A 72,089-nucleotide genomic window follows, 5' to 3' on the forward strand; every position below is an offset into this window, starting at 1 on the left:
AGAAAATGAAAGCTGAGGCAAACCACACAGATACAAAATGCAGAAATAAAAACACTCAGAATGTTTTTTAAAAAATCAAAACAGGGGAGAATTCTTCTTTCATCAGTTCCATTTTAGAATCAAGGCCAGACAGTATAGAACCAAGACACAAAGTTGTAATTAGGAGAATGTTGGACCCATCCCCAAAGATGGCACAAGAAGTCCCTTGTTGGGTCAAACGAGAAATCATCAGGGAATGAACATTCTTCATCTGCCCTCTTTCCGATAATCAGAAAGAGATGCGTAGAAATTCAGATTTTCTATGGTGCTTCATATTCAAAAGTCTTCGTCCCCTTCACCTGTCATATTCACCACCACTGCTCTACTTTTCTTTCTTTTCCAAAACCACCCAACCTATCAGTTACCACTGTCTCCTGTATATTACACTAATGGAGTTGTGTAGGTTAATTGTTTTACATTACACACTGCCTTTGAGAAAACCTACGCACCTTTGGCCGTTCTTGTCTCATTGCAAACACGATTCACTCAGTGGAGGGAACAGTATGAAGATATATTGAAAAGACAGAGTACTGCAATTTTTTACATGTAAATTTGGACAGTAAGCTGCATAGAAACTGTAAGTGTATGAAAGTCTGTGTTGTATGGAGAAGCCTATGTTTATTTTGTAAATTGGAATAAAGTTTTAAATTCAAAATTAAAAACCTAACGGGATAGTACAGTTGTCCAATCAAGAGGGAGAACTTTCCTATCTTGGAGGAGCTTCTCGTTTGCTGCCTGTTCACATTGCTCACCTCCCAAAGGGGAGGGAACAGACCCGGAGTGTCAACCTTTCACTTTCGCTAAACTTCTGCTAGCGAGCTGTCCTTAAGGCAAGATGAAGCAGCCGCTGCTCCTCTTCCACGTTCTCGTCTTGTTTCCTGTAAGTATATTTCTTTCCGGAGCTCCATTCCCTCCGAACCACTCAGACTCAAGGGCAATTTAATTCACAGCACTTGAGTTTCCTGGGAAGGTTGTTGAGAAGCGCGGGGCGATCAGATAAACGCCAGGAAGGGCTGTTAACTTAAAACAGTAGCTGATCTCTCTTGGTCTTGGTGCTTGCAGCGAAATGGGAAACTGGTGTAGAAGCGTGGGTTTGAAAATGTAGCACGTCTGGGGAGAGACTGTCAGAATCTGTCATCAGGAGAGCCTATTTTGGCTTTGCAAGACTGTAAAGCAGATGCAGCCTCTCTAGAGAATTCGCCCAAGGTGCAAATATAACAGGGTTGTTGTTGTTGTTGTTTCAAATGACTGAGAGACTTGATATAACTCCCAGTACTTTATGTGGACATGTTGCGATGAGTGTAGTTGCTTTTTTCCCAGAAAGGAAATGTAGCTGCTAGTTTGAGTGGGAGCCATCTATATTCTGACTCCTCTCAGTCCTCTCTTGACTGGGCAGGGCAAGAGGCACTGACTTGGTGATTGGATATCAAACCCTTTTTTTAAAAAAAATACTAGCGGGACCCAGCCACGCGTTGCTGTGGCAATTGTCCTTCTCATCACAGTCCGCAACCCACACAGATGTCCATGCAGGTCCAATGATCCCCAGCATAGCCTTTTGGGGTGGTCAAATGGAATCCCTCTTTCCCTTTTCAATTCACATTGTTATATGGTGGTGCCTTGTGTTTTTAATATAAGGTTACCCTTTCCATTCCACAATGGAACTGTCCTAGAGTCTGAATCCTGCTTGTCCATGAGGCTGGTTGACATGCACAGTCCTGGCTTGGGTAAAAGGCAGAACTGGGGAGCAAGGAGGCTATCCCAGTCAGGCAGCAGAGGCAGGGTGGTGGAGGCGGCTCAGATCGAGGCTCAGCTCCCTGGGTTCTTAAAGGGCCATGTGCAAAGAGAAGGCCGGAGCTGGTAGTGTTGGTTAGCCCCCCACCACCCATGGATTTTCCTAGGAAGAAAGAGGCAAACTCCAGCTTTCAGCTTTTAGGTAAAAAAGAGAGCTGTGGCGAATGTGTGGGTGGAGGAAGTGGGGAAGTGGGTGTTGGATGTGAGGGAGGGCAGAGTGAGGTGTGTGAGGATGAGCTGGATGTGGATGAGAGTATGTGTGTTGTGTGGTAGCAGTGGGTGAGGCACAGAGAGTGAAAGTTACCTGCGTGTGAGGGGGGGGGAACCCCACCTGACGTCTCACATGGCAAAGTGTGTATGTGTTTCACTTCCACTCGTATTACCTACCAGTATTACCTATTTACTGCTTTCACTGCTCATCTCTGCCCACCTGAGCGAACATTCTAAGCCCTCAGGCCACAGACAGACAGGCTGCACGAACATTCTAAGGGTGACAGTTAAACTGAGCCAGCTTCATTGGCTGGTGCGCCAGGAAAAAGATGTTTTACCTGGCTCAGGTATGGACTTTTGGCGGTTTGAAGGTCCGAGTACCTGCCAGCAACAGGGAGGGATGTCCTGTGAAAATTTGGGGGCAATCCGTCCAGCAGCTTCTGAGGGACCCCATCAGGGACAAACACACTGTTAGATTTTTATATATATAGATTGCTTTACAAATTCAGCACAGGGGAATTCCAAGAGGTAGTCAGCTTATACATCTGCTGCAGGGGGAAAAGTACCTTTGACTACTTTTTTACTGAAAGTATTCACACTTATTTATCTAAATCACATAATCTTTGGACAGGAGGTGTTTTTTTTTTAATTAAATGTGCATTCATAGAAATGAGTTAGCACACCAGGGAGAAAGCCTTTCCAATATGCTAGTTCTCAACACTGAGTTTTTCACATGGGAAAAAAAATGCAACTCCTCTCTTGGAGTTTAAATACCTTCCAATCTTTCTTTTATTTACTTCATTTATGCCCACTTTTTCACCAATAGGGACTTCTTTAGGCTTATATAGTTATCACCATTTCATCCTTACAACCACTTTGTGAGCCCAGGCTGAGAGCATGTGACCAGCCCAAGGAATCTTCTGTGACAAAGTGAAGATTGGAACCTGGATCTCCCAGATTCTCGTCCTACACTCCAATTTATCAATGGTCAATTTTTTAAACCTCCAAAAATGCTCTCCAGTAATTGGGGGCAGGTGGAACATTAGAACACTATTGTCAGTTGCTTCATATTCTAAAATGCATTCTGTAACAGGTCTCCTGCAAATCAAATCAAAGACAAAGACGTGGACTGTGGAAGGCAAATTAGAAAATCTCACATGGAAAAAAGTGCATTCCAGGGTGCAAAAAAACAAAATTTCTCAGCACATTGTGAAATCATTACTGTTAATAATTCAACTTAGTATGTCGCCTCTCTCCTTTTGCAGTGACTCACAACCTTTTCATATAACAATATAAATATAAACAATAAAATATTTAACAGCATTCCAATGTATAACAATTTTACTACTACAAGATGGCAATAAACAGCATTCAGTCTATTTGAAGGATTAATGGTGGACTCTGTGGAACCAAGGGGAGGCCAGATGGTATCATAACTGCCTCAGCTGCAGACCTGGTGGAATAACTCTGTCTTGTAGGCCTTGAGGAATTGAATAAGATCCTGCAGGGCCTGGTCTCATTGGACAGAGCGTTCCATCAGACTGGGGCCAGGGCCAAAAAAAACCCTGGTTGAAACTAAGCAAACTTCCTTCAGGCTACAGGTCACCAATAAATCACTATTCACAGAACTAAGTGCTCTTTGGAGAACATCCCAGGAGAAACGGTTGCAAAAGTACGTGGATCCCAGACTGAAGGCTTTGTATGTTAGTACAAGAACCTTGAATCTGATTGGGTGCTTTACCCAGAGCCAGTGTAGCTGGCAGAGCACAGGTTGTATACAGAGGTATAGCTAGGGAAAATGGAGCCTGGGGCAAAATCTGAGTTTTCTGCCCCACCCCGTATGGGTGGCCACACTCCCCCCCCAACAACTAAATTTTTTTGCACCAGGTCATCTCAAAGTCGCCATCACATATAGAACATGCCCAAACCCACAAATCTGAACACAACAATGGTCCATGCCACACAGCGGAAATAAAAATTTTTGACAACATTTTCAGAATACTTTCAAAATGTTTAACAGCTGTTATAACACTTTAAAGTGTTTTAAGTGCCATAGGACTTAAAATGCTTTCAAAATGTTTTATTACTGCTGTAAAAACGTTTTATGGTGTTATATCCAGCACCCCAATTGCCCCCCAGCATTGGAAATACAGCACAGAGCCAGGGAGGGAGGGAGGGAGGGAAAGGACAGAGACAAATTTCAAGTCATGTTTTTTAGAATAGTTGCACACATTGAATTTTAATACTGACAATATAACACACTTACTAATGATACTGCCTAGCTTTGGAAATCTGATGAGATCGGGCTAGCCAGTGTCTGTGCAACAGAGAGGATTTGTGCCTGAGATTCTCAGAATCTAGTCTTAACATTCAAACCACTCCGCTCCACTACACAGAGCAATTATCAGCTACTGGGACAGAGCAATTATTAGCTACTGTTTTTCTTTAACAGCTACATGACAGGCTGAAAAGCAACTGGTTTTCTTCCTGGAGTGCAGTGGTTGAGCTTCCCAGGTTTTCCAGTGGGCATCTGTAAACTAGGGGGAAAGAAAAGGGCACATCTCAGAGTGTTGCTGTTCAAAGCACTTCAGAACTGTAAAAAAAATTGCAGTGTAAGTCAACGATTCAACTAAGGTAGACCCACAGATTCCTACTATTATTTGCAGAATCAGTATTCTGCCTATCTGTTCCATTTAGCTGCATCAGTCAAGATTTATCCTTATAAAACAGGGAGGCAGGACATCTTCCATCCAAAATGACTTCAGGATCTCAGCTCCCAAGGTGGCAGCAGCAGCTCATGCCTTGGATTGCCAACAAACTGGAGAGCGGGAGAAAAAAGATACCTGTTCCTTTAACACAGGCTTGATGAGTTCAAATCGGCAGGTGAAACATTTCACCGCAGAGAGGTAAATAACTTCCCAGCAAGCCACAGTCAAAGGGGCAGGACACAGTTTTGCCAGGCTAGGGGGCAAGCCAGAAGCATCACGGCTTTCCTTTTCCCTCCCCACTAATGATAAGAGCCCCCCCCCCCCCCCGATTCTGCCTCATACAAACAGGTTGGCCATGCTGGGTCCACGTTTGTCTTTCCAGGGATCAGACTATTCACCGATGCCTGGCAGTTCCACGTGGGTGCACTCAACAGTTTGTGGAACTCTGTAGAGCCACATGGCACTTAGTTTTTATTTCCTATAAGCAAAATCATACAGAAGATTGCCAGCAGGTTGATTCAGCCTCCCCCGCCGCCTCTCAGCCCCAGCGCCTTTTATCCCTACTGGTGGGGAGCCCCAGATGAGCGGACGGTGGAGGAGGGGCCTGCATGGAGGAAATCCCTGCCTGCAGCCCCCTGGGCATCGTGCCTTCCTCCAGTGGCCCTGCTTTCCTTCAGGGACGCCCAGCTGGGCTGCCAGTCGCACCTCGCCGCCCCGTCCATTAGTGTGCCACTGCTCCCAGCACACAAAGGGGTGTGGCCATGTGAGGGGTGATGTTCCACCCCCCCCCATGTGACTGAACAGCAGCTGCCCGTGGTGTTTGTTCCCAGACTGCCCCATGGAAGATCCACCTCTGCTTGTATATGTGCCCACCACATGGTCCCTGTCAGGGCATCGCTGCCTCATTCTGGACTAGCTTGTGCTTCTAGAGCAGGCCCAAGGGTAGTCCTGCATAGAATGAATTGCAGAAGTCTAATCTGGAGGTACCTGTTGCATGGATTATAGTGGCTAGATTGGTGATTTGCAGTGTTGTAGTTAAACATTTATAAGAACAACCCTATTTACAGGAAATGACTCAGTGTGTGTATGCATTGTTGTAAGTGCTGCCATTTCCTCTTGCATTAAAAAGTGTTTAATTGGGTAGAGGCTGTTTATTTATTTTTTAAGGTAAGCTGGATGGTTGACTGATGGGAGGGTTTGCTACAGGTTCTGTAGTTTGTCTTATCAGCTGGCTTAATCCAATATATAGTGGCCCTCAATGTCAGCACAGAGGAGAAGGCTGGGACACCTGTGGTGGACTCCCAGCAATGATTCCCAGCATTTTCCCTCAGTGTTTCTCTTTCCTTTAAAAAGTAAGGGAAATATTTAGTTGGCAAAAGCATGGAGGCAGTATGCTACCTAACTACTCAGGGCTATTCGGCAAGCCCAAGAAATCAGAGGAATATCACTTCTTCTGATTTTAAGATATGGGTTCCAATAGTTTTTTATTTCTCCTTTTTTACTGGCCTTAACTGTATTTGAAGAACAGAAAGCTATGTGTGCATTTTAAAGATGAATATGATATCTTTCAAGGCTCTGACCCAGCTCTAATTGCATTCTATTGTATATAAATGGATCCAAAAGTTCATCCACATCAGATGTATGTCTGACACCTGCAATAGCACACAAACAGGCTTCCTAATATCGTGCTGCATGCGGATTATATTATGGAGCTCTTTGCCTGGGCATGAAATTGCACATACTGTCAAGGGGAAGAACAGACGTATGCCATGAGTCATGATGCAGTTTGTAAAGGAGTGTTCTTTCTCTAGCTTAATATTTCAATGGAAACTTTCTGCAAAGTCTGCAGTTCTTCATTTGTAGCAGACAGTCATTCATATCTTGCCATTTGTTCATGAATTTCCCTTCCTCTATAAAATGTCAGTAATATGATAACAATGCAGGCAACACTCTGCCTACCGCCCTGCAATGGGGTCTACTGTTACGACAGATTTTGGAATGGAGTTTCTATTTATTTACAGTAAAATATGTGTATCTCTGTCTCTTCCACAGTGTGGGCATTCAGCAAGGCTTATGATACATAAGCCCTCTCTTTATAATATCCTTTATAATATCCTTTATAATATCTTTATAATAACCCTCTCTTTATAATATCAAGTGGATCCTACCGCCCGCCCCTTTTTTGGGGTTTGAGGGAATGATAGCAGGCGCCATCTTCTGTGTTAATTTTAATAATGCTGCATTTTAATGGGGTAGGGTTTATATTTATTAGAGCCTGTATTAACTGATATTTGACGGATTTTAATCTGATATATGTGCTCTATTTATATGCTGTTCACCGCCCTGAGCCCTCCGGGGGAGGGCGATCTATAAACATAATAATAATAATAATAATAATAATAATAATAATAATAATAATAATAATAATAATAATAATAATAATAATAATAATAATAATAATAATCCTAGATGCTAGGGAAGTGTCCGACATGTGATGTAATACAAAATCCAGCATATTGATCTTGTTTGCTGTGTATAACTGTTTTTGTATCAATAAAATAATAATAATAATAATAATAATAATAATAATAATAATAATAATAATATAAAAACCACAAGTGAATAACAACATTTATTCATTGATACTGCATTTTTCTCTCCAGTGCAGGAACCCAAAGGGAGCTTGTAGCATTCTCCTCTCTTCAGTTTTATCCTCACAAAACCCTTGTTAGGTGTGTTAGAGCGAGTGATTGGCCCTTGCAAGGAAGAAGGTTCATCAGGGTCACTTTCAAGAACCACAACCTTACCCAAAACCAGCAAGCTTCCATGGCAGAGTGGGGATATTAACTCAAGTCTCTCAGATCCTAGTACAGTACATTTAACCAATATACCACATATGTTAATATGTCAAACAGTGATAGCACGCATCAATAAAAAAAATATACAATGGGGTCCAAACTAACTTGAATTGCTGCTAAGGTTTTATAGTGCTGTACATTGTGCCATGGAGAGAAACACACCTCACTATGACATGCCTCTGAAGATGCCAGCCATAGATGTGGGTGAAGCATTAGTAGCAAAAACTACCAGACCACAGCCACATCCCAGAAAACCCACAATGGCCAGTTGATTCCAGCCATCAAAGCCTTCGACAATACATCTTGTAGTGCTCAACCAATTCCTGCTTCTTCTTCTGTTTGCAAGGAAGAAGGTTCCTCAGGGTCAATCTCGAGAGCCACAGTCTTTCCCAAAACCATTGGAGTCATCTCACCATTCTCCTATCCCCTGACCTGCAGGTCCATATGCCAAAAACCTAGCCCTGCTGGCTGAGGAATGATTCCATTTTCTACTGTCATGCAGTTCTAGTTCCCCAAACTTTCCCATCTGGTTATACTTATAGGCCTCAGTTGGCCTTTATAACTCATTTCCCCACCATGCTGTTTGTGTTGAAAGCTAGTGCTAAACCAGTTCCCAGTTGCTTCCCCTCTGGGTCCTGCTTGGTAAAAATCATGTCAGTAGCAATAGACTTCCTAGCAATGTATTCCTAGTGCACTATTTCGGTGACATGAATGAGCAACACACATCAGCATTCAGCATGTTACATTGATTTTCTCTGTTTCCACTTCCACAGGCTCTGGAATTAATTGCTGCTGGACCACCTCCTGACAAAGATGCCGATCCTGTGATACAAGGAGTATATAATAAATTTGCTGCAATGAAAAATATTTCTAAACGACATGTATGTCCAGAGGGCAAGCACCAATCAGGAGATAACTGTTGTGACCATTGTGAGCCCGGTAGGTATTGTTGTAAGTTGGCGAAAGAGGTGATCAAAAATAGTGCAGGGGTGAAATAGAAGAGTATGTTTCATTAATATTTATGATCTCTGGAAAGTGGTGATTTTTCACCGTCTTTTGTGGAAAAGGACAAAATGGTTCTCACGGGGGCAGATGTTTTGGAAAAGAGGAAACGGGCTCTCCTTGCTGCCTGGAACAATTAAGTCATTGCTCCTTCAACCCAATCCAGCCCATCTAATTGGAGCAGAACATGGAAGAGGATGCACATTCAAATCCTAACATGGATTGAGCATGTGTGGACCGTCCTGATTGTAGGATCAAATTTGCATATTTGTGTTTACAGACAATTCCTGCACCATTTGCTTTAGAGAGTTTGCACTGGTGCAGTGATAGCAGGAAGGTAGCCAATAACCAATATCATCTTGCGAGGTAGTTATCAAGTCTCAAGTGCATATGCTGACTCCATCTCAGCCTTTTATTGTCTGATTCTCAGTATCTACCTACAAGTACCCAAATCGAGTTCTTCCCCTGGTTATATTCTGTGGCAGCTACAAGGCAGTAGAGGTGTAGACCTCTGGCACTCAGATCGTGCTATGGTTCTACATTCCCATCAGCCCCTGCCAATTGGCCATGCTGGCAGGGGCTGATGGGAATTGTAGTCCATAACATCTGGAGTGCCAAAGGTTCGCCACCACGGTTCTAAGGTTTCCTGCATGCAACTCACTTGTCTTGTTCATTGGAAAGAGTTATTTGCAATTACTTCTTGATCCTATTAGGGAGAGTATCTTTTGAGAGAAACAGTCTGTAGCATGTCTCCTGTGATGTATTTTAATTCACTTAATGTAATGTAGCTCTCCTAGAGATAGTTCCTTCAAATCTATCCACATTATCTCAGGCTATACCTGTGAATATCATGAGCTAAATATTATTTGGAAGAACAACTTGTTGATTTAGCTTCTGGAAACATGAGAGCTCCTGAGCTCTCAACTCAAGATGTTGTTGGGAAGTAGCTGATTTCCTCAGCAGGCAGAGAGGAACTGACACACCTCCTTTGAGCATCAAGAAGGGCTTGTATAGTTTTGTAATCGCCAACTACATCTGAAACAGAAAATAAAACAAATAGGTGATGTTATTTATTTATTTAAAACGCACACGCAGGAAGGAGGGTCTGTGAAGGAATGTCAGATAGATCTTCACACACTGGCAGAAAACCATGATAGAGATCTCCTTGGGAAGGTAAATCCATAATTTTGTGGATGATTTAGAAAAGAAGAAGCATTAATTCTGCTGTGCTTTATATTAGACAAAAGAAACTCTAAAATGCTCAAGGAATCAAACATTTATTGATGTTTCTGAATAAGTCGATGCCTCAAATACTTTGTATCCAATATCCTGATCATCTTTTAGAATGGATTCTGTGAAGACAATGGCTTACCAATAGCATGCTGTGGAAAGTGGTGGGAGAGAGGATTTTTAAAAACAGCTGGGATTGCACAGGCTATGAGTGGTGCAATGTCATCATTTGCCAGAAAATCACCATAAACATTAAATTTCCCCAGATGATAGTGTTTAATCCTACTGGCTCAGGGTTTATTCATTATAAGATCACTGAAAAAGAAGGCTCTAGAAGGCAGTGAAGTGGTGAACCTGTGGCACTCAGATGTTCATGGACTACAATTCCCGTCAGCCCCTGCCAGCATGGCCAATTGGTCATGCTGGCGAGGAACTGATAGGAAATATGATCAAACGCTCACAAAAGGTGTCGTAGTGCGCCACCCAAGGCTCTAGAGTTTTATTCCGTTAGATATCTGTCTACTTCTCTATATAGAGATAGATACTAATTTAAGCCCCAGCAGCATTTGGGTAACATTCTTTCTAAAATCATTCTTAAAAGGTCTGGCAGAGTAAGAATAATTCAGGAAATCTGAGATATCTAATAGGATCATAAGATACTGACCCCTGACTGGTCTGTTAACTTTATTTGCAGGCTATATTAAAGAGAAAGACTGCACAGCATCCAGTAAAACAATTTGCAAAAATTGTGTGGAAGGAAAAGAGTACACAGAAGATTACAACTACCTCTCCAAATGCCAACGGTGCAGTTCTTGTGATGCAGCGCATGGTATGTTTGAAACTGATCATTTTTCAATTACAACTTCAGATACAGGGGAAAACATGTTAAGACGATCAGTCTGCAACAGGGGGCCATAAATTAGACTGAAGTATGTGATGTGCCTGGCGATGAGCACAGGGGGCCTGTTGTGGGGGAGGGGGGCAGGCAATTGTAATCCACTTTGAATTCCTTATGGTAGAAAAAAGTGAGATATAAAAAGCAACAGGCAAAACCACCCCAGGCATGGAAAACTCCACATGTACCGTAGCTTGCACTCGAATGACACTATTTCAGTTTAGAGAAAGAGATTCATGACCTAAAGGCACAGTTTAGAGAAAGAGATTCATGACCTAAGACTGTGAACACAGGGACAATTGTAAACAACCTCTGAATGGTCGAATCCCCACTTGAAATTTGCATGCAGATCCAAACCTGTTTGTTGTGAAACCATGTCCTCTTCATCGGAGTTTCTCCCTCCCCACCACAGCGAGCACACAGCAGACACACCTGGTTGCAGGACTCTTAGCAATTCCGACTATCAGGCGAGCTGATTGGCTGGCGTGCCTTGATGGGGTGGGACCTTTTCCCACTCAGAAACGTACACTGTAGGGCCGTGATAAAAAAAACCCAACATGTAAAAGTTTAACATTTAACTGTTCAAACAGTTAATCGTTACCTGTGTAAACCATTAATTATTCAAAGTTACACATTTGACTGTTTAACGTTTGCATCCCCTTCTGTAGCCCGATGCAAAAGCGAGGGTGAAACCAAGAGGAGAAGACTCTTGTAGCGGCATCGCCCAGCGCTGATTGGATTACCGCGAATCACACTCCAGAGCGGGAAAGCGAGTCAGGGTTTCAACCCTCGGCATCCCTTCCCTCGGATCAGCTCTGAACCGTGTTAATGGGATCTATGCCACTTGCAACCAGGTCCCTGCCAGACCCGGATTAGCGAGGAGAGGCAATGAAATGGAATCTGCCATGCAAAGCAATGGGGAGAGTTGTCCCTCAAACCCTGGATTAAAGTTTGTATTCTGAAACCAACAGCCTACCTAAGATGGTAGAGTAAGGGACTCAACCAATGTCTCTTGCCTTGAAAACTCTAACACAGTCACCATTAATTGGCTGCAGCTTGATAACAAGAGAAAGAGAGAGAGAGAGATTATTCAGTGGCTCTTAATTGTTGGGAAATTGTTTTATTCTGATGCCAGGAAAACCTGGAAGAGTTTGTCTTTCCACCTAGTTGGACAGGGGCCAAATAGGTGTGAGGTAAAAAAAGAAAGCTCAGCACATGGAGATTGACAAGGCACAGAGACAAAAGCGGACAGATGCTGATGAATTGGGCTGAAACACCCTGAGGATGCAGGTTCTCTCTTTCTGGGGATCTGAAGTGAGGTAATGAGTCAGCTGCCCTTAAGGATGCCTCTTTGCCTCCACCTAAGTGACATCTGTACTTTTGTAAGTTAAATAAATATACCTTAAGCTTCCAGTACTCTCTCTTCCAAAGGGAATAAACTCTGATAAGTGTTCATCTCTAGAGCTTCTTACTGCTCATAGCAGTGGGGCAGATGTAAGAGTATAAAGAAGGACAAGCAAAAAGTCTAAAGGGGCAAGAAATAAAATGGCACAGGCTGTGACATTTCTGTGTATTCATCCGTATTACCATGCTTAAGACATCTGCTGTTATCTGATTGCCTAATAGTCTTTATTCTGAACTCTGGCATGCCGGGTGGCGGGGGGAAAGATAATCTTTCCCAAAAAAGTAGGTGAGTGTATAAGCTCTATTTGGCCCTTTCCCCACTTACCGTTTGGCTTATGTCTTCTCTCCCCAAATGAATCTAGTGGGTCCAGTAGCTCCCCATGAGTCGGAGGCGTGCGACAACACAGCCGCCCGACTCTACTGGCTCTTGTGTCCCCTCGAGTGCTTGGCGTCATTTCTGGTAGCTGAAGAAGCGGCGCAACTTCTGACTGCGCCGTGCAGAAGCGTGGGGGCAGTGGGGAACTGTAAACCCGTGGCAGAAATCACTCACACTGAGGTAAGTGCTTGGCAGCCCTTAAGCGGTAAGTGGAGGAAAAGGCCCTTTGCACTGTTGAATTACTGGTACACCAAATTGTGGAAGCCTTAATGCTGTTCCCATTTTGCTGAAGGCAAATACTGCACATATCTGGACATCACTCATGTGTGAAGGCTAGGAAAAAAAATCTATTTATGATTCAGTCCTAAATTTAAAAGAAAAGAAATAAATGTGAATTGTCTTAGGCCCACATGGGCCAATAAACACGGGTCTGGGTTGGTAAAAAAACTCGTTTTGGTGGGGAACTTCAAACAGATCCCGCCCCTAAAACAAATCTGCCCCAAGTTATTTCCCCCAAACTGGGTTTTCTGAGAATCGCGCTACTAGTGAGTGTTTTAAAAAATCCTGGGTTGCAGCCGCTCACGAGCAAACAGGCAACCAGGAGGCGCTTTATTTGCCTCTGTTTTCCTTTTTTTAAAAAAATTCGCGGCTTACATTGGTGTAGCAACACAGGTGCAGAAGCTTATTTTGTGAGACATCACATGGCTGTGGGAGTTCATTTGTGCATGCCTGCATAGCTGCACATCAGTGGGAAGAAAATACAAAAAAGAGACTCGTCTCCATGCGAAGGCGTGACAGCAACCCAGATTGTTTCTGTGGGCACCACTCGCTGCCTATATGGATGCATGTGAATGCAAAAACAGGAAAACAGGTTACTGTATTCTGACTGTGTGGAAGGGACCTTAGTCTTTAGGGTGCCAAAAAGTAGTTTTTGGTATCCTTTTTGCTGCCACAGATAAGCATGGCTTATGGAACTGTTATTAAGCTATTGCTCTCTTAAACTGTGGGAACTTCTTTCAAAGGTCAGGGATTTACATTCTGCTTGGTAAAATTGCCTCCTTCCCAGTTCTAGAACACAAGAAAGATTTTTAGCAGTTTCATAAGGATAAAGTTATCCTCATACAGTTTTCTCTGTGGGTTTTGGAGTTCTAAATAATATGGTGTGGGTTTTTTTCTCCAAAATTGAGTTAATTTACCAGGCGTTTTCAAGCTGTATGGCTGTGGTCTGATAGTTTTTGCTCCACGTGTTTCACTAGCATCTATGGTTGGCATATTCAGAGGTTTGTTGCAGTAAGACTGTGTTGCAGAGAGAAACACATCTTACCATGATAACCTTTTGAAGATGCCAGCCTCAGATGGAGGCAAAACATTAGGCGCAAAGACTACTCCAGTGTTAGAAGCAAAAACTGCCAGACCATGGCCACACAGCTTGAAAAACCCACAACAGCCAGTTGATTCTGGCCATGAAAGCCTTCAACAACACACCATGATCTGTGTCTTGTTTCTAGATTTTGTATAGAGCAATGAATATTCCTGGATTACTTATTCTTTGCATTCCTGCAACCTGTTTATAATTTTCTCCACCTCTGTATTTTCAGCAGATATGTGAACATTAATAAAATATTCCTTCAAAGGCAGTATTGTTGTGATCATACAAATGATCACATCATGATTTCTATGGTGCAGTGTATAATTGTTATTCTGCCAATCTGAGAGAGCAATGTGCATATGAGCAAAACATTGCACGAAATAAATCCTACTGCAATCATGTGTACATCTGTGGGAAGGCTGCTTTTTTATAGTGTCTTATCAGTGTAGCTTCCATGGTGCACAGTGGTTAAATTGTTGAGATTTGGAAGTCCCAGGTTTGAATTCCCACTCTACCATAAAGCTTGCTGCTTGAAATTGGGCCAGTGACTCACACTCCATTCTTTTGAGGTCAATAAAATGAGTACCCAGCTTGCTGGATTTAAAGTGTGGATGACTGTGAAAGGCAATGGGAAACCACCCTGTAAACTTGGGGGCTTTCCCCACTGACAGAGTTGAACTGGTTTCTACCTAGGTTCACCTCAGTGAATCCCCACTGCCACCTGAACTCAACATTGTTTTTGTCTCAGTTTCCCCCCTCCTCCAGAACTGCGACATCCTTGTCCATAGTTATAGAACTACACTTTCTGCGGAACAAGGTCCAATACGGCAACAGAAGCTTGATTAGTGGGGAAACTTTATCGAAGCGACACCTCATCCATTCAACCAATCCCCACGAGGCAGCTTTTTGTGGCATGCGCTGAAATGGAGAGTCGTGGCCGAACAAGAATGCATGTAACTGTAAACTATAAAAAACTGTTAAAAAAGAAGCTCCCATTTCCTGCCCGTGCTTACACAAAGCCAATCCGCGATTGAGGAAACAGAGCGCGATTGAGGGAAACAGGAAACGAGAGCGCAAGATAGTCCCACCCATTTAGCTTTCCGGTTCAGGGGCCAGCTCAGTTGCTGTGGGGACAGCCTGGAATGCGCCCTCCTCTGAAGGAACCGAATTACGATCTTAGCTCCCTTCTGTGAGGTGGGAAAGCCCATGGTGGGTGTGTGAAAACCACGCTTGTGTGGGATGGTGGCATCATCCCACAGGTCAATAACCTAGTAGTGTTTGCTCCAGCAGGATTTGCCTGTACCATATTTACCTGACCCAATTATTTATAGGAAGTAAAAATAATTGTGGTGAACATAAAAAAACTCATGAAGTCAAACAGGCCACAGTGTGCACAATCCACAGAAAGTTAAATGTGTTACCATCCCTTTGCTGTTAGTGGGCTCTGAGACACTTAAATGGGTGTCCAAGTCTCTCAGGTCTTCATGAGGCTTGGTAATATTTTGTTTTCCTGAGGGATGTTGGATGCTTTGGAGCCTTCAGAACCTGCCCAATAGAAGCAGCCAAGTCCTTTTAAATAGACTAATCTAATCAAATATTTCAATTTATTGTAGGACTTGAAGTTGACAAACCCTGTATCCAGTTCAGATATGCAAATGCAGGTGCAAGCATAAAGCTTTTGCAGTTCTTGAGAGAACAATGGCTCCACTGTGATCCATGTTCAGAGTAAGTTGCCTGTACAGCCCCTTGAGCTCTGATGCCCCATTAACTTCCCATTTGAGGTCTCAGCTAGGGAGGGGAGCTCTCAGTAGTTCTTTCAGACTGCTCCCTTTTCCCCTAGCTCTCTATCTCAGAATCTCGCCCTGGGAGAGAAATAGGGCTGAAGTTTTTTTCCTCGGTCTTTGGCTGTGGGAGATTAAGTAGTTCCTGACAATCTCTGCATTATTCCTGAACCCTATTTCTGGGTCCTGTGAGTCTTCTGGATCTAGACAAGTACAGAGTCATCTAACTTTGTCTTTGCCAGATGCACTGGTTCATGTAACACCTTTACTGGACTGGACAACCACCTGAGGATGGGCCAGGGGATAGGCAGCTGCCACATTTCAGTGGAGTGGCCTTACTCCAGGGAACCTCCAAAAATGTCATGATTGGTGACATAAGGAGCCCAAAACAGGAGGGGGAATTGGTGGGAATCACTTCCTCCTTTCATTAGCAGTAATTTTCCATGGGATGCAACGCAAAGTTTATTATTTAGTGCAATATCATTTGCTGAATAACTACTGTGGGAGCTATAATCAATATATACAGTGGAAGATGTTCACTGTTCACTTTCCTGTTGGGAAGAGAGATTGAAAAATGTACACCCATTTCTGAACACCAGGTGGCATGCTTTCTTTATGGCTATAAATGCCAGTTTGGCTTGTGCAGCTGAGAGCCTGAGCTAGATTCTGAGCTGCGGGATGTCTGTTTATGCATTTACTTGCAATCTGTTTACGTGGCCTTAAAAATATCTGCTCACGAAGTCACTCGCAAACAAAACAAACAGCAAAAGAATAAAAGCACCTCATGAAAAGTTCAAGATTCAGGCCTGTTATATATAGAAAAATCATGTTAATCAGAGGAAGAATAGAGAGTTTAAGATACTTATTTGTATAAACAGCTTAGAGGACAAAATGCCTGGGATCACAGGAAAAAGGATGACAAAAGAGGAGCCTCTTGGGAAGCTGCTGAGAAGGCCCTTCTCCAATTTTTGCATCATCGAAGAGATTATTTTAAGGGTTCAAATGTACATTTCTTTCCAGGTTAATTTAAACAACATTTGGAATTTCATAATCAAGAAGGAAGATGGCATCGGGAAAGAGGGAAACTTTACCATTGGCTCCTTTACCAATTTCTTCCTGGAAAAAAACCCCCACCTGCAAATTGCTTCTCCTTCTGTTGAGGAAAGCTTTTAGACATCTGTGTCCTACCCTCCCACCCACCCACCCACCCCATGGAAATAAAAGGCAGCTTAAGATTGGCTTTTTCCAGTGAGAAAACAGCATGGCAGGAAAGAGTGGAAATTATTCTTTTTCTCCACAAGCTACTATTCTCCTTCACTAATTTTTTTAAAAGTAGTGTTTTAAATTTTTTTAAATATTTTTGTTGGCAGATCTTAAAGACTGGGAGACTTCATGAGGGAACACATCTAATTTTGGGTCCACTTGCATAAAGTCCTTATGGACCCTGATCCTGAGTGTGCAACATAAAGGGCATTTGACCCAGCTGAGTTGAAGACTTGAAATATGTTAGCAAAGTCAATAAGTAAACAGGTGGATATTTGACGTTCTCTTTAAAAGCTACTGAGTCTTCCATCATTTTTGAATAGTGCCTTTTCCTATTTTCCCCCCCGTAGCTGTGAAGGCATAATAGTAGAAGAATGCACCCTCACGAAAGACACTGTCTGTGAAAGTAAGAGTAAGTATCAAAACCTCTGAAACACATCTCAGAGTATGATCACAGGGAAGCCCTGCATTCAGATCTGTATACTGTATCCCACCAAAAGATAAAAATGTGGTTCTGGGTTGTTTGGAGAAGTTAAAGTAGCGTGCTTCCACTGTAGAAAAAGAGTCCCCTGGGCTATCGCAGCAGTTTTAACTGCATTCTACTCAGTGATTCCTGAGGATTCTCCTCTACTAATCAGTTTTTTTTTAAAATCAGACCCGTCCCCCAATTTTTCCAAAATGGCTGCCAAGAGGAAAACACCTGTATCTCTAGAATCCCTTGGGCTATCACAGCGGCTTTAACTGCATTCTGCTTAGAGTCGCATAGATTGATTTTTCAAAACTCAAACCTTCTGATTTTGTTTTGTTTTTTCCTGGTCCATGAGATTACTACCACCTCCTTTCAATACAAAGAAGGTCCAGGTAGTAGCTGTGGATTAATTCAACATCAAGGTCCTTTCTTTCTGTGAGGCCCCTTCCGCACATGCAAAATAATGCGTTTTCAAACCACTTTCACAACTGTTTGCAAGTGGATTTTGCCATTCCACACAGCTTCAAAGAACACTGAAAGCAGTTTGAAAGTGCATTATTCTGCATGTGCGGAATGAGCCTGAGACAAGGAACAGAAAGCTAAATCCATATGAATGTTTCAGCACATAAAAAGCACCATTTTTCAGCCAGCCATTCCATGCAGTTCCACCACATTTCAGTGGTCCGGGCTTGGGGACCTGGCATTATGCAAAGCCCAATCAACCTGACACCAGGAGTGAGAGGCAGAAAAACTTTTATTGTGAGCTGCAGCCAAAATAGGCAACTGACCAAAGGTGGAAGTAAAGTTACAGTCAAAGTTCAGAGGTTATACAGACATACAGATGTCCATCTCAAATACATCATTGCTACATCATTCTTAGCAAACCTTTTACCTAGGTCCGTGGTGGCGAACCTTTGGCACTCCAGATGTTATGGACTACAATTCCCATCAGCCCCTGCCAGCATGGCCAATTGGCCATGCTGGCAGGGGCTGATGGGACTATTAGTAGTCCACTGTATCTGAGTATAATGCTCCCTGAATAGGGCTCTTCAGATGAAGCTACCACAGAGGATTTCATACGTTCCTTGATCAGAAAATGGTGGCCAAGAAGGTCTTGGGGTGGGGATTTTGCCATTTAAGTGAGACTCAAGGCAACGTTCTAGCAAAGTTGCATATGAACTTCTTCCACTGCAAAATGACATAACAATGAACTCATGTCATGGCTAATGTCTTTATCTCTTATAGGAGGAGGAAGAATCTAATTCATGGCCTTTCAGAATAGTTTATGTTTCTCAAGAACCCTTGATGTGCAGGAGACTCCTTACTGAGTTATTGTCTACGCCAGGAAGGGTCATTGACTCTTCAATATCTTTTAATAGTCATTCATTCATTCATTCATTCATTCATTCATTCATTCATTCATTCATTCATTCATTCATTCATTCATTCATTTATTCATTCATTTGATTTGATAAACCGCTCTACCCCCGAAGGGCTCTGAGCAGTGTACAGGTCAGACAAAACAATAAAATACAAATACAAAAAACCCCAAATCAAATAACCCAATTACAAACAATTATTACAATAAAATCAGTAGCAGCAATACAATACAACCCACTTATAATTTGATGGATGGCGTCTGGTTCTAAGCCCTGGGAGGGAACCGACAGACTGTTTAAGATGAAGACAGATGATACACAGAGCATCAGGAGGGGCAGTGACTCAGCAGCCAGCCCCTCCAAAAGCCCAGTGGAACAGCTCAGTTTTGCAGGCCCTGCAGAACTTACCAAGGTCCTGCAGGGCCCTAACAGCCGGAGAAAGAGCGTTCCACCAGGCAGGGGCCAGGGCCGTAAAAGCCCTGGCCTGGGTGGAGGCCAGCTGCATCATAGAGGGGTGGGGGACCACCAGCAACTTCACATCTGCCGAACAGAGAGGTCGAATCAGGAAATAAGGGGTAAGGCAGTCTCGTAGGTATGAAGGTATACAGGGTATGAAGCAATAGACCATCCCTGGGCACAACATTTGCTGTTCAACAAAGTAGAATTTTTGAAACTAGACTTTCTTTTGAGCTAAATTTAGTGTAGTTTTTGGGTGAGTCGAGATCTGCTAATCTGAAAGCCAGAGAGAGATCTTGCTGTATTCACTTTTTCCACTGCATCCATAAACTTAAGTTTTCCTTCTTAATCATCAGTTCTGTAAAGTTAAAAAAAAGTTTATTCTTTTAACAAAATGTATTTCCCGCTGTTCTGCCCTTACAGGGGCCACTAAGGCAGTTAACAAATTAAAACATACGGTACTCAATAAAATCAAATTTAAAACCATCAAACTTCCTAGAAGAATGTTTCAAACCCTTTCCTGATGCATATTAACTTTCCATGTGATGTGCAGCATGCTGTAGTAGTCAGAGTGCTGCATATGATTGAAGTCTACAAAATTATGCATGGGGTAGAAAATGTTGACAGAGAGACATTTTTCTCTCTTTCTCACAATACTAGAACCAGGGGGCATTCATTGAAAATGCTGGGGGGAAGAATTAGGGCTAATAAAAGGAAACACTTCTTCACGCAATGTGTGATTGGTGTTTGGAATATGCTGCCACAGGAGGTGGTGATGGCCACAAACCTTTATAGCTTTAAAAGGGGCTTGGACAGATTTATGGAGGAGAAGTCGATTTATGGCTACCAATCTTGATCCTCTTTGATCTGAGATTGCAAATGCCTTAACAGACCAGGTGATCGGGAGCAACAGCCGCAGAAGGCCATTGCGTTCACATCCTACATGTGAGCTCCCAAAGGCACCTGGTGGGCCACTGCGAGTAGCAGAGAGCTGGACTAGATGGACTTTGGTCTGATCCAGCTGGCTTGTTCTTATGTTCTTATGTTCTTATTAGAACTGAGAAGACTGATGCAAATCTCTACTTTTCTGTATAGTTTGTTGAATGACCTTAAGCCTATCACTATCTCTCAGCCTAGCCCAGTGATGGCGAACCTTTTCGAGACCGAGTGCCCAAATTGCAACTCAAAACCCACTTACTTATTGCAAAGTGCCAATACAGCAATTTTGACCTGAATACTGAGGTTTTAGTTTAGAAAAAACGGTTGGCTCCGAGGCGTGCGTTACTCAGGTGTAAGCTTGGTGAAGCAACTGTGCAACACTTCAAATGGGTGAATCACGACCTAGAAGGGCTTACTCAGAAGCAAGCCCCATTGCCAGCAACCGAGCTTACTCCCAGGTAAAGGATCGCGCTTTAGGTATTAGGTTTAATGCTAATAATCTTCCTGAAATAATTACACTATTATCACACTGGGGGGCTGGCAGGGGAAGGGGGAGGGGTGTGGGGGGAGAGGGAAGTAAAACTTTCGCTTCCCGAAACCCAATCATTTTACATCCACCCACATGATGAACTCTGTGCACGCGTGCCCACAGAGAGGGCTCTGAGTGCCACCTTTGGCACGCGTGCCATAGGTTCGCCACCACTGGCCTAGCCTATTTCACATGGTTGTATTGTGGAGGACCATTTACACCATCTTGAGTTCCTTGGATGAACAGCAGAATGGCAACCAAATCAGTCACGCATGAGATTGGCTTGACTGTATATCTAAAAGCTGTAAACCAGGGTTGTCAAACTCTGGTGCTCCAGATGTTCATGGACTACAATTCCCATCAGCCCCTGTCAGCATGACCAATCAACCATGTTTGACATTCCTACTGTAGACCAAAGCAGGCACATGAACAGGTTTCTGGCTGTGCAGTCCTAAACAGAGTTGTTTTGTTCTGTGTCCACTGAATTCAGCAGGCTTAGAAGGCTGTAACTCTGCTTAGGATTCCACTGTAGATGTATGTTACTTTTTCTCTCCCCTGTGAGTGAATATATGCCTTTCTAACAGTAGTTTTGGTTTGCATATCTATTCCTTAAAATGCTTTTGTATCAGAAGAGCAACCTATGAAACAAACTTCCAGAGTGACTCAGTTGCATTTGGAATATTTCTTAATAATATTTATCTGCCTAACTTATTGAACTTTTCCTTTTAACAGCAAATCTGGGATGGATCGCTGCAATTATTGTTCCACTTATACTCCTTCCTATTTTATTCATAATATGGAAATATTGTAAGTTGATTTCCTTTTTCTTAAAACTGTCTGAAATCTTATATTCAAAAATCTAATTTAAAAAAATCTCCAACTTGTCCCTTTCCTCATAATTATGCTTATTATGATTATGGGCAAATGATATTGAAATCTGCTTTGACAGTTTCTGGTATTTTCCAATGCCACGGCATTCCATCCTTTCAGCAAGGTGGAGAAGGGGAAGGGGTTTGCAGGTTGCCCATGGATGGGGAAGTTGGTGGAGGCTACCAGCGTCAGAGGCACAGAGTTTTCAGGGTTGGTGGCCCTCATCTCTTTGTAGCTGTGGCCACAACATTACTGTAGGCACAGTTAGGAAGCAGAGCCACACAGGAGCTACATGACAATCAGGGACTGGTGGGAGGAGACTGCTGAGAGGGCCAGGGAGAAGTCAGCGACTGTACTGGGGTCCTCTAGTCAGCATGGCCTGGTGGTTAAGAGCAGAGGATTCTAATCTGGAGAACCGGGTTTGATTCCCCACTCCTCCATAAGAGTTGCAAACTCTAATTTACTGAACCGGCTTTGATTCACCCCTCCACATGAAACCTGCTGGCTAGTCACAGTCCTCTCAGAACTTTCTCAGTCCCACCTTTCTCAGTCCTTGTTGTGGAAGGCGAGGGAAGGTAGGGTGATTGTAAGCCACTCTGTGACTCCTTACAGTAGAGAAAAGTCAGATATAAAGACCAGCTCTTCTTCTTCTTCCATCCTCTTCGATTGCTGGCCAATGTGTGTTACCTTTCAGCATGGCTAACAGCAAATGGCTACAACCCCCTGCCCTCCCAACAATGCTACTGATAACTCAAACTAACTACTGACCACAAAAATCACTCCAAAACTAGAGCATTTGCTGTCAGTTGTATCAACCCCAACCAAAATTTTAAAATGTACATGTAATCCAATAAAAAGCTTCTTGTGGCTTGTGAGCTGGAAAACATACATGGTCTTGAAAATTATCTGGTGGAATAAGATGGATTCATTCTGCCCCATTAACACTTCAAAACGTATTAAAATGCACAACTTCAAAGTGGCAATTCTGCAGTTTGGCAAAGATAGCACAGCGCATATTTCCCATATCATGAGCTTCAACTCTTGGATCACCTTATGTGGGCCCATACACAAAGCCCTCGATCTGGCAGCTAGAGAGAGGTGCTTATTGTGGGTGTGATGTCCAATGATCTTTCTTCTTGCAGGGTACAAAAAAGACAGGATGCCAAGGACACGAAGCCAGGATGAGCAGGAAACAGCGGTGTGTATAATTTCCCATATGAATGCAATTCACTGAGTAATCAAGGAACATAACAAGAAAATAAATGGGAAAGAATTGTCAGTGCCAGACTTTGACAAGACAACATCATTATTTTTTGTTTGGAATAACTATGCAGTGACAACAAAGCAGCAATTCTGAATTGCATGTTAGTCCAGTATCCACTTAAAGTGCAAAGACTTGCAACACTGATATCTATAATTCACTGCTCATTATCGGAACATGTCCCAGCTAACCATATGGCAGAGCAGTCGCCTGATTTGTCAGCTGTGTTCACTGGTTGGTCCCGCACATATGGGGAAAGCTGTTCTGATGAAAAGATGAAGCAATCTGACAAATCGCTTCAGGATTTGGCCAGCTATGACACATCAAGGGTGTTTTTTCTGTTTAATTCTCACACAAGTTGAGAGGGTTTGGCATGGACTTCTTTGTGGCGCTGGGTGACATGCTCTTTCAGCAGTGTCCTCAGGCTGCTCCTGTGAATTACTCCAAGTTTGTAGACTTTCATTTCATTCCGGGAAGGGATGATGTCAGGAGACAAGAAACATGATCTTCCACACTGCACAGAAGAGGGGTGAAAGATGACACAAAGATGGTCCTTGTGACAACAGGTTAATGTTGCTAGTCAGAAAGCAATTAAAAGTGTCAGAAAGCAATTAAAGGTGAGAAACAGGATTGGGTGGAATGTTTTTCATTAATCAGTTTTTCACTTTATCTTTCTTAGGAACTGAAGCCTTCCATTTACCAAGGTACAGAAAAATGTCTTTTTTTTCCAATGTGCAAGTATTTGTGTATGTTTCTGACTGTTAAGGCCAAACTACATGTTTCACAGCAGTTGCAGGTCTTTCAATGTTTATTTTAGTGCAAAAACTAACATGAAAGTTTGCAGCATTGAACAGTTGTGGGGAGGTGGAGGGGGGAAGACGAGCGTAAATCCCCCCCCCCCCCCAGCAATTTTCCATTCAGATTTGTTCCTATCTTTTCTGGGAAAACTCTTTCCATGTACCCATGTTGTCAGAGAGCCAAGATGAAAGCATGAAAAGTTGTGGAATTAACCTATTTCAAAAATAAGCTAACCTGTTTGTTCATAGCTGAGGGATCAATTCAAACATACTCTTTCAGTTATTTGTCGGTCCTCTCACAAGATTCTATCAGCTGAGTATTTACAAATGGAGCTGCTTGTTTAGTTTACAAAGCTAACCCTGTACAAGTTTTCACCTCAGAGGAAAAGCTTTTATGTGAGACACTGAGGCCCTTCCACACATGCAGAATAATGCACTTTCAATCCACTTTCACAATTGTTTGCAAGTGGATTTTGCTATTTCGCACAGCTGCAAAGTGCATTGAAAGTGGATTGAAAGTGCATTATTCTGAATGTGTGGAAGAGGCGTGAATGTTACTGTATATATTATTGATTTGTTATGAGAGGGAAGCATTTTCAAGCTACTGTGCTCCCTCCATGTAAAATCTCAGATTGACATTCATATGGTGGGACTGTACAATCAAATCATATTTTGGAATACTCTAGTTTCTCTTCAGATCATATTAATCTTTTGTCTTAATATGGTCCAGTTTGCCTAGATACGCCTCTGGTATCTATAGTCCATTCCTATGTCACACCAAGAAGGCTCTTCTGTGTGTGCACCAAGTAGGTTCAGAGACTCAGGAATCTTCTGTAACTGCCTTTCTGAGGGAGAACAAAACCTTTCCCAACTTGCCCTTTCTGAGAAAACAGAGAGCCTTTTCTAACTTTCCTTCCCTGAGAGTGCCTGGTTCAAACTGAACTCAGAAAAACTGGCAAAATCACAAATCTAATACCAGGAATTCCCTGATTGACTGGGGACTATCACTTGCCGTGGGAGGGAAGCATGTGACATTCCTACTTCTCTAATATTGCTGCTGAGTTGACAGTGATGCCATATATGTTTGATTAGTTCTTTGTCCCTTCTGTCACTTTTTTTTCTAGATATCGACTTGACGACTCACATAAGTGACATCGCAGAGGAAATGACCTTAGAACAAGTCATGAAGTTTGTTCGGAAACGGGGGCTGTCAAACCCTACCATAGAAAGGATCAAATTGGATAATATACATGATGCATCTGAGATGAAAATAAAGCTACTTGAGACCTGGTTCCAGGAAAATGGGATCAAAGGTGCTTATGGAACATTAATCAGCAGCCTGAAAGATCTTAAGCAGTACACCCTTGCTCAAAATATTGTACAAAAAATAGACCTTCATATACAGAACAATGCAAATGTGCCAGTGTATCAAAACATGGCCAGTCTTGAAGAAAGTTGTCATAGATAAAAAAAATTCCAGCTTTCTTGAAGTTGAGATGTTTACATTTGTTTCCAGCAGTGAGTGTTCTGCTTTGTATGTACTGTTACTATACCACCCTGGAATAGGGTGCGGGGGGGGGGGGGGGGGGGGGGGGGCTTCTCTGGTACCCCTACCCATTTTTCAGCCTAAAAAGGTGATGTTGTCATTGCAGAGATAGGAAGCCAGGCCAGCCTAAAACAATTGTTTTCTGGTTCTCATGCTGTCAGCCTGCTTGTCATGTCAGCGCATTTTTAGCTGTACAGCTAAGGAAGAATGTGTTCTCAATATGATACAGTAGTGCTGCCAAACAAATACTCATTTCATCCATAAGAAGACTCCTGATGTCATTGCCTCCCCTCGTTATCTTAACCCAGGTACTCCCTTCTACAACTAACTTATTTTGACCACCTTATAGTACATGCCATTGTTTTTCAAACAATCCATCCAGACACCTCCCAGAGGTTGTCCTGACATCCCCCAAGGGTTGGCCTGACTCCCTCAGAGGTGGTCCTTCATCATATAAATCCCCCACCCTCCAAAAAAACTTTTGCCTGGTACCAGTGACACATTTCTGTCTTTGTTGCTGTGCCCAACACATTGCACCCTCCTGAAACCAGATGCTGGTCGTTTAGCTCTGAACCCTGGATCTTCTTCACTTCATGATCAGGACATATTACCCATTTACCCCATGCCCTTTTTCTGTTCCAAATCTATTTTCAAACCTATCTATATCTTAGGAACTCTGTGTGTGCATGTTTGCTGAATGCTTGTGAACCCCTTATCCCTACCATAAAGATTGTCAAATTTGCATTATATTCCTCTCTGTGGATTTTATTCTGAGAACTGATCCTCATATACACTGGTAATAAAGATTCTTTAGCCAACCTCTTGCAACATTAATAAGCAGTCTGCTTTTAGCTAATATTCCCCACACTATTGAGAGACTGTATCTCCACCCTGGGTAACAGTACATCTGTTTATGGTACCAATAACCTGATCCAGCATAGTCCAGTGTTTAAGAGTGGTGGATTCTAATCTGGAAAACCAGGTTCAATTTCCCACTCTTCCACATGAAGCCTGCTGAGTGAGCTTCGGACAGTCACAGTTTTCTCAGAACTCTCTAAGCCTATGCAGAGTCAGGCAATGACAGAGGACCACTGAACTTCTCTTGTTTTAAAAACCCTGTGGGGTTGCCATAAATCAGCTGTGACTTGACAGAACTTCATACACTTGTGCTAGAAGTGCTTTGAAAGCATGCTTGCCTGCAATTTGAGGGTAGGTGACAGCATATGCAGCAAGGGCTGGAGCATACTTGGTAGGTGGTAATGGATTACAGATTTAAGATTTTCAGATGTAAGAACCATTATTTTAAGGTATCAGGGAACATGACGTAACTTGAGGGTTGCCTCCATTCTCATTGATTATCTCTTCAACCTACTATGGTTTGGAGTGCTTATGTGTAGCTTTGGCCAAAATTAAGCTTTACACAGCTAAGTCATTGGCACAGCTTACTTTGGGAGCACAATTCAGCAGTATATATGACTTCACACCCCTAGAGCAGTACAATCTTCTCTTTTGAGAGCCCTTGGAGTTGGAACCCTTTCCCTGCGAGGAATGGCAGAAGAGTTTAGGAAAAAAGAGACAACTACAGGGTGACATGATAGACGTTTATACAATTATGCCCAGGATAGGAAGAGTTGACAAAAATGCTAGATGGGCAGTAGATTCAGGATGGACAAAAAGAAACACTTCTTCACACAGTGAGTGATTAAATTATGGAATTTATTGCCAGAAATGTAGTGATGACCACAGGCATAGACGTCTTTAAATGTAGATTAGTCAGAACATGGGGGATAGATCTACTAGCCATGCTGATTAAAGGAAACCTCTACATTCAGAGGCAGACAGTATCTGAATCTCAGTGCCCGGAAGCAACATCATGGGGAGGCCTTGGCATCTATGTCCTGTTGTTAGACCTCCAAAGGAACTGGTTAGCCTTTGTGTGGGACAGGGTGCTAGAATAGATGGTCTGATTCAGCTGGGGAATTATAATGTGCTTAAGGTTTTGATGTTTAGTCCTAATATTTGGTCCTTGGCCTGACAGCTGTTTGACTGCCCTCAACCAGTACCAGAGTCTTTTCGGCTGTGGCCCCAGCCCTATGGAATACTTTGTCAAGTGACCCGCAGGCCCTGTGAAATTTTGCACAATTTCACAAGACAGAACTGTTCCACCAAGGCCTACAAATGAGGCAATAACAGTATCTCTCCCCTACCGTTTGTGAATGTGACTTTTATGGGGGTATAATTCTGTCTGTCCCTTCAAGGAGATTAATGGCGCTAGGATATTGATACTGATTTATATCATATATTTTACTGTTGTAAGCTGAGCCCTTACGGGGAAGGGTGGCCTGTGAATAGAATAAAATAAATAATACAATTACTTTTTTTCCTGGTTGGTGATACAAGGTTTAGTGTAAGCATTGATTGAATGATTGATTTCACTTAAACCCCACCTTTCTCCCTAAAGCACTGTTTACATTGTTTTCCTTTCCTTTGTTTTATCCTTGCAACAACCCTGTGAGGTAGGTTAGGCTGAAAGTGTGTAACTGGCCAAAGGTCGCTCAAGAAGCTTCTGAGGCAGAACAGGGATTTGAACCTGGATCTTGTAGATCCTCGTCCAAAACTTCAACAGTGTTGTTTACACGAAGTCCAACACAGCTCCCAAGGCTAAAGCCATTTCAAACGCAGATTTGGAATAATTTAGACAATGGAATCAATGTGAGGTTTGGGGATTTGTTAAAAACTAGAAAACAAAGAAGTGAAAACATAAAAAGATGAAAAGGAAGTATAAATTCTACATGAACAAATCTATAAAGTACGTCATGAAAGGGAAAGTGTATGTTTTTTTTCAGGAACTTGTTAGACAGGAAGCTTTGGAGACCTGGGGAAATGAAACTGTCCAGAACGAATGCCTCTTCTTGGAAGGATGGGGAAAGCCTTTAGCTGGCTCTGTGACTGATGCCTCTTATGATATCCTTTAAAGAACAAATATCAGTTTCATACAATAAAGCTGCTAAACATTTCTGCATTTAGAAGCCAGGTTTTGTTTTTGTTTTTCGGTGGGGGGCAGGACAGGAATCTCTTCCCGGCAAATATTCTGTTGCTAAAAATAAGCATAGGCCGTTTCCGCACGGGCGGAATATGGCGGCCTGGGGACGGCAAAAACGCCGTCCCCAGGCCGCCATTCGCACAGGGGGCGCAGCTGCATCGCAGCCGCGCCGCCCTCGCGCCGCCCGCCCGTCCCCACGCCGGCATTTTCCCAGAGCGCTTGGAAGCACTCTTGTTGGGGAAATGCTGGCTGGAAGCCGCTGGTGTGTGAACGGCAGCGGCTTCCCGGCGCTACTCCCCCCCCCTCGCTTCCCTTACCTGCTCTCCGGCCCTCCGGCGCGTCGCTGGGGCCTGGGGACACGCCCCCCTGCTCTGCGACCCGGAAGCAGGCGCGCAGGGCAGGGGAGGCGTGTCCCCAGGCCCCGGCGACGCGCCGGAGGGCCGGAGAGCAGGTAAGGCGACCGGGCGATGGCGCCCAGCGGCGCCGTCTCCCCGGTTCTTTCTGGGACCGTCCATGCGGACGGTCCCAGCGTGGTCGGGTCGGCGTCGAGTACGCCAACCCGGCCGCTTCCGCATTCGTGCGGAAACGGCCATAGCTGGCATTGGTGGCTTGGTTCCGATACAAAAGAATGGTTTAATTAAACTAAGTCCCCCTTCCGCACATGCAGAATCCACAAGTTTGTCAAAGCATACAATAACTCAACTTTTCACAGCAGGAGATAGCAACATGACCCAAACTAAATTGTATGCATGACTTTCTATGAGATAAATCTTATGTACGCTGAAAATACCATGTACACAAAAGCCTCTGAAGATTACCGGATACTGGCAGTTGTGAGTTTCTCATTAGCTCAGAGAAACTTATACTGAGTTGATGACGTGAGTTATTATATGCCTTGACAAACTTGTGGATTTGGGGACACTATCTGTATCACAGCCTTGTTTGTAGACTTTGTTCACATTACTGATTGAGTAAACTGTGAAGTTATTTGGTCCTATTGACTGCTAGCCATTGTATGTGCATTTGCTATATTTCTGTCTTCAGCTATCATTGGCAATATTGTCGATGTGCCACTTCCATTATTCTTGCTCAAGGATGGCAGTAAAAAAGTGAGGACAGGTAGAAGCCATTTTGTGTGAATTATCAAGACGAGTCAGAAATGTAAGGCTACATGAGATCTGAGGACAAGCCCACAGAGCATCACAGAAGATAAAAACAAGCTGTGGCATTTATTTTATTTATTTTTGAAAAATCAGTGTTAACTGTACAACTGCCATGGAGGTATGCAGAACTGAGATGTTTGGCAGTAGTCTCTGGAAGGACCTCTGTTGTATTCTAATGAAAGCCTCATAAATTGTATCAAGACTCAAAGATCTGAAACAAGATAAAAGGTATCTATTTTTATTATGCAGTAAACTTGTTTTGGAATATTTTGCACCTTAGATTGTATGGTTGTTACCACACTGCTCACAAAAACGTGGACATGCATTCGGATTGCAATGCGGAATTAGATTATGTGTTTGTGCATGAAGCAAGAAACCAGGATCTTGGACCTAAAGAGGTGGCTGTGAGTAGCAAGTTTCAGCAAGAAAAGGATGACAAAGACCTGATTTAAAAGGAATATAAAATTGATCAAGGGACTTGGTGCAATAGTGGGGCAGAGATTATTTCCTAAGCAAATACCAGCAAATACAAAATCAAGCATGGTTAAATAGAACACTCCTGATTGAAATAAAAAAAATCTCAACCACCAAAATTTAATCTGAGGTCTAGTTCAGAGCATATATCACCTAACATTTAAGTTAAATGTGAAATGTGGAGAAATGAGGATTAAGACAGAGGAGAAGTGAAATCTGTTGGAACAGAGGTTACCATTCTTCCCAATGTGAGACATAAATAGCAGAAAAGAGCAAAATGGTGGCAGTGTGGGTGTGAAAATAAAGGGAGATAGATCAAGGTGGGGAGCAAAGATATACCTTCCCTAGACTGTGAAGAAATCAGATGGAAGAAGAAGATTTTGGATTTATATACCCACTTTGTTCTACTGTTGAGGACTCTCAAATCAGCTTTCAAACTCCTTTTCTTTTCCTCTCCCCACAACAGACACCTTATGAGGTAGATGGGGCCAAGAGAGTTCTCAGAGAATTGTGACTAACCCAAAGTCACCCAGTAGGCTTCATGTGCATGAGCAGAGAAAGAAATCCAGTTCACCAGGTAAGAGTCTGTCTCTCACGTGGCGGAGTGAGAAATAAAACCTGGTTCTCCAGATTAGATTCCACCTGCGCCTAACCAATACACCACATTGGTTCCTAAGGGAAGCCTTACTTGTAATCCATATTGTCGTCAGGATCAGATTCAGAATACTGACTCTAAAGCCAAGGTAATTTAGTAATTTGGTCCCATAAAATAAAAAAGTTCTTTTTGGAATACAAAAGATTATGCTAGAAGATAAAGAGGATAAAGCGCTGGACCATGTACCAGAATAAGACTATGGAACTGATTAAATGGCATCTGAGAAGAGCAACAGAAAAGGGAGTTCAGGAGTACAAAACTGGACACATGAAGTTCATACATTCAGCAAGAACTGTGAAAATAGTGGCAAGATCTGAATCAGAGGCCGTTTCCGCACGGGCAATGAATGGCGACCTGGAGATGGTAAAAACGCCGTCTCCAGGCCGCCATTCGCACGGGGGGCGCAGCTGCAACACAGCCGCGCCGCCCTCGCGCCGCCCTCCTGGCCTGAAGCCGGCGTTTCTCCAAAGCGCTTCCCAGCGCTCTTTTTGGGGAAACGCCGCAGTGAAGCTTCACGCCGCCTCCCCCACCCGGCACTCACCTTGTCCCCGGGCCTCCGGCGTGTCGCCGAGGCCTGGGGACATGCCGGGTCAGCCGGGCGCCGGCGCTCCGTTGGGCCTGCTGCCCGGCTGTTCCCAGGACGGTCCATGCGGACGGTCCCAGCGTCATTGGGTCGGCGTCATAAACGCCGACCCGGCCGTTTCCGCCTTTGTGCGGAAACGGCCAGAGATTCCAGGCTGTCACCGAGCATGTAACATCTAAAATGAGTTAATTCATCCAGAACATAATATAGGAAGGAGCATATTTGTCTTCTAGACTGGCATTGCTTAATTGGTTTCATCTTATTGTCACTTCCTGATTTCTCCCAAAAAGCTTTCCTTGTAAGCATTTGCTATGTTCACTCCTACAAGATCCAGCTTGAGACAAACCATGTAGCAATGTTCTGTGCTTACCTCATTGGACTTGCTGATGGTGTTATAGGTGTAGTATATTACCACTCTGTGCTTATTCCTGTGGACATTTCAAGGTGCACTACAATAATGAAATTTAAACAGTCCTTTCAGAGAACTTGGAAATTAATCTCTGCTGCTTATGGTGTGTAGAAGTCAAAATTCATGAAAACATGGTCTTGAAAGATGCATTATCCCCCATATGTCCACTAGACAGCAGCAGAATACAAGTAAAAATGGTATAATGTGCGTAATGTGAAAGTTGGTGTCAGATGCTTAAAATAACAATTTTCTAAAAAAGGGCTGTTGCGGCTCCACTTTCTTCACATATCCAAACCTCAGCAGTTAAAGTTCTGAACAAAAAAGTTCTGAATAAACTTTGCATTGATTGACAGGTCACTAAAATATTTTTTTCTATGATTTTCAAGATTTTCTATGGAGTTGGCTTTGTTGCAGTGATACCTCAGGCCATCCCAAGGACATAGGTAAGGGGAGGTCCCGGGTTTAAACCCCCCCCCCCCATTACATGTCAGAGCTCTGCCCCGTTTGTGTTTTTTTTTGTATTTTTAAAGTGTTTTTTTCATTTTTGGCCTGCAGGGGGCTCAGTTTTTAGGCTAATAGCACCAAAATTTCAGGGATTGTTTGAGAGACTCTCATGATGATACCATCCAAGTTTGGTGAGGTTTGGCTCAGGGGGTCCAAAGGTATGGACTCCCAAAGGGGGTGTTCCATCCACCATTGTTTCCAGTAGGAGCTAATAGGAGATGGGGGCTACACCTTTGAGGGTTCATAACTTTGGACCCCCTGAACCGAACTTCACTAAACCTGGGTGGTATCATCAGGAGAGTCTCCTAAAGATACCCTGAAAGTTTGGTGCTGCTGGCTTAACAATTGCACTCCTGGCAGCAGGCACCCCCCAAATTTCCCTGATTCTCTTTTTAAATCCACTCCCTTCGGCATGGATTTAAAGGAAGAATCTGAGGCCCCCAGTTTAAACATTGAAAGTGATGCTGTTTCAGAGTGGGGCATAATCCACCCCCAAACAGCATCACTTTCAATGTTGTTTTAACTGGGGATTCTCCCTTTAAGGTGGATTTAAAAGGAGAATCTGGGCTCCCCAGTTTAAACACCATTGAAAGTGATGCTGTTTGGGGGTGGATTCCAGCATCACAGCGGCTGCCCGGGGGGGGGGGGGTGTGCACAAAACACAGAATTTGCATCAAGCTCCATTTTCACTAGCTATGCCTCTGCCTGGAGGGGAGGGCAGAAGGGATTGCCAGCTGCCGGCTGGAAGCCCAGCCGGTGGTGGTGGGGGCAGCGCGGTGGGGCAGGGAAGTCTGCCGTTCCTGGCATTGGAGAGCTGCTTTTATAAGCACTGAGGGTGGGAGCGGGGCTTGAGGAGGTGTGGCCATGCCCCCAAACCCACCCCATTAAAAATGTATACCTATGTCCCTGGGCCATCCCCTGAAACCCTCAGTGCTCTCTTTCATGCAGCTAATATATTTTTGGCACTGGATTTGAGAGAGGGGAACATTTTTCAGATAACTTGGCTGGCCACAGAGGCCAGAATATGAGGGGAGGATGAAGACTCAAGGGAGAAGCGGGAAAGCTTCCATCTTCAAATTATAGATGTGTTCCCTTCTCTTCTTGCCTAATCTGGAGACATGCTGCAGAGAAACAGAGATGTAACAAAAGGCTCACTTCTACAGGCCTCGGTACTGGTTCCCTAGAGTGTTAAAATAGCTGCAGGAAGAGGAGAGGAGGTTCTCTGGAAAAGGGAGCCAGAATTGGCCCAAAGAACCATCATGGATTACCATAAAAGTTTTAAGACAGAGGGAAGGATCTCTGAAGAGAATGCAATAGAGGAAGGCCAAGGACCTCCCAGGCTGTACTCCTCCACTTGATTCCCATTTGGTTTTCTCCTGGTTCCTCCTGTGTTTTATTAAAGTGGTTTCACTGTGCCTGCAGAGAATGCAGACATAATTGCTTTCTGATCAACAGGTGCAGCCTCAAAAATTCCATCCCTCCCCCCAAATACAATACACGGCTGCATTTCGGAGGTACATGGGAATGGAACTGTGCTTGTCTCAGAACAGATTTCTTCCAAACATTTCCATGCAAATATATCCCCAATATATAAGATTGTTATGTTGACTCTTGGATTAACTGGATTGATTAGTTTGTTGGAATGGGGTTTTTTATTTTTACTATTTCGCAATTTACATGTTTTTTATTATGATGTCAGCTTCATTGGGGCAGCCTATGAAATCCAATAAATTGAGTTGACTTTGATTGAAGGCAGCCCCTACACTGCCGGATTCGGTGCCTCTTTAAAGCAGTTTGCACCAAACAGGCTGGCAGTCACAAGACTGGATGTCTTATAAAAACTTAGAAATGTTCTACTATTATATACTTACTATATACAAAGCAAATATCCAAATATCCAAATATACAAAGCAAATATCCAACACAGTGTACAGGAAACTTATTCTTCAGTCTCCACTATAACACTTGAATAGTAACAATATGGTATACAAGAATATGGGGCTTGACGCTCAGCCTCCACTGTCACTTAAGTAGCATCAATATATGATACAAAAAATGTGGGATTTTCATGTCCATACTGTGTATAGCAGCCTACACTTAACATACAAGCTTTATGGTGTGCTGCAGACTCTCAAGTTTGAAATAGATAATATCGACCTAGTTGACTCCCAGGTGCTGCCTGACCAAGTCAAATCTTCCCTGGTTTGAAATATCTACAATGTAAATAATAATATTCATATGAAAATTAAATACAAAAATTGTTGTACATAGTGACTGGACCTAGAATGGTAGGTCCTCTCACATCTAACCCTTTCACAGTATTTCATGAAGCAGAAGACACACCCTCTTTCTTATGTCAAAGCTTTAAACATGAAAAAGGATGCCTATTTACCCTCTTGGACAGCATTCAATACTTCAGCTTCCATCCTCTTTTCCTCCTCATGTTAAGGAGGAAGTAGGAAAGAATAGCAGCTTCACACATGCCTTCCCCAGCTCTTAAGTCATGTTGTTATGCAGCCAGTACTTCTCAAGTTTGAAGGCTAACTTCCCCATTTTGTAGAAAAATTTATCTCCCCTCTTCCTGGCCTCTTCTTTGGATCTATCAAGGGGGGAGGGGGGCCAGTTTAGCATTAGATGAAGATGTAGAAAGAGGAATACTGACTTTTCTCTTTGATGTGTTGCTGTTTGGTTTTATTTTATTTTTTTTCATTGGTGGTGCAATCCTAAGAACAATTTCCTGGGTGTAAACCTCACATCCCAATATGAGCTTTTGGTGATCTGATTCAGTGGGGAGGCCACAAATAGTGGTGGGGAGGCCATAATAGAAACCACTGAGTGCCCATCTTTCTAAAAATGAAATAAACTGTACCTTTTTGACCACGAACTGGAGAAAATAGATACGTGCAGTGTACAAGTTGCTATTTCGTTGGAAGAGAAGAACAAGTGAACACAGCATCTTGGAGGCACTTGTGGGAAGTGGTTCCTGGTCTCATAACTAATACTGTCATTGACATCAACTTATTTACAATTGAACCCAGTGGTCTGGCTATCTTCCACTCTTCTATGTTGCTGTATGACATTTACTAAAATACTATTATGTTGTTCCACCATTCCTTATCTTCCTCAGCATTCTTCAGCATTTTGTACATTTCAATAGGATTTGCTCAATAGAATTTGAGTACAGTATGTGAGGAAATCTTGCACTCCAGTGGTTTCCAAAAGGTCTACCTTCAGAAAATCATTTTCACCTCTTTTCTGGGAAACCCCCATGGGCAATGGCGGGTAGCTATATCTTTAACAACTCAGTGATACATTGCCAGTATATTCTACTGCCAGGTCATGGATCTCAGCAATGCTACCACGTCAGCATTGAAGAACGTTTAATAGTTTTCAAGAACCCATGAGTGTGGAGGTTTTCCTAACACAGTTTAGAAACCATTGTGGGTGTCAGGGGGAACAGATTTAATCCAAGTAATCAAAAAGTTCCCACTCATTGTGTGTAATTTAAATTTAATACTTTGCTGTTCCATCTGTCTCTTGACTCACTATTTCTCTGTGGGTGGGTGTTTGTGTGTGTTCAGTCTCATATTTTGGTTATCTGCTTTTCTCAGTTTGTATTTTTTTAAAAGACTCCCACACCAACAGCACTTGTTAATTATTTTGTCTCACTGTGCCTTAGTTAGTTTTTGTCTCATTGTGCCTTTTCCACATGCACAACTTGCCACATATTTTCCCAGTGGTCAAACCTTGTGCCTTGGGCACTTTTTCTATGCAATCATTCAGCACACCTCCAATCCTCTGTTGCTTCTTCTTCAGTTGCATTTATTCCATAGGCTTCTGCTATTTATTCCTAATAGTGGTAGGATGTCATCCATGATGCAGGAGAACAACCCTTCCCTTTAGCAATTTTCTCTTCCCTCTCATTCTCTATTTTCAAAAGGACAGACACATCAGGCTCGACATCTTCCAACATCGGCCTACACCGTATCTTGAAGATCTGATATTATGACCACATCACTAATGAAGAGGTGCTCTGAATGAGTGGCATGCAGAGGCGTTCCTCCCATTGGGCAAAGTGGGCAGTTGCCCAGGGCTCCCCCTTGTGGGGGGCGCAAAAACTGCAAGCTCGTTTGTGGGATTTTTTTGTATTTTCCATGCTTTTTTGTTTTTGGCCTGCAGAGGGCGCAGTTTTTAGGCTAGCAGCACCAAAATTTCAGGGACTTTTTGGGAGACTCTCCTGATAATATCACCCAGGTTTGGTGAGGTTTGGTTCAGGGAGTCCAAAGTTATGGACTCCCAAAGGGAGTGCCCCATCCCCCATTGTTTCCAATGGGAGCTAATAGGAGATGGGGGCTACACCTATCTTAATAATTGCACCCCTGACAGCAGGCACCCCCTAAATTTCCCCAGGTTTTCCTTTTAAATCCAACCCCTTCCTGCCAATGCTTGTTTTCTTTCTTTCTTTTATTCTCTCAATGCCTAATAAAGGTGGTGGTGGTGGTGGTGGTGGTGGTTGTTATTATTATTATTAAATCCACCCCCTTCGGCATGGATTTAAAGGGAGAATCTGAGGTCCCCAGTTTAAACATTGAAAGTTATGCTGTTTCAGGGTGGGGGATAATCCACCCCAAAACAGCATCACTTTCAATGTTGTTTCAACTGGGGACCCCAGATTCTCCCTTTAAAGTGGATTAAAAAGGAGAATCTGGGCTCTCTAGTTTAAACACCATTTAAAATAATGCTCTTTGGGGTGGATTCGGGCATCACTTGTTTAAACTAGGGAGCCCAGATTCTCCTTTTAAATCCACCTTAAAGGGAGAATCTGGGGTCCCCAGTTTAAATAACATTGAAAGTGATGCTGTTTCCCCCAATTGGGAGGACTGGATACAACACCATAAAATGTTTTCATAGTAGTAATAAAACATTTTGAAAGCATTTTGAAAATGGTTTCAAAAATATTTCTGCTGTGTGGCATGACCCATTGCTGTATTCAGATTTGTGAGTTGGGGCATGTTCTATAATGTGATGGTGACTTTGAAACGACCTGCTGAAAAAAATCATTGGTCATGGTGGGAGAGGGTGGCCGCCCATGGGGGGCGCATCAAACTCGGGTTTTGCCCAGGGCAACTCTTGTCTGGACTTGCCCTCGCCCATATCTGCAGAGGCGTAGCTAGGGAAAATGGAGCTCAGGGCAAAATCTGGGTTTTCCATACACACACACCCATGGGCACCCCCCTCCATGACCAAACAAAGTTTTTTGCAACAGGTCATCTCAAAGTCACCAGCACATTATAGAACATGCCCCAACTCACAAATCTGTGTAGAAGCAGGATCCAGATTATTTTAAACAGATCCTCATGAATTCATATGATTTTTGCATTGGAATGAAATGAAACCACCATGAAACTATAGAACATGTGTTAGTCTACAGGCAGAACCAAAACAATCGCACATCCCATGCTCTGTGGTGCCACAGTGGCACAAAAATCTGCTTGAAAAACATGGAACCTCATGGATCCTCATGATTTTTCCACTTAGTCACCCAAAAATCATCTGTACATCACAGCTCATACCCCTAGACCAGGGGTCCCCAAACTACGGCCCGGGGGCCAAATGTGGCCCCCTGAAGGCATTTATCCGGCCCGCCAGGCATGGCGACGATGGCTCCATTCATGTGCAGTGGGGGCTCGAGGGAGAGGAGGAACCGGCCCCAATGGCTGTTGATTGCAGTTACATGATAGCACCCCCAAATCTCCATGAATTTTTTGACCCAGAGTTGGAAACCTTACATGTGGCAATGCCTGCTCCGCCCTCCTCTCAGCTACTCCATGTGTTGCTCTCAGGCTTTCTGTTCCGCCTCACTCCCATTGGCATCAGCCAGGCTGGCGAATCGCTCGCTGGCTGCTAGGGAGGAAAGAACCCAGGAAGATACCTGATCCTGGGTTAGATGGAATGTTTCATTGGGAAAGTTCTGCTTTTTTTTTTTACAGGGGAAGGTATTCCACAGCCTCCCCAACAATATTTGGAGCCCACCCTGTACTTGACATACTTTGGTCACTGTTCTAAAAATAGACCATGACAGAAAGGCTGAAAGGTGAAATCAAACATTTTACAATCATTTGTGCATAGGAATTTGTTCATAGTTTTTTTTAGTCCGGCCCTCCAACAGTCTGAGGGACAGTGAACTGGCCCCCTGTTTAAAAAGTTTGGGGATCCCTGCCCTAGACCCATGTCTGAACACAATAATGGCGCAGCTCACCCACCCACCCCACCCACCCCGAGCCCTGCCAAGTCCGGCCTTAAGCACAGAAACCACACACAACCACTGGAATAGGGAAAGAAGAAGAAGAAGAAGAAGAAGAAGAAGAAGAAGAAGAAGAAGAAGAAGAAGAAGAAGAAGAAGAAGAAGAAGAAGAAGAAGAAGAAGAGGAGGAGGAGGAGGAGGAGGAGGAGGAGGAGGAGGAGGAGGAGTTTGGATTGATATCCCCCCTTTCTCTCCTGTAGGAGACTCAAAGGGGCTTACAATCTCCTTGCCCTTCCCCCCTCACAACAAACACCCTGTGAGGTAGGTGAGGCTGAGAGAGTTCCGAGAAGCTGTGACTAGCCCAAGGTCACCCAGCTGGCGTGTGTGGGAGTATACAGGCTAATCTGAATTCCCCAGATAAGCCTCCACAGCTCAGGCGGCAGAGCTAGGAATCAAACCCGGTTCCTCCAGATTAGATACACGAGCTCTTAACCTCCTGTGCCATTGCGTGCAAAGCAACACCCTGGCAGCTACGCGTCTGCATATCTGCCATGCAAAATACCTGCCACACACCCTTCCTAAAGGGATTAAGAGAGAAAAATGCCTCTGCATTGGAAAGCGTTCTCATCTTCAGCTTGGGACTATCCTCCCTGCAAAGACAAAGGACTTGTTAATATATTTGTCCCAGTGTTTCTGCCAGTATTGCATTAATTCAAAAACCTCTTCCTCTGACTAATATCTGTCTAATAATCACCTTATTTTTATTGCCATTGTTTTCCAGCTATGGTTGACTCAGGCCTCTGCCCAGCTCTGGGCATTCCCAGTTTACCCCATCTGGCTAAACACTCAAACTGTTAGATTAATGATATCAACTCTGTTGAAACAAAATTTAGGTTTTTTCTCCTTTTGGAATGAGGTACAGACTAGGGGAAGTCAGCATAGATGATATTAAATAAGGTTGAATAAATCATTATTAGTTCATTTGTTTGTGTTATATTGTGTGTTAGAGGGGGGGTTGGTGATGGGATGGGGAAGGGTTGGGAGGGTTTTTTGTATTCCTTTGTAATGTTTTAATGGAAAATTAATAAATCTCTATTTTTTTAAAAAAAGAGAAATAAGGACCGTTTCAACATGATTACACACTCAAGGGAAGCTGGCTCGAAAATGTAAAAAGAAATCACAGTAAAAATACTCGAGGAAACAATGGAGGAAAAATGAAGAAAAACATTTTTTAAACCAATCAGAAGAAAAAATGTGCAAAAATTAAAAAGACAAAAATCCTAGCTTTTCGCGGCAAGATACATTGTAAACAACTTGACCTATGTGAGGCAATGATAATGACTGAGTAGTGAATCACCTTGTGTTGTTTCTGACAGCAGAAGTAGCAACTTTGGTCTGGTTTTGACATTACAATGATATAATCTCCCTGGCAGTCTGCAGAGAAGACTTGGTGTTGTATGTCTTGGCAAGCTGGTGATTACTGTGGTCTCCTATCTCAGTTATAGAAATTTGAACCATAGTGAGGCGATGCAGTTGCAGGGGAGAGCTAGTCTTTTTAGCCAGACTTCCAGATTGCCCTGTGATTGGTGGCCATTCCATGAGATAATACTTTGTTCTGCATGGCTTTCTAGAATACTCCCAATTGAGTCATCAAGGAGTATTTTTTAGCCTACTGATTACATTTCATTGAAACCAAATGTGCCATACTAAACAGAGTTTAAGTGTGGTGACATCAATAAACATAGAAGGGTGTAAATATGCTTGGGATGGCACTGAGGCTTCTTTTGAAGAAACTGCAATGTCAGTATTGCCCTGAAAAAGCCCTCTCAGAGATTAAGCATTAATCTCTCCCCACCCCCTATCAACTTAAATAGCCAGGCTTAACCTGAGCTCATCAAAGTACAGGAGCTAAGCAGTGTTAGCTATGGTCAGTACTTAGATGGAAGATCATCAAGGGAGACTAGAGTTGCAATGCAGGGGGAAGCACTGCCAAGACGTCTTTGCTTGTATTTATGGGGTGATCATGAATCAGCAAACATTGTTTTTTTTCACACAATTAATTTAAAACATTTTGAGGCAAGAAATAAAACATTTCATCCATGGAGTTTCACATTGTTTTTACCCCAAAATGTTTTATTTCCAGCCTCAAAAAGTTTTAAATGAATCCTCTGGCTGAATTCCCTGGCTGAAACATTTTGAAAACATCTTCAGTTGCCGTGTGTTCTATTAACTATGTTTACCATGCTTCTCTGCTTCCTTGAACTTCCTTCTTGGCACCATTTTCTGAGCTCATTCAGTTCTAGGTTGGTCAATACCCTAGACATTCAGTAAAATTTGGATGTATTTGGGCATAAAATTATCTGTATGCCCGAATAAGACAAATAACATATTTGGATATACCCAAATATTCGCGTAAACCCAAAAAATTCTGGTCTGATTTTTGTAGGTGTTTTTTGTGTTTCAGCTGCAGGGGGTGTGTGCATTTTTAAAGTTAGTGACACCACAATTTTAGGGTATCATCCAGAGACTATTCTGATGATACCACCTGAGCTTGGTGAAGTTAGCTGGTCACCACATCTCAAAAAGGATATCGAAGAGATAGAAAAAGTGCAGAGAAAGGCAACAAGGATGATTGAGGGACTAGAGCACCTTCCTTATGAGGAGAGGCTACAGTGTTTGGGACTCTTTAGTTTGGAGAGGAGATGTCTGAGGGGGGATATGATTGAAGTCTATAAAATTATGCATGGGATAGACATTGTTCACAGAGAGAAATTTTTCTCTCTTTCTCACAATACTAGAACCAGGGGGCATACATTGAAAATGCTGGGGGGAAGAATTAGGACTAATTAAAAGGAAACATTTTTTCACACATTGCGTGATTGGTGTTTGGAATATGCTGCCACAGAGGTGGTGATGGCCACTAACCTGGATAGCTTTAAAAAGGGCTTGGACAGATTTATGGAGGAGAAGTCGATCTATGGCTATCAATCTTGATCCTCCTTGATCTGAGATTGCAAATGCCTTAACAGACCAGGTGCTCGGGAGCAACAGCCGCAGAAGGCCATTGCTTTCACATCCTGCATGTGAGCTTGATAGGTGACCTCGGGTCAGGCATACATTTTCAGTCCTGGCCCTGGCTAGTATTTGGATGGGAGACTTCAAAGGAATATCAAGGTTGTGATGTGGAATATCCAGGTTATGATGTGGAGGCAGGCAATGGCAAATCACCTCCAAATGTCTCTTGGCTCAAAAACCCAACGGGGTCAGCATAAACCAGCTGTGACACAACTGCAATGGAAAATAAAGTGTGAAATAGTCCATCTTTGTAGGTTCTCAGCAGAATTTCTCCATCTTCACTGGTCTTGTTATGTGTACCGTCTTTTCCCCATCTCAGCTGCTTCCTTCCTGTCGCCTGTCTAGTTGTGTTGTTCCTTTCTTGGACATCTGCCATTGATGTCTGGCAGGGATTACTCATTGGCATCATTATTCCTTTCTTTTGTAACCTGCATGGTTAATTATGGTTTCCTGCTGGGTGTTTTTCCCCTTTGCCAATGTCCAATTACCTGACAATGATAACAAATGCTGATTGCTAGGAGCCTTAACTTCCACTGTAACAACACAAGCTTGGGTTGACTTTTCTTATTTCAAGGACCCTGACAAACTTGCCCCTTGTGAGCAAGGATAGCTTTTAAAAATGATTCCATATTATTTCCTTTTCATAAAAGAAGGCCTGTACAGATATCACATTCACATGAATTGGAAGCCTTCAAACAAGTTAGAACTCAGAAGAAGTATCTGTTTTAGTCATAACAAAAATAAATAGTAGTCTCCTCATGGGCACCTTGAAGACAAAAAAGATTTTATTTTAGCATAAGCTAAAACAGTTTATATACTGCTGTTCTTTTGCGCACGCAGCAAGCGAACGTTTCCTTTGCAGCAGAGATTTCTGTAGAGATGCACTTATGCTTCCGGTGCTGAAGATCCTGAAAGCACCACGGTTAGTGAGTGTGGGGACATCCCAATGCTTCCCCTGGCTTCAGGATTTCTGCTCCTTCCAGTTTCCCTGTCCCCACTCCTTGTTCCCTGCTCTGTGCGGGAGGGCAGAGACAGAACTGTCAGAGGGACAGAGGGAGAAACAGAGGAGGGGGAGGTGGCAGCAGCAGCAAGAGAAGAGCTAGGTGAGAGCAGAACAGACAGAGAGAAGGATCCTGTGGAGCACACAAGTAGCCCACTAGTGCTCCACCAAGGAGAGTCTGATTCCTCCCTCAGATGACAGCTGGATCTGCTTCTTTTGTTTCAAAAACAGCAATATCAATATAACAGCAATTTAAAGGGCTTTAAGAAAGCTGGCAATCTCGAGACTGCTGGGAGCGACCTGTATGTGGGGGCGGGCAAGCTGCGCAGCAGGCAGTGTGATGCTTTCTTGATGTGAACAGAGAAACACAAGAAGACTCCACTATGACCCCACTGTGGCAACAAAGAGCCCCGGAGAAAGGATTCATGCATCATGGGTCTTAGTCAGATGATGGAGAATGTTCTCTTTAGGATACCTAATAGCAAAATGTTTTTTTTTCATCCCCCAAGTACAGTTCCAGGCTGTGTTCCAGTTTTTAAGTTTACCACGCAACAGTTCTTCACAGCATGCTGAATTAACTGGCAGAGTGTCAAGTAACTGTCTCCGGAAGATGGCTAAAATTGAAAAATGACTATCAATCTGTCAGAATTTTGAAAAGTCAACTTCCCATCCAGTTCACTGCTTTTACAAATTCTTGGATACCAATAATTTGCCTTAACTTCCTCTCTCTTGTGAAGCCCAGTTGTGTTGTTCCTTTCTTGCATGTCATGAAAATCCAATTGCAAACAATTGCTATAGAGCATTGAGAGTGCTTTATCCAACGTCCGTGAAATATCATGATCCCGTATTCCACTTTAAGATTTTACAACAGAAGACTTTAAACTTTGTTTGCAGGCTTTCAGACAGCTTATCTCCCTCCTTCCCCACATTTTTCTTTTAGACTTGACTTATGAGTACTGGATAAGGGACAGTTTGGCCATTTATGTACGCAGTACTTATCCCCCCAGCTGTTGGGCTGCAGTGTGCTTTTCCTGCATTTTTTCATTTACACTTGAGGAAGTGTCCCACTGATTCCTGCTGAGTTGAGCTGCCCACTCTCACTTCCTGGTTGTTTCTACAGCATCCATTTGGGGAGGCTGCCTACTGCCTTTTTACTTTATTTTTTGCCATTTCAGTTAGCTATTTTTCTCGTGATAGACCTATCATATTATTATTATTATTATTATTATTATTATTATTATTATTATTATTATTATTATTATTATTATTATTATTATTATTATTATTATTATTATTATTATTATTATTATACACATAACAACACAGCACAAGTGTCTGGAATTCATCTCTGAATATCGAGTCCTTCCCAAGGACCTAGGATGTTAGAGGTATTTGCGTAGAACGTGTGCAGTTCCTAGAAGTGCTGCTTTCTTCAGCAAGTGGACTGATGTTCTGTCCAAGTTCAGGCTTTTCACATGCTTTTCAAGGTTTCTTGGGATTCCTCCTAGAGCACCGACTACTATTGGGATTACTGTTGTTCTTTTTCACGACAATCGTTCAACTTCAATTTGTAGGTCCTTGTATTTTGTGATCTTTTCCAGCTCTTTGTCCTCTACCCTGCTGTCAACTGGCACTGCAACATCTATGATCCAAACATGTTTTTCTACCACTGTTATGTGCCAGGTGTTTGTCTGTATTCTAAAGTCCCAGAGTATTTTTGCTTCTTCATTTTCTGTGGTCTTCTCTGGCTTGTGCTCATGCCAGGTCTTGCTACAGGGCAGGCCGTACTTTTTGCAAAGGTTCCAGTGCACCATCGCTGCTAGCCTATTGTGACGTTCAAGATAGTCAGTTTGGGCTATTTTCTTGCAACAGCAGATGATGTGCTCCACAGTTTCATCATTCTCTTTGCAGAGGCAGCACTTTGGGTCATTGTAGGACTTTTCAATTCGTGTCTTTATTGCATTTGTTCATAATGCTTGTTCCTGGGAACCAAAAATCAGGCCTTCGGTTTCCTTCTTTAGAGTTCCCCTTCTAAGCCACTCCCATGTTTTCTTGCTGTTGAACTTCTCTTAAGTGTTCTTAAAGTACTGCCCATGGGGGCTGCCTTCCAGCATATTTGCCTTGGTGTCCCAGGGAAGGCAAATCCCTCAGAGTAGGCCTGCACCACCTCCAAGAGTCGTTTAAGCCTTCCTCCTCTAGACTAGGCCTTAAGAACTGAAGAAGGTGAGAGAAAACTCTTGCCGGTTAAATAAAAATGTTATGTTGTAGAGGGTTTTTTGAGACCCATGTGTATTATAACCCGCCCTTTTATCTTATAGAACTCTTCTAGCTGAAGGGTGGGGGCCAATATTTTTACCCTTCTGCACATGCAGAATAATGCACGTTCAATCCACTTTCACAATTGTTTGAAAGTGGGTTTTGCTATTCCGCACAGTAAAATTCAGCTGCAAAGTGCATTGAAAGTGGATTGAAAGTGCATTATTCTGCATGTGCAGAAGGGTCCTGCCCTGGAACACCCCCATCCCAATTGGCCATGCTGGTAGGGGCTGATGGGAATTGTAGTTCCTGAACATCTGGAGAGCCGCAGGTTCCCTACCCCTGCCCTAGAAATAACTGATTTTGCAAAGAATGGCAACTGCTTTTTAAACAAACTTGTTTTGTGGAATTGGAGTAATTTTCTTCAGCACGCAGGGGTGTGCCTGACGCAGGACAATGGCTTTTTCTGAAGCAATGAGGAAATACATTGGCAATACACCAACAGTGACTAATCATCATGGGTGCTTTCTGTTTCTTGTTAATTTGTTCATGTATTCTGTTTTCTAGGAGAGTCTCACCTTCCACAGATATCATCGCTCTCGAGGCTAATGGTTGTAAATTGCTCTATCTTATGGGCTTGTCCTGAAATAGGATGGCTAGGAGGAGCCTAAACTTGTAACAAAATAATATTTCCTAATGAGAATTGGCCCTCACCTGGCTTGGCCTAGGCTACCCAAACTCATTGGCTTTCACAAGCTAAGCAGACCTGGTTAAGATTTGTACGGGAGACCACCAAGGGACTCTGGCACCACTACAGGGGCAGGCAATGACAAACCACCTCTGAACATCTCATGCCCTGAAAATCCTACTGGGGGTGCTAGGTCACTCCTGGGCCCTGACAGTGGTGGGGAAAGGGTTGCCAGTTCCAGGTTGGGAAATTCCTGGAGATTTGGAGGTGGAGCCTGGGGCAGACAGGGATCTCAGTGGGGTTTAATGCCACTGAGTGCACTTTGCAAACAGCCAATTTCTTCTCTGGAACTGATCTCTGTAGTCTGGAGATGAGCTGCAATTCCAGGAGATCTCCAGGCATCATCTGGAGGATGGCATCCCTACTGCACGGTTGGCTGCAAAATGGCAGCACTTTATATGCACACACAGTGGGCACTAACTGCCATGCCTCGTGATGGCTCTTTTGAAGCATCCATCAGAACTTGGAAAAGGTGACCTACCCCCCATGCTATAAGAAATCTGTAAGTGTGAGAAAATGATTTTAGAGTGTGGAAGAGAAAGAAAAGTAGACAGACAGCACTGAATAGTGAAGCAGATCAGTTGCCGTGTAGGAGAATCTCTTTGCCTCCACCTTTGCTTGACTTGTATATAAGGAAATAAAGCAAATATTATTCCTCCTCAAACCTCCCCATACATCTCCAGTGCCTTCTTCGTCAGAGGGAGCTAACTCTGGTAAGTATTGTCCCTGTACCTTCTTACCATTCAGAGATGTGGGGAGGATATAAGAATATTTTTATGAGCGAATGCTGTGCAAAACTAAATGCAGACACAAGCCCAGATCTCAAAGTTCATAGACTCATTTTACGGTAAAGTGATAATCCTTGTATTATTCCAGTCAACTCCATTTATATTATTGTTCAGCGGTGTAGTCTTTGAACATTATAAGCAATTTAAGCTACTGATAATTATTGCTGAAGAAAGCAAGTGTGTATGAAGACTTCTGGGGTTAGGCTAGAGTGAACAGATGCAGGTCTTTCCAGCTCTAGAACCATTCCTGCTTTTTGTGGCCTTCCCAAGGGCATCTGATCAGCAACCGTGGGAAACGGAGAGAAGCTGAATTAGGTGGAACACATGTGGGCTGATTACAAGTCCTCTTCTAATGTTGCCAAGCTATTTCAACAATCATGGAAATGAGTCGAAAAGTATTACAGTTGCAGGAAATAATGTGGGTTAGTATGATTCCTGCATTGCAGATTGGGGGATGAAGCTGAGAAACAGAAGTTTGCCTGACTCCATCTCTCACGCAACCCTCAACATACTTATACCCTTCTAAGTCCACTGCCCTCAGAAGACTTAAAAGAGGTAACTCGCTTTGGACTACACTGCTAGTGACCTAGTACATAGTAGATGTACTGTTTGAACAAAGACTTCAGTTTTACAGCTAGTGCTTGTTTCCTGTAGTACAATAACACACATGGTTTAAATTATGATCTTTAAAAATGCAGGAAAGATTTCAAGTCTTGTCAGAATCCTAGCAGAAACCATCTGGACCATATGGTCAAGCTGACTACGATGTAGATACAAAAGTACAAAACTTGAATTAAAACTGCAGTATCATCTGGAGGCAATTAGCAATTCATGTGTAACAGTATCTTGTTGTGCAATTCCTCGGGGGAGATTTGCAATTTTACATTGTTTATATGCATTTTTAAAAATTCTTTTTGCTCTCGTATGTCCTAACCAAAAACTGTTTGGAGAACAAGTGTTAAGAAATATACTACTGTAATATAAACTGTTCCTCACTCAGCTCTGATAGTAATCATGAAAAAGTTCTGTGTGAAATATTTCCCAGGATGGGGGATGCACATTTGCTATCTTTTACTAGCAATAAGACCATTGATGAAACCCGTTAGGGCCTAGATGAGAAGTGCAATGCGGAGGAGCATCTACTAGTATTGTCCTATTCATATATTTTCAGTGGGGTTTGCTCCCAGAAAAGTGTTGTTGGGATGTACTCTACATTAGTTGTGCTTGTTTCCCAAATAATTAAAAAAACTTTACTCTATGTGGGACTCCCCTTCCGAATCCCCTCTCCTTCCCAAAGGTTGTAATATCATGATAATGAAGGCATATTGGGGGCATTGATTGGAACATGATGAAAACGTTCCTGTTTTCTAAAGACATAAAAGCTGTTGCATGGGTTTATCAAAGCATGGTACATACTAGAGTAACCATTTAGTTGGATCAGTTGGGATCCAGCTGAATTAAACCAGACTCGCAGACTCCACAGGGTAGGAGGCTAGCACAACATGGCCAGAAGTCAGGCCTGGAGTTCAAGTCCAACCCAGCAAGTCCAGACAGCTTGAGGAAGGAGGTAAAGCAATGTACCTGAAAGAGGAAGCAGCAGGGAAACCAGCACTGAGCTTTAATCAGATCAAGGTTTCTTGCACTGGAAGAAAGCCATTGTCATTAGAAGAACAGATGTGCAGTTACCAACTCAAAAGTGCTATTACTTATGTTCCTTTAAAATGGAATCAAGGGCACATCACTGTTCCTTGGAGGAATTTCATTCCTATTACTGTCAGTGCTAGAGAATTATGAGAGAAAATGATACCTTCAGTTCTCTTTATTGCACTGCTCATAAATGGTGGTGGTGGAATATTTGGTCAAAGGTCAGGAAACAGAATAAAGCTCTGAAACATCTCAGAAACAGAACAAAGCTCTGAAGCATCTCAGACTTGCTGTAAGGCCACAATAGAAATTGCATTGCTGTACATGTCTTTGCTGATAACAAGAAGAACATGTTTCTAGAACAGTGCCCGTTTGCTTGCGATATTCAGTATTAAATACCACAGTGACAGGGTGTTTCAGAATTATTTTACTGGGAGCTCAGAGAGACAACAAAACATTAAAATGTTTCAGGGGAAAAAAATGCCTGTTTTACCAGGATATTTTTTTTTAAGTTGGGGTTGTTCCCATGCTTAAACATGCACATACTACCTGATGAAATTTATTGGACACTTATTGGCTAAAGAAGAGAGTGAATTGTGATGTTTTATTTATTTATATTTGATTTATAATTTGATTTATAGTTGCCCTTTCCCATGACGGTCTCAGTGTGGCTTACAATAAAAATTGATAGTTAAAATTACCAGTCAGTTCTTACAATTTGTTGCCCAACGGTGCCATAAAATCAATTCCTAACTAAGGGGAATAAATGAAAGGGTTGTATTAAAAACAGAGCTGGGGAAAGGATACGAAGAAAAGGGGGAAAGGAGTGGAAAAAAAGGAGAGGAAAGGGAAGGAGAAAGGGAAAGGGAAAGGGAAGGGAAGAGGTAGGATGGAAAAGGAAAAGAACTGAGGGATAAAGAGAGGCCAACTCTGTTGGAATGCCATTGTTGCCCTCAACCATAGGCCTGGCAAAATAGCTGCGTCCTGCAGGCCCTGCTGAACTGTAATAGGTCCCACAGGGCCTGGGTTTCATTTTGACAAAGCATTCCACCATGCCTGGACCAGAGCCAAAAAGTTTCTGGCCCTGGTTGAGGACAACCACCAATAGATTGCTATCCACAGAGGGAAGTGCTCTCTTGAAGGTGTATTTGAAGAGGAGGTTCCACGGGTGTAAGGGCCCCAGACCAGTTAGGCCCTGAGCTAGTTGCCTCTGTGGATTGTCTGTGAGGTGACCAAAGCTATTTCCATCCCAAGGCCGGGATGGAAGCCAATTTGAAATGGGTCCCATGCTGATGTGTCCTCCAAGACCCCTGGAGCTGTTTCTTAGTCATTCTCTCAACTACCTTACCCAGGCATGCAAGATGGACCACCGGGCAGCAGTTGGATGGATTAAGAGGATCCAAAAAACATTTTTAAGACAGTTCTTACTCCTCTTATTCAAATTATGAATGAATGAATGAATGAATGAATGAATGAATGAATGAATGAATGAATGAATGAATGAATGAATGAATATATGTAAGTGTGGGTATTAAGTTCCTAGTAGGAAATTTCCAAAAGGAAGCCCTCCTTACTTTTGCACCTTGCAAAATGAATTAGCCCTAGTTCTTTCCTCAAACAATGGGTACCAACTGTGCATACATATCACTTAGAACTGAATCTCTGGAGGAAAAAAGTTATGTTTTCAGCATGTTTGAACTTCAAACATGAAGCTGGTTTTTCAAAACTCCTTTTTTTGCTCTGCCAAATAGAAAGGAAGGGAGAAAGAATTTATGAGAATTGAGTTTTAAGTGCTCCATCTTGGGCCAAACTCAATATAATCTGCATTCTTACATCCTGAATCATTTTTAAAGGGGGTTTTTCCCCCGCCTGGAATAAACAAGGCTTACCAGTAAGCAGCATAAACTCTTTTTCATGTGCAAATGTAAAATGCTGCGCTTCCTCTCTCCAAAGGCTTGTGACCATTATCTAAAAGGTTGCACAGATGTTTCCTGAAATCCTCCAATGACTGGCCAGGAACTACCAGAGTTTGGTTTTCTTTGGAAGAGCCCGCATGCTCTAACCTTCCGTTATTTTTGTGATAAACAGTTTGCCTACCAATATTCGCATTGACCAAGTATGATAGGTGACCAAGTATGATAGGATCTGCAAGAACTTGTGGGGTAAATTTCCCTCTCCCCCACTATTCTTCGTTTCCTTGAAAGCTCCATAGTCTTTCCCCCCTTTCCTCCTCCTCTCCTTCCCAGCCACCAGCCAGTCTACTTTTATGTTCTCACCAACTTCAGGTTTTCACTCTACTTCTACCCAGGAACACTATGGCTGAGTTGCATGGCACCAGTTCCCAGGCCAGCCCCAGTGGCAAAGTGGAGAACCTGCAAGGACTTATGAAGAAAGCCCATTTCCCCCTGTCTCAGCTTCCCCACACTTTCTTGTTCAATCTGCCTAGTGGTAGTGGCAGAAAGGGTAGTCAAATAACCCCTGATTTACAACAACTCTGTAGAGCTTTCAAGGCAAGAGATGTTCAGAGGTAGTTTGCCTGCCTCTGTGTAGCAACCCTGGACTTCCTTTGCAGTCTCCCATTCACGTACTAACCAGGGCCAACTCCTGCTTAGCTTCCAAGATCTGATGAGATAAAGCCAGGCTGGGCCATCTAGTTCAAGGTTTCATCTACCTCAAAACCCCTTTATCTCCAATCTTCTCTGCTTCCTTCTCTCCCTCTGCCTTGTCTCACCTTACATGAGCCTTGGTTGGGTGCTGCCCCTGCCTTACCTTGCCTAGGTAGGGCACCACAGTTGCTTTGTACAGGGCTTGGCTGGGTGACAACATTTGCCACATCTAGCACAAGGCTTGACCAGGCTGGGCACAGTCCATTGCCTCATCTTGCATAAGGTTGGGCCAAGCTGGGCCAGGAGACAGTCTTTGCCCGGTCCTGCCATTTGCCTTGCTTAACCTTCTGCTGGGCTTGGTTGGATGCTGCCATCTCTCTTGCTTTACCTCACATGGGACTTGGCCTGCCTTGTCTCACTTCATGTGAGACTTTAAATCAATTACTGTGAATCCTACCAACAGGAACAGTTCTCTGCCTGCTCTAAATGATCTCTAATACTCAAAGAGAACAATCTTGGGCCCTTTCTGCACGGGCGAAATACAGTGACCCAGGGATAGCAAAAATGCTGTCCCTGGGCTGCTGTTCGCACAGGAGGCACTGCTGCATTGCAGCAGCACTGTACTGGCCACCCGGGAGTGGCGTGAAGGCGCTGCTTTCAACCTCGCTCAACAAGCGACATTTTTGCAAAGTGCAATCTTCCCGTTGGCGCGGTGCGAACAGTACCAGTGGGAAGACGCCGCTTTCCCCCTCCCCTCCACTCACCATCCCATCCAGCGTTGCTCTGGAGGGCTGCAGAGACCTGCCCACGCTGGGTTGGAGGGCAGAGTGGGCAGGTCCCTAAAACTCTCCAGAGCAATGATGGATAGGATGGTGAGTAGAGGGGGGCAACCGGAGGCGGATCCATACAGAGCCGCCTCTCTGGCTGAAGGGAAAGTCGGGGCCGCTCACACACTAGCGTGCGAACGGTCCCCAAGCCTCCACTGGCATTATTCATGCCAGTGGAGGTGTGTTTCCGCGTGTGTGCGGAAAGGGCCAAAGAGAGCAACCCTTAACCTCTTCTTCTTCAGACTGAACATTCCCAGGTCCGTCTGGGTCTATTATTGGGGCTTAAAGTCCAGGCCCCTGATTATGATCGTTGCTCTTCTCTGCACCCGTTCCATTCTGTCCACATCCTTTTTTGAAGTGAATCTTCTGGAACCACACCCAATATTCCAGTGCAGCTTGACCAATGCAGTATACAGCAGGATTACATAATCTTGTGATTCAAATGTATTGCCTCTGTTGATACACCCCAGAATTACATTAGTCCTTTTTGCTATTGTTGCATTACACAAGTTGCTCATATGTAATTTACAGTCTACCTGTACTCCAAGATGTTGCTCATATACCCTGCTACCCAAAAGTGTATGCAGTATATGTTCCTCATTTTTATTTCCTAGTCCTTTTTGCTATTGTTGTATTACCCAAGTTGCTCATATGTAATTTACAGTCTACCTGTACTCCAAGATAACCTTGGCAGTTATCCTTGTTGAATTGCATTTTATTCACATTCATCCACTTTTCCAGTGTGTTAAGATGTCATTGAATTCTATCTCTACCTTCTGGTGTGTTTGCAGCTCCTCCCAATTTGGTGTCATATGCAGATTTAATGAGTAGTCCTTCCACCCCCTCATCCAAATCATTTATTAAAATATTGGAAAGTGCCAGTCTCAGACCCAAGCTCTGTGGCACCCCGCTGGTCACCTCCCCTCCATTCAGATGAAATGCCATTGATAAGTCTTTGAGTGCAGTTCTCCAACCAGTTCCCTATCCACGTAACCTTCCTAGAGTCCAGGCCACAGTCCTCCAGTTTACCCATCGGAACATCATGGGGAAACCCTGTCAAGAGTTTTATTGAAATCCAGGTAAAAAACATCGATAGTATTCCCTTGATTCAGTAAGCTCATCACGTGATCAAAGAAGGAAACATGGGCGTTTTCCAGACTGACAAAATATCCCATGAGAAAATCGGGATCATACATATCAGGATGTTTCTATCTTGGGCTGTTTCCGCATGGCCACAGTAGGGGTTTGGTCGGCGTATATGACGCCGACCCGACCCCTCTGGGACCATTCGCATGAAGGGTCCCAGAATGTCCCTGGACGTGGCGCAGCACTGCACCGTCGTCAGGTCGACCTACCTGCCCTGCAGCCCTCCGGGGACAGGCCCCCCTTCCCTGCGCGACCACTCCAGAGTCGCAGGGCAGAGGGGGCATGTCCCCAGGCCTCGGCGATGCGCCGGAGGGCCGCAGGGCAGGTAGGTTGACCTGACATGGGGGGAGGGAAGACGCCTTGGAGCTGCTGCCGTTCGCACGGCAGCGGCTCCAAGCCGCCGTTTTCCATAAACCTCGCTTGGGAAGCGAGGTTGGAAAATGGCGGCTTCGCGCCGCTTGGGCAGCTCGGCTGCGAAGCAGCTGCGCCCCCTGTGCGAACGGCTCCCTGGGGATGGCGTTTTTGCCATCCCCAGGGCGCTATATATGGCCCGTGCGGAAAGGGCCTTGGTTTCTCCCTCCGCACAGCAGCCCATCAGCACATTGAGGCTGGGAGGAAGAACTTGCATAGCCCCCGTTCAGTTCCATTTTCCTCACAGACGTTGCCGTGCATGCGCAAACTGTCCCGTTTTTCTGACATTCTGACATTCTGATTGGCTGCAGGCAGCAAGGTGGGAAAAATAAACTGGTCCATCTCCCGCAATGTTTGCATGGGAGTGGGAGCGGGGCATTTTTTAAAAAAGAACCACCAATTTTATCAGTTTTTGAAAGGTGTGGGACAAAGGAAATCTCATGGAGCAGGCCCAAGATAGACTCAGAGGCCATGCAGAAGTCATGGCCGAACCAGAATGTTTCACCTTCTTATCCCAGGATACATTGGCCATGGGGAAAACACCATGGCAGGACCTGTTTGAGGAGGTATCCGTGCTGACTTTTCCGTATGGCCAAGCTGTCAATCAGATGCTCACAGACTGATCTCTACAATCTACTCCAGTGTCTTCCCTGTGAAAGAGGTCAGACTAACTGAGGTCAGATGTCGGAACAACACTGCTTGTTAACTACCTGTTATTTTGGAAGAATTATTCAGACAAATGACAACAGAAGCCAGAGTTATATTTGCAATAAAATTGAAAATGTATGGGTGTTCACAGCAGAGGGGAAAACAAACTAGCAGAGTATGCAGTAATGGCAAAATTAATAAGATAATGGAATAGACCAATTACATAATTTCAAGATAAATGGAAAATGTATTATTCATATGATCTTTATGAATTGAATAGCAGAGGGGAAAGCTGAATTTACACATATGCTATTTATTTTGTTTATATTTTTTATTTTGTATTTTATGTAGAGAAAGGAGAGGGAAAAGAAGAGCAAGAGAGAGGGAAAGGGGGGGAAGGATGGAAAGGGAAAAAGGGTGTTTAAAAAGGAAAAAATCTGAATGAACAGCAGAAAAATAATAATTATCTGTGGGTTTATTTTGCAATATCTGGACACTACAGAAATTTATGTTTAGATTTATATTATCATTATTATGTTGTTGCACAATTCTTTTTTTGTTTCCTTTTTCAAAGGAAAAAATATTTATTATCAGCATTTTACAAAAAACTCTTTTCCTCACTCTTCTTTGCTGATGATCACAAACATTTCCTTTTCTGCTGAAATCTTCACAGACTATGACAGAGTCTTTTTACTGTGAGTTTCTAAGAATAAGGGAAGAAGGGGAAGAAGGGGAAGAATAAGAGAGTCATCCCCCTTTTTATTATTTTAATGGTTGTCATTTTCTTTTTGTTTATTTTCAAGCTTTCTCAGGAATGTGACTCAGAAATGTGAAGGACGCCATCCTGTCCTCCTTTATTTGGGAGTAATTGTGAAGATCCTTGTGGAGTAACACAGTGAATGTCCTTGTGCCATGGTGGCAGCTGCTGTCAAAGCAACATTTTTTTTAAAACTGCCCAGCCAATCAATTGGGAGTAAACGATACTAAGCACAGTGTGATTTTATATAAACATGCATAATTAAAGCAGTGAAAATACTAAAAGTAAAAGCTGTGAAAGAAAACTGGGAAATGCAAGTTTATTTCACGGCTATGAAAGGGCACACAATGTTCCTTCAATTCCCTGGGAAATTCCAGCAGTTAGTTGCCATCTAATTATCCTTCCTTTCATTGTTTTGCAGGTCCAGAGGTTAGGCATGAAAAGGGGGATTTTCCAATGAAAGTATGCAAAACAGCAATGAGCAACCGCTGCTCTGTCAAAAGCAAATAGGTGGTAGAAGTTTTGGAATTTAACGTTTTCTCATAGGCCTCACTTTATTTTTCCCACTTTCATTTCACATTGGTAGATCAGTAGGTAGTAAAATGAACATGCTTTTAAAGCAGTAGGATTCTTGAATTTCAGTAACTGTTATGAACATATGCTGTGAGAAGTGGTGTAGTGGTTAGAGTTTTAGATTAGGACCTGGGGTGAGAGGGGTTCAAATGTGAGCAATATTGCAACCTGACTAGGGTTGCTAACAGGCTTGGAGAAAATGTCCTGTCGCTTTAATAGAGGCTTCATATGTGGAAATAGGCTGCTGAAGCTTATAACATCCCCTGGTAAATAAGATCCCATTAAGTCTCTGTTAAAAAGAAGAGGACATGTTTATCTTTTTTTCTTCCAGGCAGTTGACAGCTCTATGCAGACCCAGTAAATGTGCGCTGGATTGCATCTTCAGGTAGCACAAATACTATGGAATAGCAGTCCTCAAACTTTTTGAGCCTGTGGGCACATTTGGAATTCTGACATGATGTGGAGGACATAGAAACAACATGACACAGGGCCAGATTAAGACCTAGAGGTCCTAAGCACTGAAAAGATTATAGTACCCCAATATACTGTACATGTCCCTGGCACACACCGTTTTGTCATGGGGGAAGGCCACTGGGCACTGGCCGAGTTTCCACACCCGGCCTCTCCCGCGGTGCAGAAACCTGACCAGCATTTGGCCAAGCCCTGCCCCCCCTCGGCCTTCCTGCAAGCCAGCTCCTGTCCTCCCCAGGGCCACCCTCCAAGCTGGCTTCTGCCCTGGGGAGGGCAGGAGCCAGCCTGCAGGGGGGCTGCGGGTGGGGCTGGGTGGCAGGCAGCCCAGGCAGATTCTGCCGAGCCCCACCCCTATCTCCCCTGCAAGCCCTGGGGACGGCAGAAGCTGGCCTGCAGGAAGGCTGCGGGTGGGGCTTGGTGGCCCAGGCAGGTGCCACAGCGACAGGCCGGCTCCTGCCATCCCCAGCCTCCAGAAGGGGAGGAGGCAGCCTGCAGCCATGGCAAACAGCTGGCCTGCCGCTGTGTTGCCCATCCAAGCTGGATAGGGTGAGTGTGGTGAGCTGACTGGGGGTGGGGCGCAGGTGGGGGCCCCCAGATACCATTTAGGCCCGGTGTGCCACTGATACTGTATATGTAATTCAACATAAAAAATAGTAAAACATAATATATTTTTCTTAGAATATGTATATATTTTAATGAATAAATATCATTATTTGCATTAAACAAATATCTATTATCCCACAGCTTTCTTGGCTTGAAAATACATAATATTTTAACACAAATCAGTGATGCAAAATAATGTTTATTATTGCTTAGTTATAACTTTATACTGCAAAAGGTGTTCTGCATTTTTTAATTGCAAAGGCTTTGATCATATCCTCAAAATTAATCTGATGTGACAAATCTGCTTCAATACTTAGCAGAGATAAGGAGGGGAAAAACCTCTATGGGAGTCCTTCTTTGCCACAGCTTAAGTTCTGTAACACAGTGAAGATCCTTGTGATATAGCAGAGATGGTATTTTAAGTATTTTAAGATGGTATTTTAAGAAAATATATTAAGTGCTTTATGCTTTGCATAAGTATAACTTTATCAAAATAGGTAGAAATGTTTAAATGTAAATGTTTTAGATATATAAAAGGTTTAAACTTTGTTTCCCAGATTAAAAAGTTATGCTTATGAAGTTTCTTTTTATGTATAAGAAAGTTTGTCTTGAACTTTTGTAACCTTTCCTTCACTGTAAAAGTCATATGATCTTGAGTGTCTGAAGCTAACAGGAGGAATGCCTTGTCAACCTGCCAAGATCTTGCTAGGTGTTCTGCATGTGACCTGCAAATGAGACATTGCTCTGTCCCCTTTTAGCTTTGTTAGCTAAAGTAATATAGGGCTGTATTTATACCTTCTTGCTTTCATAGCAAGAAAGAAAGTTTCTTAAGCAAAAGCTTGTTGGAAACTATTTGTTGGGTGGAGACTGTTCTATTTTATTTGATTTCTCATTAGGAAATTGTAATATTGGAATTTGATTGTTTTTATTTATTTTCCTTTCTTTAAAAAATGCCCCAAATACATATTTATACTTTTAAGTCTCTGGAGTCATTGATTGGGTTTGTGGGCTCCAGGGGTTTACAAGGTTGGGTCATCAGAAGATGGCAACATTTGGATTTCAATGTGATCTGCAGATGCATTAACACTTGTGCCATGATTTTTAAAAACTGCACAGCCAATCAAATTTACAGTAATCAATCAGAAGTCTTGCTGGGCAAAAGTCCTACCTGGCCCCAACTCACTTCCTAAGATATTTTTTTATGGGTGTCATATAAGTCCAAGTGAGTGCCATGGTACCCACAGATGGATTGATTGAATACCAATTGAAGCTTAATGAGTGTAGCCTTTTTTTGGTCTGGAGGTACAGTTATTATGTCAATTATTATGTTTGGGAAGGTGTCCAGTCGCACATACTGGGAGAGTGTTCTACCTGTGAACCTTCTAATATGTGTGGTCACTATTGAACAGGTGCACCAAAATAGTTACTTTACGTGTTGACAGCTTCTTTACATGCTATGTGAGACTCACATTGTGTGAACTGAATGAGCAAATATTTTATTCAGTGCTCAGAAAAGGAAAAGAATTTATCTCTCTCCAAACAAATGAAAACACACACACTCACCCGAAACAGGATAATAAAGAATCACAACAAATAGTTGAGTAAGAGCCTGGCCAGGTGGCAACAACCCACTGCCGGACAGTCACCACACGCTGCTAAGGCACACAACATTTCCAGCGTGTGCGATTTTGGGGATGAGGCACACAATGGGTCCAACTGCTGAGGGTGGTACGATACCGACAATTAACTCACCACTCCCAGCCAATCACTGCAACGAAATTCCTGCAGTGATGTCTCTAACTCCTGAGGTGCAGGACAGCTCCAACGATTCACTCCCCATTCCCAGCAAAAAAGGGGGGGAGATAGAAGATGCCATTGTTGGCAGCAGAGGTAGGGGGACTTTTTCTTCCCCTCCTGCACTCAAGAGCAGCACAGTGCCTGCACACATGAGGGAAGAATGGAACCAGAGGCGTAGCTAGGGAGAATGCCGGGGCAGAATTTGAGCTTTGTGCCCCCCCCCATAGGCAACCACCCTCCCCCACCATGACCAAACAGTAATTGTTTTGCACCAGGTCATTTCAAAAAGGATTGGGGGCGGGGGGGAGTCAAAGAGAGCTGGGTCTGCCCATGGATCCTGTGATCCATGGGCAGAGCAGGCTGGCGGGGGGGGGGCTGGAGAGCTGGCACTGCCCAGAGCAGGCCCGGCTGGGCTTTTGTGGTGGGGAGGAGGGAGGGAGGGAGGGCTTCTGCAGGGCCCCTGCAGGCCTGGCTGGGCTTTTGGGGTGGGGGAGGAGGGAGGGAAGGCTTCTGCCAGGCCAGGTCACACCCCTTCCTGACACCCGACTTGGGGTGGTCTCAGGCAGTCTGGCAGGGCTGGGCCTCCTTCACTCCTTGGCCTGGCCCCTCCCCAACAGACTGCTCCATCAGCCAGCTCTGTCGAGAGCAGTCTGTTGGGGCGGGGGCGGGCCGAGGGGCTAAGGGGGAGGTGTATGGGTGGTGATTTCACGCCCCCCATGTGACTTAACTGGGGTGCGCCCAGGTCAAATGTCCCTGGATGTCCCCATTATAGCTTCGCCACTGGATGGAACTGAGAGCGAAAGAGAAGGGACCCAAAATGGGGAAAGTTGCAAGGGGGGGGGCAGAAAAGAGGAGATAGAGAGGATCTGGGGACGGGAGTGTGTGTATGTGTGAGCAAGAGACAGAAAGAAGCAGGCAGAGTGGGAGAGAAAGAGTGAAATATCAGACACTGGCCAAGGGAGGAAGAAAAACAGGAGGCACCCTCAGTGGGCACCCTTAACCCACCAACAGTTGTCTAGAGCCAATATTCGTTCATAAAATGGGCTTTACTGCTAGTGAATAATAAAAAGCAAACGAGTAAATCCTGTGACTAATTTTATCATTCCAGAATGTAATAAACTATATTTGGTGCTTTTACCTTTTTGGGGGGATTGCTCCTTGGGGTTCTCTGATAGTCTTGTCAGTAAAGCAATACATCTAATTTTGTTAAACCATTCATTTACAGTAGGGAATTCTGCCTTTTCCCCACTTTGGAACTCCCTATGTTTATTCTGTCATCCTCACAGAAAGGAGCACTTATAATTCAAAAGACCAGCTTATCTCCACTTTGAAAAGCCCGCTGGTAGCAGAGCTGGAAAACTACCCCTGCCTGAGAACTACTGCCAGTTAGAGTAGCTAATCCTGGGCAAGAGAAAAGTTCTGACTTGGAACAGTTTATCTCATAGATCTTTTGATCACGGCCATGACAGATTGCATTATCACTTCATAAATTCTGAATTATACGCTTCTTACTTCCCACCAAAAAAAAGGGGCACATGCTGATTAATGGTTATTCTGTTGCTTGCTCTTGTTCTTTGATAAATAATAGCTTTACACTGAATAACTGGTTTGATAGCTGCCAGTTCATCCTTCACTTGTGTCCTAAAATTGTCCATGTAGCTCTAGCAGTTGTAGAAAGTGTCCTTTCTCCTCCCCTTCCCAGTTGTAGTGAGTCACTATTATTTAAAAATAATTGTTTCCCATTCTATGTACTCAATTGTATTCAGCTTTGTTCTATGTCTTCCTGTGTTCCAGGACTCTTTTCAGTGTTGATCCAAATTTATTTGTCAAGAATACAGCTTGTCCTTAACAAGTCAGTTTGAGCATCAAAAAAATACCAGTGCAATCCTAAAGAGAGTTGTTCCAGTTCAAGTCCATTCATTTCAATGGCTTAGACTAGAGCAACTCCAAATAGGATGGTGCTGTATATTATTTAGTCAAGGTCAGAGTTTGAGTGATTTTTGGGGTTTATCATCTGTCATGCTAAGGCTACATCCCAGAAAAGGATTTACTAAGGAGTAAGTCCCATTGAATGCAAAATGGATCTTACTTACATGTTTAGGATTGCAGGGTACACATGGGAAAAACAGTCATTCATATACTTCTTAAGAGCTGATATTCTGGTTCTCTGATTTGGAAAGTCCCTACACTAAGCAATACTTTAGCTATAAACTCAAGAGTTCCACCTCAGACCCCTCCCCCACCCCCACAAAACTTAGGGAGAACAATGCCCTTTCAGCGTTTTGAAACTGTTGCTTAGATTTTCCCAAAGTTATATGAATAGATGTTCAAGTAGTTACTGAAAATACTTATCTAGTTAACGAGTGTGGGGGGAGCTCCGTAACAGAACCAGCTGCAATGCATGCTTTGAACAACTGCTGAAACGTCTGTCAAGAGCAGTTATTGATAATTTAAAGGGTTTGGGGATCCACTCATCTACAGAACCTACACAGATGATGAAAAGGACTGTATAACACATCTTCACCTAATCAGAATTACAATGAGGCCAGGAATGAGTGAGAGCAGACATCACAGATAAGGAAGTCTCTGCATGCCTGATTTGGTAGGCTGCTAAGTAGTAAGGGAAAGTCCGCATTATATATTTACTATCTAAAAAGAATATATAAACAGATTAATGACCCAATCCAGAGGGGGAGGTCAAAATGAACTTTAGGCATAGTGCAGGTTTGCGCCAACACATTTGCCCCCTCCACAAGCATAAGGGGCACACGCCCACCGGTGGAGAGGGCACAAATGCCAGCATCCGGGCACCCCACAGTTCCGCAGCAGTCAAACCTAGAAGTGGGTGGTGCTGTGGAGCTACGCTGATATTCAAGTGGACATCAATGCAGGGTGAGGAGTGGGCCAGAGCATTCCCAGGAGTGGAGCAAACTTCAGTCAGCTTCTACCCAGGCTTTTGAGCTGGGAATGCTGCAGCATGGGCCTTGGATTTATGCCACCCAAAAGGGTGGAGTAATTCTATTCTGCCCTATGGAGGGCTTTCCAGGTGGTCAGTGTGTTTGTTTATTTGTTTTTGCTGCCTCCCTGGACTGCCTGCAAATCTTCTGGAGGTGGTGCAGTGGCAAGGCAGTGGTGTTGTCCTTGGCTGCTCCTGTGTATTGGGTTGTAAGAGGTTTAGAGAGGAACTCGAAGCTGGTCTACTTAGAACCCTATTTAAGTCTATCCGGTGTGGTTTCATCCCTGGAAAGTATGGTTATGCTTGCAGAGTTACTAAAATCAAATTTACAGTGTAACAAGCCTGTTGAAGTAAATACTCTTTGGACGATTTCGCACTTACCGTGAGAACTCAAGTTTGACCCATGTTCAACCCAAGTGTTCCCCATATCTGGTGAATCTGACATGGGTTCGTCCTGCTCTGCTCCGTTCTGCCATCAAATTTTCGACCCCACCTCCGAGGTGGGGTAAACCGGCAAATCGTCGGGTCGATTCGCCCGTTCAGACGAATGTTTTGGGCTTGTGCAGAACAGAAGACTCGCACCGGCAACATTTTTCCTTCACAGCACCATTTTGCCCAATCAATCGCACCTCATCCCTCCCTCCTTTTCGATGGCGTGTTATAAACGTTTGCCATTTTGATCTGACTGCTGACAGCTGAGTGTTGCGTTGCTACGTAGCTGTAACGTAAAAAAAAATGGAAAAAAGGAACTCACGTTCGCATTCCCATCCGAACGCAGCAGCCAATCAGGCACGATGAGTGAATGACGCGCCGAGGTGATCCCACCCTCTGAACTCGGCTCTGGCAGGACAACCTCGGCTGCTGTGGGAAGTTACGAGGAGACTGACCTAGGTTGACTCTTTCAGCCTGATGAGTCAACCCTATGTCAATTCTCAAGTGCGAAATTGCCCTTTAACAGGTAACACTGTTTATACACATGAAGATGCCTTATACTGAATCAGACCACTGGTCCAGCAATGTCATTATTATCTACTCAGACTGGTAGTGGCTGTCCAGGGTCTCTGGTAGAGATCTTTCACATCCCCTACTGCCAGGTCCTTTTAACTAGAGATCCAGGGGATTGATCCAGGGACCTTCTTCGTGCAAAGCACTTCCACTGAGCCACAGCCCCTCCCCATGGAGGAGTTTCACTGTAAGGTTTTTAAATTACAAGACAATTTATGTGGCTCTAGGGCATGTTTATTATTTAGGGTGATTTCTGTGTACTGTTGCTGTTGTAGCCCAAGCCAGGGATGATTAGGTACTGTGTGCCCCTTAATTCTGTAGCAGCAACACTCATAGCAATGGAGTGCAGGAAATGGGACTCTTTTCTTTCCCACTGTGATGACATGGATCGTTGGCTACTTTTTTCTTCTCTATGTACTACTGGGAGAACAAAAGAGGTTGCATGGTTTGGAACTGTAAGTAGCCCAAATCCTCTTCCTGCTAAGAGGCGTCATAAAGGCATGGGGATCAAAAACTGGAATAAGATCAAGACACTCCTCCCTACAAAATGAATGCCCCTCAGAAAGATTTAGGATCCATTTTTTGGATCAAGCCTGTGTAGGAAGGCAGTCAGCAGCTGAACTTTTCCACTGGCCCTAAGGTGTGCCTGGCTGGGCGATGGGGCTAGTTAATCCATATTGCGTCACCTTAAAGTGATTTAATCAGCGCTCCAAGCAGACCATCAATTATCCTATTTCCTACCTCTAGGTTTCCTGCCAGCTTTACTCATGCTGCTTCAGGACCCATTTTGGATTATAAACATTGGTCCTTTGGTTATTTGTAGTATGTTTGTTCTGGTTCCATGTGTGTGTCATAAGTTGTGTGTGAACTCTTTCCTTGGCTCTTGGAAATACTGGTTGTTTCCCTCTCTAGTGCTACTTTCAGTGGACATCCCTTCAAGACTGGTAACCATCACCCATCCCTGAAACCTTATCCAACTTCCTCCCTTTTTCTCTTACACAGACCTTGTATGCGCTGTGTGTGTGTGTGTGTGTGTGTGTGTGTGTCTATCCTCAAAGCTTAAATTATTGTTAATTGTACAACTGCCTGTTCATTTGAGAGTTTTCATTCAAGATTATTCTGGTATACACAGGTTACTGATGCCAGTTATTACCTCTTATTCTCTGTCTCTAGCTATTTCCCCCAATTAAAATTGCCCTATTACCTATCTAGCGTAATAGGGCAAGAGAGCAGAGAAGATATTTTCTCTATGTTTGGTTAGAAGAGTGTTGCTACTATTTGACAAAAGACATTGAGCTCTTAAAAGAGTGTAGCATTTTGTTCTGAGACACTTCCCTGAACTGGTTTATGATTAGAATTGTGATCTCCAGTTGGTGGCTGGAGATCTCCCGTTATCACCACTGAGATCTGCAGGCAATAGAAATTAGTTCACTTGGAGAAAAACTGCTCGGAGCTGAGAGAGACGGCACGAGGACTGCTGGAGCTCCAGCAGCAGCTGTTTCCCTCTTTTCGGAGCTGCTTGGAGGGAAGAGAAACAGCAGGGAGGCTGCTGGAGCTCCAGCAGCAGCCGTTTCCCTCCTTTCCGAGCTGGTCTTCCCACTGAGCAGCTCGGAAAGGAGGGAAACTGGACAGCCCCTCTTCCCTGCCTACAAGTAGGGTGCAAGTTTCCCTCGCACCTGGCTTCTAGGCAGCGAAGAGGGGCTGGAGCCCAACTCGCGAGTAAGCGTGGCTCCACATGGGGTGGAGGCCCAGAGGGGGTTTTTTTTGTCTCCGGGCACCATTTGGTCCCAGTACACCTCTGCAGTGGAACAGTAGTGGTGCTGTCTCCAGCAGTTGGAGCTCTGTGGATTGGAGCTGTGTGGCATTATACCCCATTGACATCCTTCCCCTCCTCAAGCCCCGCCTTCCTCAGCTTCCACCCCAAAATCTCCAGGTATTTTCTAACCCAGAGTTGGCAACCATTTTTATGATTCTGGTGTATAGGAAGAGGGCAGAAGAGGGTAGAATTCTCCCACAAATGCATCGCTGGTCAAGATACAATCACATTACATTATTTTTCCTTCCCACCCCTAGTAGCAGAGTTCTGGACAACAGCCAGAATTTTGAGGCTCCAGGACAAGAATTCCAAATTGATCATTGACTCTCAGTCGGTATCTTTTGAAAGAGATTATGTTGGGCACTGTGATTTCCTGAGAGGAACCACCACCACCTGCCCCCCGCCTGTCTTGTATAGGTGGTGAATCATCACTTAGCTAGACTTTGTTTCTTTTCCATCAGAAATAAAATAGTTAGTGCTGCTTTGGAACAAAAAAGTATTTGTGTTAGAACTGTTTAATGAGAAATAGAAAATGTTAGCCACGGAGAAACTTTTCGCTGCTCTTATTTACCAGCTCTTTAGAGGAAAACTTTGACCTTATTTGTACAGACAACTGAGTGCGTTCTTTTTAGGATATGAAAAATTCTAAGGAGGCTGCAGGTGGTTTCTGTCATGCCCCCACAGAGCCTTTGTTTATTTCCCCTTTAAGATTTAGTTTCCCCACAGTTAGAATGGGTTCAGCTATGTTTTGTATAGTATTCAATGGGAGGGAACCTTTAAGAAGCCCTAGGGCTGGTGTTCTACAGCAGTTATTACCCAGCAACCCATCTGATTTTGGCAGTTAGGTGCCAACGGAAGCTGGGTGACAGCAACAAGTTAGACAGTCAAAGATGTTATAGGCTCACAGTATTTAAGTTAGACAGTCATAGATGTTATAGGCTCAGTGTTTACGTGAATAAGTTCCAGCCTCCAGAAAGTTTCTGCAACAAAGTAACCTTTATTTAGTTAGACCCGGGAGGAGTCAGGGTCTGTCAACGTTGTTACGATTAAAGCTTCAAGTATTGAACTGTTAACTGAGTCAGTGAGTCTTACATTCTGCTTCGGCCGGGTGCAGGGCACCTAAATAACCACCTGGGAAGCAGAACAGTTTCCATTTCAGGGTTTTTAAAATTATCATCATTATTTGTGACTGGTTTCACACATAAGGCACTGGAAATGCAAACGGGGAACAGGGAACTGCAAACCAATTTCAGCCTTGTCAGATTCACACACACTGCAATATGGTATATGACGACACAGTGCAAAACTGAACTTTTGGATCTGAAGACAGCTTGTGATCATGGAAAGTAATATGCACAATGTGATAAATATATGCCTTCATAAAAGGAATTCCATGCCTGTGTGCTAGTAAAGGTTTTGCTCTCTATACTATGACTAGCTTCTGAGGTACAGCTTCATCCAATATACTGAAAATCTCTACAGACCTGAGCAAACATTAGCAGAGTTCCTGGCCATATATTTATTTCCAATTAATGCAAATTATGTCTTTCATCTTGTACCCTGCATTTCCACAAATGCATTGCTGCCAAGATACTATCAGTGCTATAGGGGCAATTCCACTTTTCCTTCTTTAAATTGTTCTAATCCAAAGAGCTTCTGATGAAAGCCTATAGTATCTAAGAAATGAGTGCTTAAAACTTATGTTCCTAGAAGCACAGAATGTTTTTAACTTAGTCAGTTTGCTGTTTTGACTGGGAAAAAATACTTTTTTTCTATGTTTGTTTGTATTGGCCTCATGAGAATTTCTGATAATGGATCATAATCTGTGGTTTTATTTTGTTTTACCTAGTTGCCATTTTCTGCTTGTTTCTCTGTCCATATACTCATTCTGGTGATTTTTATTCAATTCCCCCCTCCCCCCACTTTGTCCCTTGAGATGCTGAGGGAATGTTAATAAAAACTTAACAGTACCACAAAAACACAGAATAAAAATACCCAGCTTTAAAAATAAACACAATTACCACACTCTTGCCTAAAACTAACCTCTAGAAGCCAGCCTGTTCAAGAAAGTTTAACAGTGCATTCCAGAATTCTGTTCAGATTTTAGCAGACTTGAAGGCAATCATAGTGGTACAAAGTTGGAAGAAAGTCTTTTTCACAACTGGAATAATTTGTGTTTCTAGCAGTAATGTTGGGTCTAGTATAACCCTGAGGCTCTTAACTGAACTGGAAAGGATCAGCTGAACTCCATCAAAAGTAGGATGCGGATGCATAATGTTCTTTAAGATCTCTGTCATTCCAGCCAGCATTAGTTCTATCTTTTTAGGATTTAATTTCAATTTGCACACTCTTAGCCCTTTCATCACAGCCACAAGGCAGAATTTTAGGACCTCTACTAAAGCACCAGGAGATTTGGGTAAGGATATATATAGCTGTGTATTATCTGCATTTTAATAACAGTCAACCCCAAAACTATGACTGATTTTACCTAAGGGCTTAACATAAAGTTAAAAGAGCATAGGGGTCCCACACTAATGATGACTGGTCTCTAATGGCAATTCTTTAGATTCAGTCCATGAAGAATGATTTAAACTAGCCCCAATGGCTACTTCTATCTCCAGGCACTGCAACAAGATGCCATGGTTCACTGTATTAAAGGCAGAAGATAAATACAGCAGGAGCTACAGGGAGGCCTGGCCTTTTTAATTGATTATATGGAGATAATCAACTAAAGTCAGCAGAGCCTTTTTTCTAACATATCCTGGTCTGAACCCAGACTGAAAAGGGTCTAGAGCAGATGAGCTACCTAAGACCTGGTGTTGGTCTGCTATTGCTCTCTTTGCTTAGAATGGACAGATTAGAGATGGGTATAAGTGACCACATCATTTTTCTGTAGGGATGGGTTTTTAGTACAGAAGGCAATAGCTGTTGCAACAGGATGGGGAAAAGTCCTCCCTCTGACTTCTGAAAGCAGTGTATAACTAATTCTCTAAACACCAGGGCTAAGTTTATTTACTCAGTCCATGTTTTCACCAACACCTGAAATATCATCCTGCCTGGTATTATTTCCTGCATTTTGTTTGGTCTAGCCATAAACATTTTTGTGGTAATATTAACACACTGTTTTGTTTTGTCTGTCACATTTTCACTCCACGCTTCCCAGAAGCTCATGTCAAGAAGAAGTGACTGGACCATGGGTCCTCAGTATGGAAAGATGTTTGCCTGAGCCACAGTCTCCCAGATCCTTGCCTGACATGCTAGCCACTGCTACACACTGAGACTGTTTCTATATGGGGAACATTTCAGTCCCATTTTGGTTATAAAGCATGTAGCCCTGCTTAAACTTTGCCTGCAAACCCGGAGTAGGGCTGCCACTTCCAGATGGGGCCTGGAGAGCCCCTGGAATTATAAATGAACTTCAGGTTACAGAGAGCAGGTCCTCTGGGAAAAATGGCTGCTTTGGAGGATGGACTCTGTGTAGAGTTGCCAGGTCCCCTTGGCTATCAGTGGGGAAGTGGGCGGGAGAGGTCCTACCAGGCTCAAAATGAGGCCTAGATTGCTAAATCTTCTGCTTGAAGTCAGTTCTGGAAGCAACAATCATGTGAATGACAGTGAGGGACATGCTTTGCTTTTTGGGCAAAAAATCGAAGCTGTTTTTACTATAGAGTTTTGCCCCAATACCAGAGCATCTCCCCTGTTTTCACTTCTGTACGTGATGTCACACTGGTGGCGTCAAGGTCCAGGTCTCAATTTAAGCCTGGTAAGATTCCCACCAGCTAGCTGGATGATGCCAAGGAAAGGGGGCCCAAAGCAGGAGATATTCTTCCCCTGGCAGGAGTCTGTCACTCATCTCCCATGTAGTTGAGGGGTGACCTCCTGTCCATGAGGTTCAGCTATCAACATACTTCTATGGTATTATACCCCTCTAAAATCCTCTCCCTTCCTCAAAACCCACCATCTTCATGTTTCACCCCCAAATCTCCAGGAATTCCCAACCCAGAGTTGGCAACCCTACCAGGAGAGCTAATGCCAGTCTCTGAGTTGACCTTGATGGACTAACAGCTCAATCCAGAGCTGGCAGAAGGGTGATCACAATGCCACTTTGATGCCACTCTGCCTGATCCACAGGACTTTCTTGCGATGCAGGAAGTCTAAAAAGCAAAAACTCACCTTTGAATCCCCCATAGGCCAGAATAGAGATACAGCATGAAAATTGTGGGCTACCTCTGATGGGGTTCCACCTGTGCTTGGGGGTTGAGCAGACTCTGGAGGCTGACTAAGATTAGCCCTGCCCCCACCATGTATGCCCCCACCATGCCAATGCAGATGACCACAACATGGGAGCTTCGATGCAAAGCTGGGCACCACAGCCAGGCATCCCAGGGTTCCACAGCAGCCTGGAACCAACGGGTTTGGTCCTGAGCCAGTGTAAGTGCCCTGGAGAGGGCAAATCCATTAGCACAAGCCCATGCTGCCTCCAGAAGGGGATCCTTCCCTCCAGATTGAGCTGATCAGGTCTGATTTAGTATAAATTCATTATAAAGCAGCTTCACACGTTCATGAGCCTTGGGTTTTTCCCATGTATTCCTCAGGAAACATTTATTTGTTTTTTATTTTATTAACTACTCCTTTTGGGCTCAAAACACAAAGTTCATTTTCTCTGATGTAACAGGGAATGTATGAGTGAACCATCCATCTGGTAGCCACAACAAAAATATTAATTCCCTACACTTTTCATTTATTTAAAGATTGTTTTTGTATGTTCGAGCTGCAGTAATATGCCTGGGAAAAAGAAATTGAGGAGGTTTTTCAAAGGGCTTTAAAGGGGGTTGGAGGCTATTCAGAAGTAATGAGGAAGCAGTACAGGAAAAGGGTTTGTGGACTCTGTCCCTGCCTGTTCCTGCACACGTCACTAATGCTGCTATGACAGGAAAATGTTTTTGCCCCACTGTCCAACTAGACAGACTGGTCAATTACTGTTCAAGCCATATTCAATAAACCACCTCAGAGAGTAAATCCAAATGATGGACTGCAATATCCCCAGCCCTGTCCAATTTCTCTTTCTATAATGTTGAAAAGTTGGATCTAACAGTCCATCCCATATAAATGTGTTGCCTCGTGTCAATCTCCTTGACAATAGTGATTTTTCAGATACTTTTTTCAGATACAAATTTTTCATTCCAGATTAAGATACCACATTCATCTGCCTTGTTGAGATTCATCCAAGCAAAGATTTCAGTTTTTTGTAACATTCTAAATCTTCTGTTATTTTTATCTGACAGCGGGAGCGGGGCAGAGAGTGGTGTCCCTGTTAGCCAGCGAAGCCTTCACTAGTTTGGGAACTTCTCTTTTTTCAGAGCATTTACCTCCATTTGGTCACTTTCAACCAGCAAGCAGACAGGATAAGGAACACATTTCATGTTTTGATGCAAGTGTATTACAGTTGAAAAGCTGTGTATCCCTTTATTTAGAATAAAAGGCTTGGCTAACAGTGTCACAAATCCATGCCTCTTACAGAAGCATAGAAAAAAATTTAAGGAGTTGAATTAGACATTACTTCCAAACAAACAGGCTGCCAGCTTGTTCAGTACAAAAGGTCACGGGGGAAACATCATGGTATGGAGAGTCGGATCTAGGATTGCCAATTCTCTCAGGAAGTTGGGACTGGAACCTGAGGAGGGAACTCAGCAGGGTATAAAGCCATGGAGTCCAGCCTCAAAACAGCTGTTTTCTCTTAGAGAACTTTTCTCTGAAGTCTGAAGATCAGTGTAATCTTCAGTTGGAGGCTGGAAACCCTAGCTTCGCAACTGACTTGCACTTTTGATCTGCATGTGCTTATATTAATATGCATGTCTTTTGAAATAAGCATTGAAGGTAAGACGACCCCTGCTGGTTCAAACAAAGGGTCTTTCTTGAGATATTTATTTCATTTATTCCAATTTTTAAACCCTCGCTTGTCAAGAGAGAGTCCATTTTGAAAGCGAAAGACCTAGAAAAAATCCGTAATCTCCTCTCATAGTTGCTAAACGTCGAAGTGCATGTGTTGCTTATCTATTCAAGGCCACTGTGTGCTCTGTGAGTTTAGTTGTGTCATCCTTGTTAATTGGAATCCAGATGAAACCAGTTAGTCTGAGAACACTGGAGAAAGTTTTGTTTTGTATGGGAGGGGGGATCTTGCTGACAGTTAATGAGGTCCAGAAGGTTCTAATGGAAATGTGCTCTCATTGGTCATTTACTGGTCATCTGTTGTGGTCAGCGAAAGCCATAAATTAGTATCTATAGTGTTAGCTAATACTTTTTCCTTATTCCTTTTTGCCTTTTCCCTCCTCTCTGCATGCAACGCTACTGGGACTACGCACATGTACTCGAGACATCTAGTACAGCGATTCCCAACCAGGGTTCCGTGGTACCCTGGGGTGTCATGAGCATGTCCCAGGGGTACCGCGGCAATGCTACCGCCCCCCCCCTCACTTTTGCAGTGTCTCCTGCAGGCACCAGCAAGGATATGGAGCTGACCCAGGGGTCAGGGCCTGCCACAAGGTCAGCAACTACTTCTTATCCCCCCACCCCATCCCCATGCTTTCCTTCACCCTGGGAGGGGAAGGTGGGGGTGGCAAGCAGGGGAACTATGAGGGGAAGGAGGGGGGGAGGATGGCAGGGGTACCGTGAGATATGAAGAGTGAGGTCAAGGGTACCGTGACATCAAAAAGGTTGAAAAACACTGATCTTGTACCTTCTGCTTGTAAGATCTCACTGTGGTATGTAGAAGCTAGCCTTTGTTGTTGTTGTCATTTTGTGTGTATGTGCATGCACCTTTATGTGTGTCACTGTAATTTTAGTTTTGTTTGTTAAGAACAGTATTTCAATAAATTTTAAAATATTTCTTGTGTTTTAGTGGTAGGAACTGCTGTAAGGTAAGTGGAGAAAGGGGACTATAGATGGGAAGGAGCGAGCGAAGGTGAAGCAAGTGAAACACATGTTCCTTGCATTTTCTTTCTCTGCAATGGGGAGGGGGTCACTCTTTTATCACTTTTGGAAGCAGCGAAGCAACTGTAATCTGAGGCTAACATTAGTGCATCACTGAGAATCCAACCCAAACAGGACAGAGACTTCATGTGAACCAAACCACAATTACATAACAAGCCATTTCTCTTGGGGAATCTAGGTGACATCCTAGCAAATCCCCAGCTATCTCCTGGAAGTTGGCAACCTAGATAGGCCATGAACTCTCTTTTTATCTGCTTTCACTTTTAGTACTGTACCAACTGATACGTGAGAATGGCAGTTTGTGGGCAAGGATGTGTATCCACTTGCCACCTACCTTGCAATGAAAATATGATTATCTACTATCCCAGATTACAGGTGACATTCAACAATTTGTCTAAACGAGGAACAGAGCAATTCTTTTTCCCAATTTGGATGTGGAAATCTTTCTTCTAATGCTTGAATCACATCAAAGTTGCTGAGCTAGGGTAAAGGCTTATAGTTAGTTTCAAATCGTAACTAATGCCCACACGTAGCAAACAAGATAATCCCCTTATGTGTGCTGTGCTCTATCATATGAAATTAAACTGGCATTGTCAGCAAGGCAGATCAAATGAATATCATTCATAGAACTATGTGAAATTGGTTTTAAAACTCATTCTCAGGATATAGAAAGGGGAGGAACCAGTTGTTTGAATCAGATACAGAGATAAGTTATTTTTTAATTTCTGTGAGTCTCAAATCAGTGACTGGATCTTATCATATTACATCATTGAGGCAAAAGAAAAATAGCTGCAGGAATATTTCCAGTTATGGAAAGGCTGACTCATTGTATGCAAATGACAGAGAAGTTGTGAGAATAGCCACAGCAGATGCTCCTGCTTAAGGTGTGCCCTCAGATATATTCGAGCCAAAATAAACCAGAAATTTGCTGCTTCAGGATCGTGGATTTCCAAAAATCCAGAATCTCCTGGAATTTCAGGGTTGTTTCAGGTGCTGAGAAGCAAATTGGAGGCCAGTTCAACCCCTAAAGAAAATAATGGCCTTGTGTTTAAATTTAAAGGGAGGAAAATACTACCAAACAGTTGGTTGGCAAGACCAGCTTCCTCACCCCTCCCCACTGTTTCTATTGCATTTGGATGGTAGTGGAATGGGGGATAGAAAAAATATTACTACATTTTGGGGAACTGAAAAAAGAGGGGGGAAACCCCCAAAATGGCAAAGAGAATTCCAAAAATTCAGAATAATTAAAAGCACATATTTTTGGGGGGTTGATCTGGCCTCTGATTTGCCGCCCAGGCCTTGGAACCTGGAACAACCCTGAAATTCCAGGAGATTCTGGATTTTTGGAAATCCACAATCCTGAAACAACAAATTTCTGGTTTATTTTAGCTCGAATACAGCTGAGGGCACACTTTAAGCTGGAGCATCTGCTGTGGCTATTCTCGCAATTTCTCTGTCATTTACATACACGAGTCAGCCTTTCCATAACTGGAAATATTCCTGCAGCTATTTTTCTTTTACCACAGTGATGCAATATGATAAGATCCAGGCACTAATTTGAGGCCCACGGAAATTAAAAAATAACTTATCTCTGTAGCTGGTTCATACAACTGGTTCCTCCCCTTTCCATAGCCTGAGTATAAGTTTTAAAACCAATTTAAAACCAATTTTTATGTGTGTGTGCCTATTCCAGCTGCTGAAGGAAAGCATGTCTCTGGTAAATTACTG

At 43.4% G+C, this 72,089-nt stretch overlaps 1 protein-coding gene across 2 annotated transcripts; it reads left to right on the forward strand.

Annotated features, from left to right (window-relative positions):
- Positions 1-799: 799 nt before the first annotated feature.
- Positions 800-25,889, forward strand: FAS (Fas cell surface death receptor). 2 transcript variants are annotated; one of them, XM_048506258.1, is made up of 9 exons: positions 800-919; positions 8,380-8,545; positions 10,533-10,667; positions 15,496-15,607; positions 17,277-17,338; positions 21,431-21,505; positions 22,711-22,766; positions 23,509-23,533; positions 24,751-25,889. In XM_048506258.1, the coding sequence occupies exons 1-9, from the start codon at positions 875-877 to the stop codon at positions 25,092-25,094; spliced, it is 1,020 nt and encodes a 339-aa protein (XP_048362215.1). In that variant the 5' UTR covers positions 800-874; the 3' UTR covers positions 25,095-25,889. The 2 variants fall into 2 exon arrangements, with proteins under 2 accessions (XP_048362215.1, XP_048362216.1); XM_048506259.1 differs by lacking the exons at positions 15,496-15,607; positions 17,277-17,338.
- The last annotated feature ends 46,200 nt before the right edge of the window (positions 25,890-72,089 follow it).

The sequence above is a fragment of the Sphaerodactylus townsendi genome, linkage group LG08 (assembly GCF_021028975.2).
Source record: "Sphaerodactylus townsendi isolate TG3544 linkage group LG08, MPM_Stown_v2.3, whole genome shotgun sequence".
Taxonomy (NCBI): Eukaryota; Metazoa; Chordata; class Lepidosauria; order Squamata; family Sphaerodactylidae; genus Sphaerodactylus; species Sphaerodactylus townsendi.

Excerpts from the sequence above, each read along its gene's own strand:
- FAS (XM_048506258.1), top strand. The coding sequence starts at position 875 with ATGAAGCAGCCGCTGCTCCTCTTCCACGTTCTCGTCTTGTTTCCT. Across the intron at positions 17,339-21,430 it reads CACTGTCTGTGAAAGTAAGA|CAAATCTGGGATGGATCGCT; the intron begins GTAAGTATCAAA and ends TCCTTTTAACAG. Across the intron at positions 23,534-24,750 it reads GAAGCCTTCCATTTACCAAG|ATATCGACTTGACGACTCAC; the intron begins GTACAGAAAAAT and ends TTTTTTTTCTAG.